At 35.8% G+C, this 72,089-nt stretch overlaps 2 protein-coding genes across 4 annotated transcripts; both read left to right on the top strand.

Moving 5' to 3' along the window:
- The first annotated feature begins 17,270 nt into the window (after positions 1-17,270).
- On the top strand, positions 17,271-19,172 carry LOC110904002 (lysine-rich arabinogalactan protein 19). Its single transcript, XM_022149808.2, has 2 exons — positions 17,271-18,316; positions 18,854-19,172. Exons 1-2 carry the CDS (start codon positions 17,324-17,326, stop codon positions 18,932-18,934), a joined length of 1,074 nt encoding a protein of 357 aa, XP_022005500.1. The 5' UTR covers positions 17,271-17,323; the 3' UTR covers positions 18,935-19,172.
- A 6,809-nt stretch (positions 19,173-25,981) lies between these two features.
- LOC110905978 lies at positions 25,982-28,937 on the top strand. 3 transcript variants are annotated; one of them, XR_004879412.1, is made up of 3 exons: positions 25,982-26,963; positions 27,044-28,111; positions 28,403-28,937. XR_004879412.1 is itself a non-coding variant. In XM_022151354.2 (3 exons), exons 1-3 carry the CDS (start codon positions 26,923-26,925, stop codon positions 27,405-27,407), a joined length of 315 nt encoding a protein of 104 aa, XP_022007046.1. In that variant the 5' UTR covers positions 25,982-26,922; the 3' UTR covers positions 27,408-27,738. The 3 variants fall into 3 exon arrangements, 1 of the variants encoding a protein (XP_022007046.1); XR_004879413.1 differs by having other exon boundaries at positions 27,044-27,487; positions 28,403-28,932; XM_022151354.2 differs by lacking the exon at positions 28,403-28,937 and having other exon boundaries at positions 27,044-27,158; positions 27,249-27,738.
- The last annotated feature ends 43,152 nt before the right edge of the window (positions 28,938-72,089 follow it).

Here is a 72,089-nt window from a genome sequence, read left to right on the forward strand (position 1 = left end):
TTAAAAAGGGTTAGTTTTATGCCTTAATTGATGTGTTTTATATGTTGCATTTTACACACATCAAATACCCCCACACTTGAACATTTGCTTGTCCTCAAGCAAAACTCTTTTAATGTGGCTTACACTCCCAAATGGAATAGGTAGAAGAGAAGTTTTTTTTTTTTTTTTTTTTTAGCTTGTCCTAGAGTGTCGGGAATCCAAGGTTTTTATAGGTTTTATTTTTATTTTATTTACAATCCTATTCGTCATGATTTATTTTGAACTTTTCATAAGATAAACTACTTATTTTGGTATAACATGACTTATTAAAATTCCATTTATATACAAGTTCACATACCTCACGGGAGATCACTCAATCACTCGGCCGAAGGTGTATATTTAAGTGAATCGCTCGAGAGCGGCACGGTCTTACGTTTTCCATAGGCTTGCCAAGCGATCAATCCTCCTCCTTTTTAACTTTTTACCTTTGTAAATATCAAGAGGACTTTTGGGGTGAAGGCTTGGGTTTAAAGGTGGGTGGTTGGTTAGTGGTTAGTAAAAAGGGCGAAAATCGTAACAAGTGTCGGTTTTCATAAAATACCTTATTTTTAGTGACATTTATTTTTTGAAGTATTTCTCCAAACAAGCTTTTGTAGCTTTTGTTTGTTTTTGACTTCATTATATATATATATATCTCTTTTTTTTTTTTTTCGTCACATAGAGGGTATGTTTATGAAAAACCGAGCTTGTTACTAAAATAAGGGTGAAAAAAAATGAAAAAGGTTTTTGGTGGGTAAAAAAAAAAAATTGTTTTGGGGGTAATGAAATGAAAGGTTTAGGCTCAAAGGGGTTTTTCTAGGGGGATTTTGGGTAGGTAAAAAAAATGAAAAATAATGGTTTTGAAAGAAAAATAGTTAGTCCTAATGCCTCCATCATTTACTTACTTGGGTTTAAGTTGGTAAGGACCGGGAATGTATCGTCGTGGCAAGTTCTAGATTTGTAAAGACCGAGCGGCTATTCACACAAGAAACGAAAAATGAGCATTTAATCTAAATATGTATATTTTTATGCTCAATAAAGGCTCAAAACTCACTTTTGTGGGAATGGGTTTTTAATGTGACCAAGCATATATAATCGAATTTTAGCTAGACTTGTTATACCGTTTCGTAATTTTCTTATGTTAGTTCTTTTTATCACGACGCTATCGGTTGTAAAATAAAAAAAATATATAACCCTTTTATAACTTGTTATTCCCAACTTAAACTAAGACAAGTAAATAAAAAAAATGAAAAAGTTTTTTGAAAAAAATTTGGGGTGTTTAGCGGTTCCAATAGAGTTTTGTGTAAGGCTTGTTTTAGGATTTTGCAAAATTTCAAGGTTTTAGCATCCCCCCCACACTTAAATTACACATTGTCCTCAATGTGTCCAAAAATGAAGTTTTTGGTTGATTAGAATATGTAAAAGTGTGTTTAAAAACAAAGATTTGTGTTACTGGCGCTCTGGACACGGCCCCGTGTCCATTGGACACGGCCCCGTGGTGAACTGCCAGTAACGAAAAACTTACAGAGGGTGGACACGGGGGCGTGTTGGGTGAACACGGCCACGTGTCCGGCAAAAATCTGCAGGTCAGTAGCCAAACAGCAGAACTGGGAGATGGGCACGGGGGCGTGTCGGCTGGACACGTCCCCGTGTGGACAGTCTGTTAGCCACAAAAATAGGTTTTTCCCCCGGTTTCTTCATCCTAGGGCTGCAAGTGCCAATGTTTAGCACTCTAACCCTTGCATTGCACCTGTTCAATCATTCAATACCATCCAACCAAGCACAAACCATCCTAATCTTACCATTGTCAAATATTATCCAAACATAAAGTAAAACAAAATAAAGATAAAAAATAGTTAAGGAAAGTAAATTGTTTGACAAATGGCACGCAGGCCATGAATTGTTCGATGGATAAGAAGGGTAATCAAACCTGTGGGCTCATCACCAGCCAGCCCCTTGCTCCTCCCAGCCTCCTACTCCATATCTTCATCACTATCTCCACCTCCGCCTCCCTGCCTCGCCATGTACTCCCGGATGCTACCGATATCATCTTGTATATCGTTGACGCTGCGTTCGATAGCTCCAACCCGGAGGTGTGTGTTGTTGGCGAGGTTGTAGGTGTTCCTGGTGCACATGAGGTTTTCCTGCAAAAGATCATGTAAACTTTGGAAGTTAGGAAAACCGCCTCCTTGAGAGGAGGATTGACCCGGATCGCCTTGGGGAGGGTATTGATAATGTGGAGGTGGTGCATGAAGAACTAGAGCCTCCTGCGGGTTCCATGCGTAGCCTTGTGTCCTCTGAAAGCTCACCGTCCCGTCCTCCGCTTCATACAGCAAGTTCATGGCTCGGCAGATATGATAATCAACTCGTCCTGACCATGGACTCCTTTCGAAGGACTTCGGGATATTCGTGAAGTGCTTGAAAAGACGGTACACCCATCCCCCGAAGAAGATTGGTGTAGGAGCAGAGGCAAGGCGGTTTAAGTGCATGTTCCGCAGCAAGAGGTAAGAAACATCGAGAGGCTTCTGGTTATGGATGCAGTGAAGGACAACCAAATCTTTCAACCCAACAACGCCACTACTGTCATGGCGTTGGTTCAGCGAGTACGTGAGGAGCCTGTGGATGTAGCGGTATAGCGGGTCCCTCAGTTTAGTGCTCTTTGTGCTGCTTGGGTTGTAGATCCCATCACCGATTTGAGCCCATGCAGCTTGGCGTTCAGTTGCATCCAAGTCTCGCAATCCCCCGGTATTCTCTTCATTCCCCGCTTCTTCATCTTTGTACAGCCCGATGATGGATCCAAACTGCGCCACGGAGGTTCTATAGGTCGTACCTCCACATCGAAATTCCACCGCCTCGTGATCAAACGGTTCGCATCTTGTGTTGAAGACGAATGTGCTATAGAACTCCAATGTGCATTGATGGACCGACCGAAGTCGGGCAGTCAATGCGACGTGCAGTGGACCCGTCACTATGTTGTTGAAGCGGTCCAGTTGGTTTACCATTGTCAGCAAATCAGTACATGCCCGCCTTGGATACTCTTCGGGCCTTGTTTGTAGGACCTCGTAGCGAGCCCTGGCGTCAAGTTCGCTGGCATTGAACCGTGTGAATCTGGACATCTGAAAAGAATACAGCAAAAGTTAGTGCGAAACATGGAAATTCAGGTTGAAAACTGCAAACAGTGGGCTGGACACGGCCCCGTGTTCAGCGGACACGGCCCCGTGTCCAGGCGTCTGTAACACCTAATTTTCATTTTTTCGTCCCGGTTTCGAAAACCTGAAAATTTTTAGCCTAGTAGCAGCGGTTTCCCCCGAAAATGAAACCCTAAGTGTCATTTTTCCAAAATCAAACCATTTACCCTTTCAATTTTGTGTTTTTCGGTTCAAGAACAAGGGTTTGTGTTTTTAGTTGGAAATCGGACAAATCTATCAACAATACATGTCTATTTACTTCCTACTACTCTACTCTAAACTACTACTAACAATTTTCATCAAAAATTTTGAGTTCGATCCGGATGAACATGAAGAACCCTAGATTTCCCCCAATTTTTGATGTTTTAACTCCATGCAAGTAACTAATCTAACTACTAAGAAGGATAGAATCATACCTTGATGTCGTTAGGTTCGGTGGTGACGTTCGAAATCTGCAGAAAATCGCCTCTAACCAGAGAGTTTTCGGCGAAACGGGGCGTGTGGAATGGTGTAACTGATAGAAAAAGAGGGTTTTATCCCGACAGTCGCCTCGACACGGCCCCGTGCCCAGCGGACACGGCCCCGTGCCGGGTGAAGTTTTTGAAAAAAAAAATTTTTTTTTTTTTACGTGTTCGTGTGCATGCCCCTTATTTCCGAAAAATGGTTAGATGATTTTTCCGGTTTTGAACGTATACTTACCTGTAACATGTCGGATATGAGTTTATTCGTTGACCGTTTGAAGTGCGATTTCCTCTTCCTCATCCTCAATGGATCCTCTGTAGAGTTTCAGCCGTTGGCCATTGACCTTGAATGGTGTCCCATTTCGAGTTTTAATTTCTACTGCACCGTGTGGAAAAACATGGGTGACTGAAAAAGGTCCCGACCACCTAGACTTTAACTTACCAGGAAACAATAGAAGTCGCGAATTAAACAATAGAACTTGGTCTCCAATCCGAAATTCATTAGATTTAATATATTTATCATGCAAATTTTTCATCTTTTCTTTATAAATTTCGGAGTTAGAATATGCATAATTTCTAAGTTCTTCTAATTCGTTTATTTGACAAAATCGATTTTTACCGGCAACTTCTAAGTCTAAGTTTACGTTTTTTATTGCCCAGTAGGCTTTGTGAGCGATTTCTACTGGCAAGTGACAACTTTTTCCATAGACGAGTTTATATGGGGTTGTTCCTATAGTGGTTTTATAAGCGGTTCGAAAAGCCCATAAAGCGTCGTCTAGTTTGTCGGCCCATTCTTTTTTATTTATTCCTACGGTTTTCTCAAGTATTCGTTTTAAACCTCGATTAGTCACTTCGGCTTGCCCATTTGTTTGAGGATGATATGCTGTTGAGACCCGGTGATAGACCCCATACCTTGTTAATATTTTTTCGAGTTGATGATTGCAAAAATGGGTACCTCTATCACTTATTAATGCTTTTGGTGTCCCGAAACGAGAGAACAACTTTTTCAGGAATTTTACCACTACTCTTCCATCATTTGTTGGAAGAGCCTCGGCCTCTGCCCATTTAGACAAGTAATCGACTGCCACAAGTATATATTTGTTTCCCTTTGAAGGTGGGAAGGGTCCCATGAAATCGAGTCCCCACACATCAAAGATTTCACAAACGAGAATGCCATTTTGAGGCATTTCATTTTTGGAAGAAATATTACCTGTTCTTTGGCAGGCATCACATGTCTTTACAAGGTTTTGTGCATCCTTGTAAATGGTTGGCCAGTAAAATCCCGAATCAAATACCTTTCTTGCGGTACTTGCGGCACCATGATGTCCTCCGTATGGACCTTCATGACAATGACGGAGTATTCTTCGTGCTTCATTACCATGGACACACCTTCGGATGAGTTGGTCGGCACACATTTTGAAAAGATAGGGGTCTTCCCAAAAGTAATGCTTTACATCAGCAAAGAACTTTTTTCTTTGATGATGTGGCCATCCTTTGGTGACTATACCACTGGCTAAGAAATTAGCGTAGTCGGCATACCATGGTTCTTGTCTGCTTTCCATCATTTCCAGGGACTCCGTGGGAAATTTTTCGTTGATTTGCTCGTCCCTGGTTGTCTCCAAAGCTGGGTCTTCTAAGCGTGAGAGATGATCCGCAGCAGTGTTTTCTGCTCCTCTTTTGTCCTTGATTTCAATGTCGAATTCTTGGAGGAGTAGAATCCACCTTATCAAACGGGGTTTTGCGTCTTGCTTCTTGAAGAGGTACCTGATGGCTGCATGGTCTGTATACACTATTGTTTTAGAAAGAACAAGATAAGAACGAAATTTATCAAAAGCAAATACCACCGCTAGTAACTCTTTTTCTGTAGTTGTATAATTTTCTTGTGCATCATTTAGAGTTTTACTAGCATAATAAATTGGGTGGAAATGTTTTTCTTTTCTTTGTCCCAAGACTGCTCCAACAGCAAAGTCGCTTGCATCGCACATGATTTCGAAAGGAAATTTCCAATCAGGTGCTATCATGATAGGTGCATTGACTAGCATTTCCTTGAGGGTTAGAAATGCTTGATTGCATTCCTTGTCAAAGATGAAGGGTGCATCTTTTTCAAGCAATCTTGTTAGAGGTCTTGAAATTTTCGAAAAGTCTTTGATAAACCTTCTATAGAATCCGGCATGCCCTAGGAAACTTCTGATTGCTCTCACGGAGGATGGAGGAGGTAATCGAGAAATAGTCTCTATTTTTGCTCGATCAACTTCCATTCCTTCGCTTGAGATTTTATGCCCGAGTACTATTCCCTCTGTTACCATGAAATGGCATTTTTCCCAGTTAAGGGCGAGGTTAGTTTCCTCACATCGGGATAGCATTCGTTCAAGATTATCGAGGCATTGATCATATGAGTCTCCAAAGATGGAAAAGTCATCCATGAAGACTTCCATGGTTTTTTCAATCATATCATGGAAAATGGCGACCATACAACGTTGGAATGTTGCAGGTGCATTACATAGACCGAATGGCATGCGTCGATATGCAAAAGTTCCGTAGGGGCATGTGAAAGTTGTTTTCTCTTGGTCTTCTGGTGCTATCGGTATTTGGAAGTAACCTGAAAAACCATCTAAGAAACAATAAAATTTATGACCGGATAATCTTTCTAACATTTGATCAATGAATGGTAAAGGAAAGTGGTCTTTCCTTGTTGCTTCATTTAATCTCCTATAATCTATACAGACTCTCCATCCTGTGACGGTTCTCGTAGGTATTAATTCATTTTTCTCGTTAGTTATTACCGTCATACCTCCTTTCTTTGGGACTACTTGGACGGGACTTACCCACGGGCTATCGGAGATAGGGTAGATTAGTCCGGCGTCGAGTAGTTTGATGACTTCATTTTTAACCACTTCTTGAACATTGGGGTTCACTCTTCGTTGTGGTTGAATCACCGTTTTGTAGTCATCATTCATTAAAATTTTGTGCGTGCACATGGAAGGACTTATTCCTTTAATATCTACAAGCTTCCAAGCGATCGCATTTTTGTGTTTTTTAAGTAGGTTAACTAATTTTTCTTTTTCTTTGCTAGTTAATTTAGACGAAATAATTACAGGTAAACTACCATCTTTGCCTAGAAAAGCATATTCCAAACCTTTAGGAAGTTCTTTGAGCACAATGGGTGGGTCTTTAGGAGACACCTTATTTTGTGGCTCGTCTAGATCAAGAACTTTAAAAGTTTGTTCTATGGCTACCTCTTCATCGACAAAGTGGTCTTCTTCGTTGATTGTATCGGGTGGTTCAGCTTCATCTTCAATTAGGGGGTCATTATTGCCAAAAGGATATTTCATTGAGCGCTCAAGATCTATGCTCCTTTTGAATGCCCCTAATTGAAGAGGTAGATTGTTGAATTTCCGGTTTTTCAAAGCTTTGTGAGTTTGTACAAAAGGTTTTCCCAAGACTAGGGGGGCATCATCTAAGATGACGAAGTCGGTTGGGATTACCATTTGATTTGTTTGAACCAAAACATCTTCAACTACACCGATTGATTTCATTACTTTTCGGTCGGATAGAAAAATGGGTATTTGAAGTGGAGTGAAATCACTAATACTTAACTTTTCAAAAATGTAGTTAGGCATTATGTTAACACAAAGATCTTTATCAATAGTGATATTGCTAATAAACGAATTTTGAAAGAAACATGGAACCGGTGTGATGTTAATTTCAAAAGGATCTTCTTTTATTAGCGAGGTTTGATCATTAGTTAACTTAACACTTACTAAGTCATTGATTTTAGCATTAGTGTTTAACTCTTTTAAAAACTTGGCATGAGGGGTTATTAAACAATGATTTTCGAAAGTAGGTGACAAGAGAATAATTTCCTCAAAATTAGACTCTTCTTGAATTTTAACATTATCGGACTCACCATTTTCGTTGTTTAACTCATGTGTCTGTTTTTCACTTTCTTGTTCTTCCATTTTTACACTTTCAACTATCTCTACGTTATTATCATTTTTTAATTCTTCTCTTGCGCGGGATTCCTTTTCCCTTGCGCGAGATTCTTTCATGCAACGTTCGATAGTTTTAATGTGTTCTAATATCCTATTAGTTACTTCGGTGAGATTGAAAGAATTTGGATCCTCAAAGCTTGAATCCGGTTGTTCGATCCTTGGTTCCTCATAATACTCATATGAAGTAGATGGTTCGCACCATTGTTCTTCATTGTAAGTATATGATGGATAAGGGTCGAAACTTTGTTCTTCATAGTACTCATATGAGGTGGGTTGTTCACGCCATGGTTCCTCATAATAAGAGTATGAAGGTGGTGGCTCATATGTTGAATCTTCAAAGTATGAGTATGAAGGCTCATACCTTGGTTCATCAAAATATGAGTATGAGGGAGTAGGTTCATACCTTGGGTCTTCATAGGATGTATATGAAGTTGATGGCTCGTACCTGGGCTCCTCATAATGGTTGTATGAATTGGATGGTTGATATGAAGTACTATATTGAACCGAGCGTGCATTACGACAATTAGTGCAATAATTACCTCTATAATCATCCTCATCATAGGTGTAGTTGTAACCTCTTGAGTATTGATCCATAAGAATCACTCAACAGACCACAACTGAGTCTCGGGACCAGAAAACAAAAATAAGACGGAAACAGAAGCTGGACACGGCCCCGTGTTGAGTGAACACGGCCCCGTGTTCAGGGACTGTATCTGGGCGTTTTAATTAAATTTACTGGTCACGTTGAGCACGGGGGCGTGTTCGGTGAGCACGGCCCCGTGTTCAGACTCTGTATCTGGGTATCTACTCTAAAATATGCAGCACGGGGGCGTGTTCAGCGAGCACGGCCCCGTGTTCAGGCTACTGTAAATGCAAAACTAAACTAAAATGCAGAAAAATGCGCGCGTTTTGAAAAAGGTTTTGAAAAACTGATTAGGCCGTCGATTTTAAGCTTTCTTAAAATCCTTGTGTCCCCGGCAACGGCACCAAAAACTTGATGCGTGTCAGTGTGTATATTTTTTAGATATATATTTAAGCCCTTTTTACACTTTTAGCCAAGTTTTAAATATATAAAACACGATATTTACTAACACTAAACACACATATGGGCAAGTGCACCCATCGTGGACGTAGTATAGTGTTGGTAAGATACCGAGGTCGTCCAAGGACACAAGAGCTTTTAATACCGGTTTATCCTCAACGTCTAATCAAATCAAAAGGTTAGAAAAAATGATTTAAACTAAGAAAAATAAAAACTAACTAAATGCTGAAAAATAAAATAAAATAAAAACAGATAGACAAGATGAATCACTTGGATCCGACACGTGTATTAGTATAACCTTTGATTATTTTCGCACTTTTGCACTTGTTTAAGAGATTATCTTAGTTATTGTAGTAGGCCCCTCTTTTGAAGGCGACGTTACCCTCAACCCAGTAGTTTGAGTCAGCAAGGATACAATCCTAAAGGGTCGGATTATTGAAAGATAATGAATTAAGTTATTAATGCAAATTATGGTAGGCCCCGCTTTTGGCGGTGACGTTACCCTCGGCTAAGTAGTCTGAGTCAGCAGGGATACAGTCCTAAATAGCCGGGTTATAGTATTAATAGTAGTTAACTTATGAGGGGGTCAAAGAGTTTGGATCCCCGCCATCCAATACCTATGGGCATTGAAGGAGATCCTACTAAATTTGACCCAGGTCCCAAGCAGGACCTCTAAACGCTGAACAAGGGCAAGACCTTTACCAAACCGTTCCCTTAACCCCCGACCAGGTAGCCAACATATCTCCATATAGACCGTGGAGATATGAATGGTGAAAATCTTTTATTTTATATAGACAGTAAAATAATGCCAAGACACCACGGACAAACGATAAGGAAAGATCACCTTCAACATAAGTAACTAGTTATTAAAGTCATTAATACAAAACCAAATAAAAAGTGCAAAAGATTAAAAATAAAAAGTATTATACTAAACACTTGTCTTCACCAAGTGATGTAAGAGACTTAGGCAAACATGGCCTTGATTGTCAAGAACTCTTACGATCAATCTTGGATCCCGAGACGACTCACACACTCTACGATGGACAATGGATGATGGTGGTGGATGATGGTGATATGGTGGTGGTGGGTGGTGGATGAGGTGTGAGAGAGGTGGTGTGCCAAGGGATGAGGGAGAATGAAACCAAGCTCCTCTATTTATAGGCTGGACAGAACGCTGGACACGGCCCCGTGTCCACTGGACACGGCCCCGTGCCCGTCTGACACTCTCTCTCTTCATTAATTGTAATTGCGAATTACAATTAATGCGCCTGCTGTACTTTCAACACGCCCCCGTGCCCGCTGGGCACGGCCCCGTGGTGAGCAATGGAAGCTTCTACTGGTTTGTCTTTTCTGCTGCTTCCTGGGCACGCCCCCGTGTTCGCTGGACACGGGGCGTGTTCAGACTCTGTTTTCTTCTTTTTGTTTTGGGAGGTGCCGTTGAGGGTCCGGGCAGTCCACTTTTGTTCCTTTTCTTGTATTTATGGTAGAATTAGTGGTCTTTTTGCTTCTTTTGTGATTTTGAGCTCATTTCATCCTGAAAATACAAAAGGAAGACAAAAACACTCTTTTTCCAACATTAGTACTTAAAAAGGGTTAGTTTTATGCCTTAATTGATGTGTTTTATATGTTGCATTTTACACACATCAAGCTTTGATGATTAATTATTGGTGATAAGATGTGATATTATGTTAGCGTTTGAACTCTTTGGCAAGTAATAAAACTGATAATTGTTTCGAATACATGTTGGTCATAATCATCGGCTGTGATTACAAAAAGTATAGGATGGGATTGTGTGGGTAATAAACCTGAAACCTAATGAACCATAGATGAACTAGGATAGGTCACGATCTCAGTTCTATAATGGCCGACATATTAGTTGTTATCACACATGATCCTGACAATTTAATCACTACATACACATGCGGACATTATTAATTATTCAGGTATATATGGCCGACAACAATCAGTTGATTGGAATGCATCTTATCTCTTTTAAACACTTTGACTCTATGTGACCTTTTTGACTTTAAGGAATTGAATCGATATGATAGTTTCATGATGTTCATCGGGTTAATTCGTTTGAATACTGCCATAAGGTGTGACTGATGTAGCTGGGCCGGTCGATATTAACGTTGGGCCGAACCGTGCTATGACCGCACCATTAAAACCACTCGCACACCTTAGTATTGGGCCATTGGATGGGGCCGAGCACATTATAGGATAAGTGTATTACTTGTGTGTGATTATGTGTTAGGTTTAACTGATCAAATGTGATGTAATGGTATGACTATGAACCTGAAAGCATTAGGATGTTAAATGATGAAATTATGTTGTATGATGATATTGATGAACTGTTATGTTGACTTAGAAACTTTTATGCTATTTGATCTAAATGGAGTTTTGATTAAATGGAGATGTTGTTTACATAAATTAAAGGATGGGTTCCCAAATTGTGTAATTGATGGATTTTATTTCTATAACTAAATCCATGTTTCTAGAATAGATTACATTGATCGCACACTAAGTATGGGCCACTAAATTAGTTGGATTGCACAATCTGATTTGAGTCGAGCACTGACCCACGAACATTATGTCAGTCGCACAATTTTATAAGGAGGGGTGGATTGTTAAGTGTTTATTTGAACAAACTGATTCATTATGTGTTGTTGATTATCGTCTGATTAGGTGTCATGCGTATGTGATGACGAGCTATGTGATAATGTATGTAGTGTACAATGTGTGCTATGTGAAATGGGGTGTACGTAAAACTAATTGATTATGGTAATCATACTAGGCTACGACTGACTGCTTAGTTGTGAACAAGAAACTTATGAAACCGAGCAAACCAAGGTGAGTTCACACTTTCCACAAGGCATGGGATTCCCAAGGGTTGGGAATGGGTAAAGGATTTAAACTGAAACTGTGTGATCTCCTGGCTTGGGACACATACACACCCTCTTTTTTGAAGGGTGACAACACGTGATAAGAATATAATCGGAACCTGCGTAATCTCCTGGTTTGGGGATTACGTACACACCCTCTTCACTGAAGGGTGACAACACGGATACTAGACCAAAACTCTCTATCATGAAGTCCCTCCTTTTATATCGACTTAATCGCCGGGCCAATGGCGAGCGGGTCATTAGTTAGATAGCGCTATTTAGGTTTGACAAGCCTCACACCGTGCCGCAGAGGACGGGCGTGAACTAATGGATCTGGGCACTAGTCAATGATGATAGACATTGCCGTCAGGGCACCAACTTACTTTAGTCAGTGGTCGATATGGTAAACGGGTCTAGTGGTTCACATGGGGAAGCCCCCACTGATTATGGACATGGTTTGGGAAACAAAGATACTGGTTAACTCGTGGTTTACGAAACAACTTATGGTTTTCAAAACAAACACTAAAAACTAAACAACCAACTGTGAACTCGCTCAACTTTGTTGTTGACTCGTTGTTACATGCCTTGCAGGCCTTTAGGTGTAAATCATTGGAACTTGCTGTCTGGGATGCTGGAGTGGTCATGGGTCAAGTTACAAGGAATCACAAGACGAGTCTTATGGATTATACGCCTATTTTATGAAACTCATGAAAAATTGTAATATGCTTCCGCTGGATAATAATTCTTGTATTGTAACACTTACTTAAATAAATGAAAGTTTTATTTTATCTTTATAAGTTCAATGTAATTGGTGGCTAAGATCCTGGTCAGTCACGCCTCCTGCGGTGATACTCTGCTTGTGGATTTTGGGGGTGTGACATCATCACCTGAGATAGCATTGGCATAAGCAGCAAAACTGTCGCTGGTAGGGTGCAAGAAACCGTCCCGTATCTGATCCAACCACACAGGCTTTCCCTCAGGAAGTATCACTTCCACCATGGCACCAGCAGCCTTAGGATCGAGGACATTCAACAAACTATATCCCACTGTAAAATACAATAACATGAGGGAAAGCATGACATAACTAAAGAAAAATACAAGCACAAGTTAATAACAACAATACCTTTCCCCTGATAGCCATAAACAGGGATACCCTTAGGGTTCCGAGGGGCCCATAACATGCTCATACCAGCCCCCACCAGTGCCCTCTCTTCTAGTTGAGAGATGTTAGTAGCCTTTCGGGTTAGCGTTTTGTACCACTCTTGATCAGCGAAGTTTATAGACACATTCACACGAGGAATTCCTTCACTCTCTGGGCGGTAGTGCATATCGATGGGGATGACCCCACGATGAATGTAGAAAAACTTTTGTTTCCAATCATGCAGACTCTTCGGTGGGTTAGCACTGCAAGGGCTAACCCCACCGGTCCGGGAGTTGAAAGAATAAAAGCCTCCAGTATAGCTAACGTAGTAGAAAACGTTGAACATCTCAAAAGTCGGTTCAATACGGTTGGCCCGGCATATAAACTCAAAATGAGTAATCCGGGGAAGCCCCAAAGCGTTTATTTGAGAAATATGAAGCCCATAGTTGGTCAGCACTTCCCTAGTGAACTTCGTCATGGGAAGACGAAAGTTACCCTCTCGAAAAAAGCAGCATACAGGGTTATATACCCAGGAGGAGCATCTAATGCAGTCGATTTTTGAGTCAGAAACTAAACACCCCACTCAGACTGGAAACCCATGTCCCGGACAAGATTTTGAAACTCCTCCTCCTTCCAACTTATCTCTGCACGATCTGGACCAGGAGGATTCTTTGGTTTATACTTCCTTTTTCTGGTAGGATTACCACCGGTAGACATAGTTGCAAGAACAGAAAAAGATAGAAAAGGAAGAATTTCAGGAAGTTTGGCAAGAATCCAAAGAGAGAAAAATGGAGTTTGAATTTTGAAAGTAAAGAAAAGGAGAAAACCGCCATCTATTTATACCCATCGCCTTAAATGCGATGGGTAGTGGGTCGTCAGGAATACAGACGGTCAACCAACAAGGAAAAGACACGTTAGAAGGGAGAGAAACCGTCGCCTTGTTTTTCGGAAACGTGGGCGGCACACACCTGACACCCTGGTGAAAAAGAAACTGACACATCTGAAAAGACGACTGTTCACCTCCGAAAAGACAGAGACAACAGAAGGTCATGTCAGTTGTCTTCAAGCAAAGAAAAGAAACTTCTCTTAGAAGGAACCACCATACGCCACGCGCCGTGCATCCAGTTGGCTCAACTTTGCAAAGTTACCATCATACGCCATGCGCCGTGCGTCCAGGTGGCTCAACTTTGTAAGGTTACCATCATACGCCATGCGCCATGCGTCCACCTGGCTCAACCTTGTAAGGTTACCATCATACGTCATGCGCCATGCGTCCACCTGGCTCAACTTTGTAAGGTTACCATCATACGCCATGCGCCATGCGTCCACTTGGCTCAATCGCGCAAGGCAATCAACATATGTTTTAAGAAAGAAAACAAACACTACCCTTATAAGTCCAGAATCCCTCCTAGACGATCAACTCAACTAGAAGACACACTGGACTAGGGGGACTTGAAGAGGTATGGTCCCAATCCCATATCCACATGGCAGGGACCACACCACTTTTTCAGTCCAACATGGCGCCTACATCAGCAAGAAAATCCAGAAGCTTCTAGAAGCTTCTGGAAGACGTCAAGGTGGCACCAAAGATGCTACTTCTGACAAAAAGGACAACACGTGTCACCGGTCATCAAGCGCCATGTAGACCTGCAACAAATCTGGGAGCAGACCGACAACAGAAGTACGTTTTCTCCAGCATGGACGAATATCGGCGCGCCACGTGGACCACTATCCTAGACACAGCAGAGGAGACCAAGAGGATATTCCCCTTGGTCGGACAGCTGGCAAGGTTGTTCCTCGCTTCTTCACCCTCCGGCTATAAATAGGACCCTTCATCATTCAGGTTATCCATTCTATTCTCCTCACTTTCACCCACAACACACACTGTTTTCTTCCTCAGAGCAGTACTTATTCTCACGCCGGAGCCCGGTTAAGAGGGAAACCCCCATATTCCCCTCTTAGCGAGCTAACGGTGTTGTTGTTTTGCAGGACCTTAGTCATTGACGAGTAGAGAAGGAGATTGAACCCACATAAGAGACAATCCAGCTCGTTAACCATCGGTGTTGACCAGTGTTTCATCACTTAGTTATAACCAGAGTTATCAAAAGCGCACGCTTTTGGCGCCTAGGCAAATTTTTTGAGCGATGCGCATTAAATGCGCTCCTGATTCCTAGGTAATTTTAGCGCACAGTTAATACTGAATTGCTGATAAATATTTTTTTTTAATTCGTAAATTCTTGATATCCTGGAGTATTTATAGGGAGATTTCCAGCGGATTATATCTCTAATATCCGGATCTCAGTTTGAATTCTTCGATTAGTATATTTCTGATTTAATTCTACATGTTCCTGATAAATAGGGATATTATTTTTATAATTTGTAAACTCCTCATATTCTGCAGTGTATTTATTTCTGATTTGATATTGTTCCTATTCTTTACCAGCTGATTATTTCTGATTTTGCATACATAATGTAGTGTTTTTGTTTTCTATCTAACGAGTTGACGCCAATCCGCGCGTTGCAAAATGTAAAACACCAACTTGTAACCTACAACACCACACGAAAGACTTTTTACTCAAGATTATTCAGTTCGTGTTATCAAGATTATTCAGTTCTTTTGGCTTTCAAGTTTTACTCATTATTACTTTAGTGAACTTTTTGCTTTTGAGTTTGAGCATTTTGGTTTTAAGTATTTTGTTATCAGATACTTTTTAAGTGCTATGAACATTTTGGTTTTAAATATTTTGTTATCTGTGACTTTTTAAGTGCTAGTATGAACATTATTGTTTTGGTTTTGAGTACTTTATTCCCTTAATAAACTTTTTAATTTTTTGTATTTAAATACGCTTTTTTTTTTCTCGGGCCCACGCTTTTTTTGCGCCTATCGCCTAGACCCTAATCGGAGCCTATGCGCCTAGAGTGCGCTTCGCGCCTTTAATAACTATGGTTATAACGTAACAAAGAAAACATTAATAACAATAAAAAAGCCTAAAATGTGTATTAACTATAAAGCTTTGCACGAATTAAATCCCTTTTTATCCAACAAAATATTCATATATTCTTTTAAATGCATTGCTACTTTGCTAGGTCAAAGGTCACTTTCAATTATTAAGTAAAAACGTGTCACGGGACTTGAATTTTGAATATATAGTTTTCTTTAATCTAAAAAGTACTCAAATGTGAAATGTATACAAGTTTTCTTCTTGATTTAAAAAAAAAAAAAAAAGTGTAAGATTTATGTTAGTAAACTATAATTTTACCCCTTGAGGTTTATAGGCGCTGACACTCGTATCCTCTATTTTCAAAATTTTGCTGCCTTGTTCAGTCCTAATTGCATCAATTTTGGACCCTGGACCTAAACTCTGTAAAAATCAACCGTTACCCACTAATGGTCAGAGGGTAAAATGGTCATTTCACATGGACCTATTATCTGCACGTGAACAAAAACTCAGATCTTTAAGATCTTCATGAACAAGAACAACTAAAAAACAAAATTCCTAAAACTTCAAGACACATTACTAATAGTCAAACAACCGTTGTCTTGACAGAGGATTCAAAATTGATGCAATTGAGATAGATGAGGGTAAGGCAACAAAATTTTAAAAATAAGGGGTAAAAGTGTCAGCGCTTTTAATACTTAGGGTGTTATGTTTTCACTAATCTTAAATGTGAAGAGTGCTTGGCAATGTGTTATGCAACTATGAAAGTTATCAAGTATTGTGAAAGAATAAGAATCGGATAAACAATCCTAACAAAATAAAATTATAACATAACGATTAAATGTTTGTCTTGTGTAGTGCCGTAACATCCGTATATCTAACGGCTAATTGTCTGATAAGTTGTAATCATTTTAATATGTAACAACTAAAATTAAATAAACTTACAACTTAACAAAATAATTAGTTTCTATACTATTTGAAACTAATAATTTAATATCAAATAATTAGATAATCAAAATAGAGTGTCTCCATCTGAGAATTGAAAGTGATGTGTGATTTGATAACACAATAATCATTCTTCCAAAATCCAAATCACCCATAAAAAATTATATCTTATTAGTCTAATAGGAAAATAAAAAAATATATATAAAATACAAATTGATAATAAAAATTATTGTAGAGGACGCAGATATTATTACGGGAAATAATTAATAAAAAACCTAATCCCCGATTTCACATGGCCAAGGGGTCCAATTCATAACTGTGTATTTGTGTATTTGGTTACACTAGTTAAGTAGCTAAGTAATGATAGAATTTGTGGTGCATTGCAGCCTAATGATGTTTCAAAAGTGAAGGTTATGGGTTTAACTCTTGTCTGAAAAAAGAGTTGAGTCAGAGGTTTTATTACAGTTACCCTTTGCATAATACGTTCCTTCTAGAATGATGGTGGGCGGGTTAGTAGCGTTGTCGATATTTACAAACGTGGAGGACATTTTACCATTAGGTTTACCCGGATAATCTCTTTACCTAAGATTAATTTGTTTGCACACGTAGCATGGGTCCAAAAAAAAAAAAGTTTGTTAAACTCTAACGGCTACTTATACCCGCCTTATTCTCCTCCATCTTTCCATCCCTCACTTTCATTCCACATTTCTTAGTTATGGACAAGAAAAACATGCTTTTTATCGCACTTATATGCGTCATTGTAGCTTCCGTCGGTGGTCAATCTCCGGCAGCTTCACCGACACTACCTCCACCAACAAGCATCACTACTCCTCCTGCTGCTACACCGAAACATGCTCCACCATCAACCGTCACCACTCCTCCAGCTACTTCACCGACACAATCTCCACCAAAAACCATCACTACTCCTCCTTCTACTTCACCGACACAATCTCCACCAAAAACCGTCGCTACTCCTCCTTCTACTTCACCGACACTTGCTCCACCAAAAACCGTCACTAATCCTCCAGCTACTTCACCGACATTTGCTCCACCAAAAACCGTCACTAATCCTCCAGCTACTTCACCGACACTTGCTCCACCACCAACCGTCACTACTCCTCCAGCTACTTCACCGACACTTGCTCCACCATCAACCGTCACTACTCCTGCTACTTCACCGACACTACCTCCACCGTCAACTGTCACTACTCCACCTGCTGCTTCACCGACACTAGCTCCACCAACAACCGTCATTACTCCTCCTGCCACTTCACCTTCCAAACCTACCTCTCCCGCCAAAACACCAGTTTCTGCTCCCGTAACAGCTCCTGCTGCATCTCCACCGACGGTTTCTGTTCCTCCTCCGACTAAGACGCCGGTGAGTTCACCACCGACAGCGGAGCCAGTGAGTGCGCCACCGGCTCCTGAGACGGCGCCGGTGAGTTTGCCACCTGCGGCGGAGCCGGTTAGTGCTCCACCTACAGAGGTTGAATCGCCGCCAGTACCGGAACCTACTGCTGCTCCGATTGAGGCTCCAACCGCTGAAGTTCCAGCGCCTGCGCCTAGTAAGAAGACAAAGAAGCGGAGCACGTCTCCGGCGCCTGCGCCGGAAATTATGGGACCAGCAGCTTCTCCTAATGAAGCTCCTGGACCTAGTTATACTTCTATGACTCCAGCTCCAGCTCCCTCTGCTGACATTGCCGACGATGTAAGATTTCCGTTACTCAATTTCACAATTTTGTTGTGTTTTTGAATTAGAATTATCAACATACATTGATCTACAGTTGACACGTAACTAACTCACTTTTAATACATATTTAATCTGACACGTAACTAACTCACTTTTAATACATAATTTAGGTTTTACGTGCTTATTTTTATTTTTATGTATATTTTCAATTGTTCTACGTTTTAACATAAATTTTGTTTGAAAACAAGTCAGATTAAATATTTAACGGTATAAATTCAAGTTACTTAAAGATTCGTTGGCCGCAACGCCGGAGTTCAGAATACTAGTCAACAATAATTTCTGGGTTTCTTAAGATAAATACACTATAGTCACGGATTTATAACTCATCCTTTTGAATCATGAGACACACTCCTAAGTCCAAACGCCTTAGCCACCAAGACTTTTTGCTAATATTGATCTAGATCTGAGTAGTTATGTCTAATAAATCAAGGTTAAAAGTTTAGGTTAAAAAATTTATATTTATACCGACTGACAATGGTGAACATAATTTTACAGAATGGAGCAGAGAAATTGAAGGGTGTGCAGATGGTGGTCGGAAGCTTGGTATTGGGATTGACTATCTTCAGCTGGCTCTAAACACTATATTGTTTTTTTTCTTTTTTATTTTCTGATTTTATTCGTTTGATTGTAGTTTCTCTTGTGTTCATTTTTATTTATTATATATTGTTTTAATCCATTTATATGAGTCGCGGCTCGATCTGTATCTTGGGTATGGCCCCCCTGCCCTTTTATATTCTTTAATTGTTTTACATTATTCTGGATTCATTGTACCTACTTTTTTATATTTGTACCTTCTAATACTTGCGGTGATCAATGCTTGGTATCCAACTCCACATGTGTAATTATTATATCTATTATTACTTGAAATTTATATAAATTGTTTTTGAATTTTAATGTAGTTAAACTTTTAAAATTTTGAGATAACTAGCTTTAAAATTGTATATAATGAGATAGATTTTACTTCAAAAGTAAGTGTCCATACACATCAAAACCCAAAACCCAAAAGTAAGTTGTAAAGTTTATGCATACAATAAGGTGCTGTTTGTTTTTTCTGTGGGAAAAGGTCTGCAGTCTGCGGACCACATCTGCAGGAGAAGAGGTGGACCGAATGTCTGCAGCTGCAAGGAAAAGAGGGTTCGTTTTTTTATTTTATAAAACATCTTCTCAGACACACACTACACACTTTCACACACAAACCTCGATCTCTCTCCTTTCTGCCTTCATCACCACCACCAAGAACCACGTCACCACCGTCACCACCGTCACCACAAGCCTCCCCCGTCGCAACCACCCACCCCCGTCACACTCTAATCCCTCGATCTCTCTCTCTCTGCCTTCATCACCACCGTCACCACCGATCTCCGATGATGATGATGATGGTCTCCTACTGTTCAAGCACCACCACCGATCTCCTCCACCGATGATAATGATGATGGTCTCCTCTCTCGATCTCTCTCTCTCATCGATTTGGGGTTTGTTCGATTTAGGGTTTCGGTTCAAGCACCACCACCGATCTCCGATCTGGTAGCACCACCACCACCGATCTCTTTCTCTCTCTCTCTCTCTCTCAACGGTATGTTGGTATCTCTCTCACTCTCTCGATTTGGGGGTTTGTTCGATTTAGGGTTTTGGTTCGATTTGGGGTTTTTGGGCAGGGATGTGGTTGTGGAGGTTTGGGCAGGGATGTGGTGGCGGAGGTGGTGGTGGAGGTGGTGGCAGGGATGTGGTGGTCGATGATGATGATGATGATAACAGATGATGACGATGATGGTGTCGGAGGTGGAGGTGGTGGCGGAGCAGGGGTGTCGGAGGTGGAGGTGGTGGCGGAGCAGTGGTGTCGAAGGTGGAGGTGGTGGCGGAGCAGTGGTGTCGAAGGTGGAGGTGGTGCTAAGAAGAGGTAAACGTCTGCGAGGAGAAGACTTGGGTCCATGTCTGCTCCAAGAAGAGGTCTCGCGGACCTTTTTTAATTAAAGGTCTGCGAGAAAACAAACAAGCTGCAGACATCAAACGTCTGCGCGCGTCTGCGTCGCGCAGACATAAGTGGCCAGAAGTACTTCTGGCCAAAAAACAAACAGCACCTAAGTGTAGAATTAGATACGATTTATATATTTATATAAACTAGGTTAGTTCCCCGTGTGTTACACGGGTTGAACAATCTAAATTATATAATAAATATTTCTTCTAACTGCAAATCAAAGATGGAGATGTTTATATACCCAATTGACAGAAATGAGTTAATATAAAGATGATTTATGTTACTATTATAAAAATTATCAAAGAAACATGTAATCGTTTAAAATGATATAGCGACGTATTGCAACATTTTGTTTTACATATATATATATATATATATATATAGGATAGGAGTTGGCCAGAAAGTCCAAATTTCCTAAAAAGTGTAAAAAGTCATAAAACACCATAATGTCAACCATAAAACACACAAAAAACCCACAAATAATATGATGAAGATTACTAAAACATCATGTATGAGGGTTTTGTGTTGTGTTTTAGATGTTAAGGCTCTGATTGTGGAATGACAAATATTATTGTGTTTTATGTTGTTTCGCATTGTGTGTTTTATATGCATAGTTCTACAATGGTGTGTTTGAAGTTTTTATGGACTATTAGAGTTTGAATATGGTGTTTTAGTAATATTCATTCTATTATTTGTGAATTTTAGGTGTGTTTTATGCCTGAAATTATTGTGTTTTATGACTTTTTACACTTTTTAGGAAAAACACACTTTCCGTAGGATCCCCACTCTATATATATATATATATATATATATATAAAGTTAGATAGTAATAAATTATGAAAAAATAATATGTTTAGTAAAGCATATGGATGATCCCTGTGATTTATCAAAATTTTGAATTTAATCTCTAATTACAGGTGGTTAGTAATAACAATCCAGTTATATATTTATTTATAATAACATGACAAACAAATTAAGGAACTAAGTACGAACAATCAAGTAATATATTTAATTTAATAATAATAATATGACAAAACAAATATTGAACCTAACTATGTATAAATTTCTTAAAATAAACTAATAGACAATAACTAAAATCCCCATAATAAATAAATAAGATATTTGAGTGTGTTCCCTTTTCATCAAACGAATTTTAAAATTTATGGTTAGATATTTTATTAAAAAAATATGTTTCGTTAATAAATAATTATGAATTTTTTTTCTAGAAGAGATTAAATTAAAATTAAACTAAATAATAATTATCTATAAGAGATTAAACTAAATAATATTTAATAGGAGGATTATCTATAATTAATTTGAAAAAGATTAAACTAAATAATAATTATCCATAAGATAATGGTCTAATATGATGACAAGTGTCCCAAAATTGATTTCTTTTATTATATAGTATATATATTTGATAAATTTAATAATTTAATAAATGAGTTTTGATTATTTGAACCCACCCACGGCCCACCTCTTGGTTGTTGGGTAATATTTGATACTACTAGACTAAAGATATGTCGGTTGTTTATAAATAATTCTAAACTAGGATTAAGAACCGCCCGCGTTGTGGCGCGGGTACATCGTAAACATTGAATGGATTGGTCCAAACGTTATATGATGCATTAACTATATGAAAACATATTTTCGACGTATCCAGTTGAACTCAATGTAACCTGTATAAACATTGTGATTGGATCAAACGTAAAGTAAATCAAATTCATATCGAACGACCATAACGTATTATATGTGACCCAACTCATATATAGAAAACGTAACGGGTATGAAGGAAAATCTGCACATGTAATCGAAAGGGATTAATTAGAGCTTTCGAAAAAAAGAGAGAAAAAAAATCATAATTTGACTCCACTCGATTCGAAACAAACTTTACGAAACATAAATAAAATAAACACGAAAATATTATATTTGACCTAAATCATTTCCCAAAAAAGTTTACGTCAAAACGTAAAACAACTTGAATTTATACCAAAGCGTACATAAAAATATGCACGTAAAAATGGTTTCTTTAAACGAAAACGTATTATTTGACCTGACTCATCTATAAAAAAAGTTTACGTCGGAATGTAGAAAAAATCATATTTATACCTACCCGTACATAAAATATGCACGTAAAAAATAGTTTTTAAGTAAAGGAAGTATAGGGGCAAACTGAAACAAAATATTAGTAAAAAATTTCATAGGTTTAAAACATTCGTAAACCGTGCCAAGTAGCACCAATGCCACAACGGCATCGACTCTCAACATCGTAAAAATAAAAGAGATAAAATGGGAAAAAATACACTGAACGAAAAGCAGATTTAAAATCGTTGAACCACGCACACCCGTTACAGTGTGTTAATGCGGAGAAATTAAACAGAAACGTAAAACGTAGAAAATAATAACTTAGTCGATATAGGACCCGCTCGTTGCAGCGAACTTGTCAAAAGGGAAAAAAATGGACACGTTGCGACGGGTTTGTCAAATATTTTTTCCTCACATGCACGCTACGACGTGTTAACTCGCAAAATTTAGAACGAAACGTAAAACTTGCGAAAGACAAAAAAGTATGGGGGACCAAAGTTGTAAATAATTAAGTGTTAGTGTTAAATTATAAAAGATTGAAAACTTTGGGTTAAAAGTTAAAGTTAAAAGAGGCTAAAATACAAACTATGCAAATATTTGGGTTAAAAATGAAAAATCAAACTTTTTTTTTTTTGAAATACTCCTCAAGCTTGGGGTACAAACCACAATGCAACAAAGAGTTCCTAATTTATAATATGGGAATTGGTAATACTGGGCGGACCTAGGTTATAGGCTGTGTGGGCGGACGCACCCTTTGAAAAAAAAATATTATATTTTATAGGTAAAAATCTCATATGTTGAATCTCATCTATTGATTGTTTATACTATACATTATTTGGTAATACATGATACGGTACCTGTTCGATACAATACCAGCACCGATACCAACCATACATCCAATCCGTTTGCTGGTTGTTTGTTTCTTTATAATCATACTAGGTTAAAACCTCGTGTATTACACGGGTTGAATAAATATAATTTTATATATTAAAATTATATCTCTAAGAATCTCATGTGTTGTACTGAATAAATGTAATTTTATATATCAAATAATAAAAACTCGTGATTTGTACGGGTTAAATAAATCTAATTATATATACTAAATAATAAAAAAAGTTATATCTTTAAAAACACCGTGTCTTACACAGGTTAAATAAATGTAATTTTATAACCTTGTATATTACTCGGGTTGGATAAATGTAATTTTATAAAATAAATAATAAAAAAGTTATATCCTTATAAATCTCGTGTATTATACGGGTTGAATAAATCTAATTATATGTACTAAATCATCATCATCATCATACTCAGTAAATCTCACCAATAGCAAAGCTAAGGTAGGGTCTGAGGAGGGTAAGATGTAGAGGCTGCTTTCAGTGAGACCTCGGGCTCGATAGTAGTTTTGCATCAAGCCTTGGACATAAGGCACATAACACTCAGCAATCGGGAAAAAGACCGGTTAGTGCATGTTCTCTTTTGTCTTTCTGTTATAACGCCACCACATGATGATGCATTATTAACCGTCTGCCGCTTTTAACGTTATTTTCACGAACTTAGTAAAATAACGTTAAAATTAGTGCAATTTCACTTTTGCCCTTCGAGCGTCCACACATATATATTATATGCGCATACCGCAAGCGGGGCGAATATATACTAAATAATAAAAAAGTTATATATTTAAAAACACCATGTATTACACGGGTTAAATAAATGTAATTTTGTATAGTAAATATTATGCTATTGGATTCGTTTAAAAAATCATAAATTTGGTTTGGTTTAATTCGAATCAAATCACAAACTTGGTTAAGTTTAATTCGAATTGATTAGAACCCGAATTTGAAAAATCAAAAACAGAATTATATATTAGCTTCTCTTCCTAATTAGTATTTTTTTTAAAGTTCGATCTAATGTCTAATAAGTTATTTTGTATATTTTGTTTGTACTTTAAATTTTTTATATGAGCGTATCATTGTTTTTTAAGTTTAAGATTATTGTTTTGTTCTGTTACTTAAAAAATATCTTTAATTTATAACTTAATTTTGAAGATAATATATTATTAGGAAAAATAGAATATTTATAACTTAAATTTGAAGATAATATATTATTAGAAAAAATAGAATGATTCTATCCGACATTCAAAGTAAGATAAGATTTAATATTAATTAATTAATTAATATTTAATTAATTGATATAAATAAGTATGAAAAGGCAAGAAATTACAAATGTAGACGCCTTCTATGAATGACACATGTCACTTATTGGTTTCTTTTATTATATAGTATAGATTAACTAGAAAAAAAGGACTAACAAAGAGAAGAAACAACCTCGATGATGATCTGAGCAACCATTTAACTCATATTTTGGTTGTAAGTTTAACTTTTGACCTGACCCATTTTGACCCAAGTCGTTCTAAGGTGGCCCATTTAGGCCCCGCTGACGAAAAATCCTGGATCCACCACTGGAAGTGTACAAAGCTCGGTTCAGTCTTGGCCCATAAAAGTCAGGCCTAAAAAGTATGGGCTTAACCAGAGTATTAGACCTTTTTGCAATCAACCATCAGAGATAGAAGGGGATGAATAATGAAGATGAAAACTACGTGGTGGATCCAGGATTTTATTATAATGGGTTTCTTTTGTTAATTTTTTTTTTTAATTCTCACTATTTTTTTAAATTCTATAAGGTTCTCACTATTTTTTTTTTCATTTTTTCCAAAAGCACCGAGTTCCTTCCTTAGAACCCACAAATGTGGGCTGGATCCGCCCCTGACAACTACATCAGTGTTTGTGTAAATATCCCTAGGATGTTAGAGTCGGTTGTAATGCAGTTTCCTAAGAGGCGACAATTTGTTCTATGACTGGTACAGTATGTCAAACAAACATCATGGAGAAACACGTGTTTATAAAATAACCAAAGGTAAGTGCAATTGAAATCCAAAGTGGAAGATCCATCTTTGTCGTGTTAGCCAAGCGGACTTTTTTATTGTCGTGACACTTGTGACCGGACTATAAGACCAGCGACGCCGCCCACGACATCAACGACACCCAACACCATCGAATATGTGATGATTGATTTACCAAAAGGACTAGATATTTAAAAAAATCAGGTTTTCGGGCTTAGTGTAAGGCATTCTCAGGCTATGGGCTTAACCCCGGGCCATGCAAGAGTGGAAAATAAAAACTGTGTTTGATGTTTGTTTATTATTCAAGACTTTTAAGTTGGAAATGGCTTTTCATATCTAGTTTATTGGGCTTTTCTGGGTCGAGCCTAGAATCAGACTCATGCTAGTTTGTGCGCCTTTAGTTCCCGGTGTAAATGAGAACTAAGAACTCAATTGGTAATGAACATGTACAAAACTAAAAGAATATGAATTATATGTATGGGAAATGTTGCATCAATCTGGACTTCTGGTTCATATAAAAGCAATTCAGACGATAATTTGAAGGGTTATTGGATTTAAATAACCCTAACTTTCATCATTTAGCCAATAGCACTCTTAACTTACGAATTCTACCACGTCACTCCCAACGTTCAACATATTTTTCACTGGCTTGCTAAAATGTGCGCAATATGGTTCTTTTGGACTTCATTGTTTATATAATATATTTTGTATATTTGATCTCGAGTACTTTACGAGCGACTCCATTCTTTGTATACCAGATGACGGTTTGGTCTATTTCTAGGTTTAGATCTTTTATGCTCATGAAAAACTTGAAAGTAGGCGATTTTTTAATTGTAGCTTTGCTAGATTTAAATATATTTTTTTTTGTTCCCTTGAAGCTGTGATGTTTTGCGAGTCTCTAACTATGGGTAATTTGTAACAAGCCATTTTTACAGCTAACCCACATACTACACAGGTAATCGCTCACTTTCACTTTATATTGTCGTATGAGTTGCTTTTTTTACTTCAAAGTTCACGAGAGATGTTCGCTTTTTATGGAAAACAAAAATCTATACTATTTTGTTTATGGGCTTTAATCGTCTATACCTTTGGAAATTATGGTAGAAGGTGAAAAGATACTTGTTTATGGATCAACTTTGCAAGTAAGCTAAACATGGGTTGACCTTTTCCGTATGTTTATACTTGAAAATAACTAATATGTTAAATATGATACAAAAAACTATTATTACGATAATGATTCAAACAAAAATATTAAGAATAATTTTATTTGCTGAAAATACCATGCAGTCCAGATTGACCCGTTTGTATATGCAGGACATTGGCCTGTACAAGACTCAAACTAAGCTACCCTTCAATGCTTTGGAACCATTGCCATGACAAGAGAGGTAAGACAATAAAACACCAACTTGTATAATCAAAGTTAGTTTTTCTTCAAACATTAGTGGAGAAGGTGATTAGTTTTAGTTCATAAGTGGTTCCCTTTTCTTGTATGCTTACTACATTTGCTTAATCATTATATCTTTTCAACCTACTTTTTTTTAATTGACAATGTTGGCTTTATTGCTGAGATGGCATGTATGAGTCATAGAATCCGTGAGAGGACTAATGCCCATGATGCTGCCGGCAACAGTACCGCCTTTGGAAAGGTGGTTATTTTTTTATACTGCAAAACTCTAATTATGTTGATACTGATGGTCATTTATTTATATTTTTTATTATCTTGTAGGGACTTGCTACTGTCAGCTGCACTGGTATCATTAGCACTGTTTGGAGCTTCTGTGAGCTGTGCAGACATCAAAACAGTTGATGTTTCAACACCAAAAATGTTTATGGGTCTAAAAGTTGGTGCCATGCTTCTATACTGGTTTTCAGCCATGACCATGAAGAGTGTGGGCAGTTATTGTGTTTACTTGTTGTGTTAACTCATGTAGGGCCAAATCAGCAGATCAATAATGGAAACGAGAAAGTATGTTACCATTGGTGAGCGGGCAACTGCAACCTGTTTCCTTTCCTGTTTCTTCACCGTGAGTTATTGGCGCCGATCGATGCCGTCAACGATTCCTCAGGGTTTTGCCACCGATAATCAATGATCGACGGTGGCACGGCAGGTGGTTGTTCTTATACTAACACACTGTGATCTAAAACCTGAACACATCCTTTTATGCACAAGGTGAGCTACTTTGGCAAGAAACGAGTCAAATTGGGAGGGGCCAGCTAATATAAAAACAGTACGCCAAGTTGTGAAATAGACTTTGTTAACTTTCAACCCATTTAACTTGTTAACCTTTTAGCTAAGTTGTTTTGTTTGATCTGTTTAAGATAGTACCAAACCCAAACGACCCATTGATAAGTAAACAGGTTGAAATTGCCAATTTATTTTTTCCGTTGATTAATCTCAATCGATCCTATAAGTGTTGTTTATTACTTAGTACCAGAACTATAATGGAGCCTCTGGATGTCAAATTTTTGACTATGGATCTGCATGCATGGACGATCTCGTTGTCTTTTCTTTGATATTATGTCATTTGTTTCTTGTATGTAATCATGTGAAGTCAATGGTACAATGTTAACATGGTTTTGTGGTTTCATATTGCATCCTAAATCCAAATCTAATTCACTGTTTGAACGCCAAGTCTCAGAACAGGTAAAAAAAGCTAACCTTTACTTTCATAATAGTCTTTTTATGTGTTTGTCAATCTGAACTAAAGTTTTATCACTTTTGTGATGGAGAATTGAGCTGGGGAACGACGTTTGAAGCCCTAAATCCAATTAGGGCAGATGAGAGGTTACCTGGGTATGTTAAATTATTTTTTTGAAAAACACAAGTGGCGCCAATATGCTTGCAACCATCCAGAATGGTTTTTTTTTTTTTTTTTTTTTTTTTTTTTTTTTTTGAGGTGTTAGAAAAGTACTGATCAGTGTAGAACAATAGTTAATAAGACTTGTGGTGTCAACAAAAAGAGTGTAAGAATTATGAAGATTTACTCTGCTTAATGAAGAAAAAACTAATGTTTACTTTACTTAGATTTTGATTTAATTAACTATGCAGCAGCAGGGGTTAATAAAATTATGGTTTTGATTGCAGGTCGAATGGCAACTTCGTCCAGGAACTGGACTTTGAACCTTTCACCGCATCTTTCCCCGGGCCAACCATAACCAAGAGTATTGGTAACAGGGTGGAGTTCTTTAGCATGCATCTCTCTGCTGAAATGTCCAATGACAAGGACAGCATGCACCCTCTCCTCGTTTGCTCAAGAATGTTTTGGGTTATTCCGACACCGGTGGTCGGATTGTTTACATTCTCAACCAGGAACCTGCTTTGGAGCGTGAGATGCTCTACTAGATAAAGGAGCAGGGGCCGGATAGTTTGTATGTTCTATGTTTCCTTAATTTTTAGTTTTTTTACTGAATCTTATGGTTATATACTGTTGAATGGGTATTCGTTTATAGTTTTAGTAGTGTGGTTATAGACCTTACTTGGTCATGATATGTAGAGTTCGTTGTCACGGTTAACAAGTCCATTAGCTGCTAAACGGTTGATCCGAAGTATCATCATGATTACCCTATTATTTAATTCCATATGCCATATCAAATTTCAAATAAGATTTTACATGTGACCTTCAATTTTACATCATCATACAAGGCGCAAATCAATTTAGAGACTCTTTTGTATCTAAAAATTTTGTATAATTGATAGTTTACTTATATAAGTTTATGCTACAATGTATTCTGTTAGTTTGTTGATTGTTAGGCATGGCGGTCTACTAGACAGGCAAACAAATTGGTCGCTTAAATGGTCAAAAAGTATCATTTTCATTACGGACATTAGTTGTTCCATCAATGACCCATTTGAACATGCAATGCAACTAACATAATACGGAAGGATTGATAAACTAACAGAAAACGAGTATAAAGGGGTGTAAGTTGTTAATCCCGCCGCAACGCGCGGGTTCCCCACTAGTTTACCAAAAGGACTAGATATTTTAAAAAAATCAGGTTTTCGGGCTTAGTGTAAGGCATTCTCAGGCTATGGGCTTAACCCCGGGCCATGCAAAAGTAGATTAGAAAATAAAAACTGTGTTTGATGTTTGTTTATTATTCAAGACTTTTAAGTTGGAAATGGCTTTTCATATCTAGTTTATTGGCTTTTCTGGGTCGGGCCTAGAATCAGACTCATGCTAGTTTGTGCGCCTTTCGTTCCCGGTGTAAATGAGAACTGAGAACTCAATTGGTAATGAACATGTACCAAACTAAAAGAACATGAATTATATGTATGGGAAATGTTGCATCAATCTGGACTTCTGGTTCATATAAAAGCAATTCAGATGATAATTTGAAGGGTTATTGGATTCAAATAATCCTAACTTTCATCATTTAGCCAATAGCACTCTTAACTTACGAATTCTACCACGTCACTCCCAACGTTCAACTAATTTTTCTCTGACACTCCCAAACTAACTGAATCCAAACCCAGTTAGTCTTTTTTGATGATATGGTACAGTGGCGGAACTAGCCCATTAAATCAGGGGTATCCCAATTTTTTTTTTACCGTGCAATCATACAATATAAAAGATCGACAATAAATAAATCAAGTAAACAAATACCTAACTAACTGGGCCACAATTTCAATCATATTATTAATAATTTGGGCAATTGGGCCACTGTTTCAATCGGGCTCTCTTATTCTACAAGTTTGGGTTGGTTATGGATATTCTTGTTAATACACTATAAATACGCACTTGAGCCGTAGCCCGTGCTATGGCTGCTAAAGCATTGGGTCCGCCATGATATGGCACTTGTGTAGTGACGTGGCCTCTGATGTGGTACTTATTTAATGACGTGGCATCTAACGTGGCTTTTTTGATGACGTGGCACTTGTTTAGTGACGTGGCATATGACATCAGCTACCTGAGTTAGGGTTCTGTTAGTTAGAGAGTCTCAGAAAAAAATAAGTTGAAAGTTGCGAGTGACGTGATATAATTCGTAAATTAAGGGTGCTATGGGGTTGTTTTAATTCGTTATTCCCAATTTCAAATCCGCTATGTGCTTCTAATTTGATCTCATTTTTTTGCCAAAAAACAACCTTTACGTAAATTTATGAAAAAAACGCCTCCTTGCTTATTTGGTTATCCATCTATTAAATATCTAGAGTAAATTACTTTTTGAGTCCTTGTGTTTTAGTTGTTTTAAATATTTGAGTCTAAAATCAAAATGTTTAACGTCCTGATCTCTAGACGATTTTTTTATAACCTTTTGAGTCCTTTTGGGTCCATTTTTTTTAACCTTTTGAGTCCAATTTTTTAAACAAAAATGGACTCAAAACGTTATAAAATGAATAAAATTGGACTCAAAACGTTATAAAATGAACGGTCAGGGACTCAGGGTGTTAAAACCACTAAAACTCAGGAACTCAAAAAGTAATTTACTCAAGTATCTGTTATGAAAAAACCGCCTCCTTGCTTATTTGGTTATCCATCTATTAAGTATCTATTAATTGTTATTTAACTATAAGGGTACATGAAATTACTCATTTAATGGTTAATTTTATAAATCCTATATAAAAAACAAGCAATTGCATCTGAAATTGATTAATAAATAAAACCATCATGAAGAAGTATCATTTTAAGGGTAATCAACAATTAATCATTTGAAACGAGCCACATAGAATGAAGATAGCCATGTTACACGTGTAGAACCTGGCGAAAAGAACCTACCATTGCCCCGATCAAAATGTCAATAACTCAAACTTTCAATTGATTATCTTGTAAAAAGCACTTAATCCATCATACCCTTGTTGTATTATGTTTCGTTCACACTTCTGGATTTTTGGTTAAACGTATATCACACTCAATTCGATTGCATCGGGGCTTGCAATAAAAAGGTCTCCAACAATGTTTTCATAACCATATTGGTCTCGAATCAGATACCTTATTATTAGTACACTGGTCGAACCAAATTGAATAATCGAATGGCATTAATGACTAGTTTTGGATTATAATATAAGAAAGATTACAAAAAATATTAACATTATATTAAGTTAAAAGTTTATTACAAGTATTTTGGTGTTTAGTTATATTCAGAAACATATATATTGTTTTTTTCAAAAAGAAAATAAAATTAGTTAAGGAAGAAATGTTTCAAAATAAAAGAATATAAATGGAATTGAATGTACTCCATTTATATATCTAGAATCAGAAACAAGGGTTCATAAACCGTCAAACTAACTAAACAACCCAAATTGGAAAATAAAAAGTCGGACTTTTTGAAATATGTAAGATTTAGCTTACAGTTCTGTTTTCAGAGTTTTGACTGTTTGTAGATTAAAATTTGGAACCAACAACATGTAAAACCGTAAAAAAACATTTTAAAGGAATTTTAATCCTTAAAGTGTTCGGACATTATGTTTGAGCCAATCTTGATGTCTAGTTTTGTAAGTAAATTGGAAGGGGTAAGGATAATACCCATTTTTGATAAGATATTTGGATTAAGCCGAATTTAATTTTAACATATAAGCTTTCTAGTCTGCTTTCTAGTCTTTTGCTCTAACTATTAACTAATGTTTCATTATTAAGCATGAAACAAATTGCTCAGTAGGTAAATTGTTGGGCTTGGTGTGCTCTAATCCGGGGACTAGCAATAGTTGAAATGGCCTAACTTCAAGGGCGGCCGGACTCTCTGTAAGCAGTGCAAAATGCACCATATGTTTATCTTTCGACCTAAATATAAGTGCGCTTGACATTGGAGATTTTTTGTAATTTCTTTTTCCAGCTTCTCGCTAGTTATATCTATCTATACTTTCTATAAAAGGAGAAATCTAACTGACATAAGAAAAGCTGAGGTGACAGCCATAGAGGCTGTCCAACAAGGCTTTTCTTATGTCATTATCGCATCACAATCCTTAATATATAAAATACTTTAATTTTCAAAGGTCTGCCCCACATCTAGAAAGTCACTTTAAAATCAATTCAAACATCTGCCCATATTTACAAATGGGCAGCTGTTTATAAAATCAATTCAAACATCTGCCCATATTTACAAATGGGCAGCTATTTATAAAACCAATTCAAACATCTGCCCATATTCAAAATATAAAATCCTGGCTCCAAATTCAAACTACATATGAATCTGGCTCCCTATAAATAACATATATGAATTTGGCTCCACATTCAAATTTCAATTTATCTATCTCCTTTATATTTGCGATCATATCTCTCTTACTCAAATAGCAGGTTAATCTTCGATTACAGTTCTTTGTTCCAATATCATTGTTCCAACATCGTTGTTTCATTTTAAGCTTTGTTTCACACACCAACGTTTGACCTCGGCTGCCACCGTGTCACTCAGATTTCTCCTTTTATAGAAAGTAAGATAGATAGATAGATAGATTGTTACAGGATGCATAATTTGCATCTTCAGTTTGTTCATCTGCGATTACAGCTTTTTGTACTTCACGTAATTTTCCCAACATCATTGTTGCAACATCGTTGAGGGTATGTTATTTTCTCTGATTTTGAATCTTAAAATTTGAACTGATCTATTCTAATTCTCGCTTTATATTTCAGCCTAATCAGAGTTGTTTAGAATTCAAACAATCAGTTGCGGGTTATTTTAGGTTTGTGGATTCTTTTAAACTATTGATATATGTTGATAATATTTATTTTAAGGTGTTGATATATTTCAGCTTTGTTTTTTCTGAGCGAGCAGTGGGGAGTTCTTCTGCACTGTTTTTCAAGTCTGAAGTGCAGAAAGTGGAGTACTTCATGAAACGCCGATGCTGTTCCAGGTTTTCTTGTATTTATTATCGCTGATGATGTCCATTTTATATATTAGTTCTTCAATCAGCTTAATCATCAGCCTTTTATAGTGTTTAAAATGTATCTTTATAATAAATGAAGAAGTTAATGGTAATTATGAGAGCCTGTCATCATACCCTTCTATAGGTTCTTATGATTTAAAGTATCGCTTTATCAAGCAAGTTGAGGATCAAGTATATGAGGATAGGGCTACTGTTCAAGAGGTGAAGAGGTGTTTTGATGGACTGCATCTTGGTCTGTTTACGAGAGACCAAGTGTCCAGACACCTGATGGTGATGTCTTTCTGCACTTCAGACTTCAAAAACAGTGCATAAGCTTTTTTTATCACGTTTTACTACCATTGTATCCTTCTTTTACATCAGACTTGAAGAAATATACAAGTTAAAAATGTCATCATACCCTTCTGTAGCTTCTTATGATTTAAAGTATCGCTTTATCAAGCAAGTTGAGGATAAAGTATATGAGGATAGGGCTACTGTTCAAGAGCTGAAGATTATTAAATTTCGTTGTTCAGTTCTCAATGTAATTGTTTATCTACCGTCATATGTGATATGTAAATTTTAATTCTATTAATCTTTGTAGATCATTTTATTTTTACTAATTTGAGCATCAACAGTTGTTAGAGTTGATACCTGCTATTGTAAATGTTATGTTGCTACTGTTGTCAACATCTGTTATTCCCAACAGCAGTTTTCAAAGAATTGTCAACCATTGACACAATAGAATTCTGAACATTCTTAAAAAATAGGTATTTTGAAAAAATTTGACAAAAATCTTTAAAAGTCTGTTGAGAACAACTGTTTTTAAAACATATGTTTGGCAAAAGATTTATCGACTGTTTAAAGGTATTGTCTGTTTTCATAATTTCTGTTTTTTGTAACGACTGTTGAGTTGCTACTGTTGTCAACATCTGTTATTCCCAATAGCAGTTTCTAAAGAATTGTCAACGATTAACACAATAGAAGTTCTAAACATCTGTTATTACTCAACAGATCTTTGTCCTTTCAGTTTCTTCATTTTAATTTTATAGTTTTCCCATGAAAATTTATTTTTTAAATGTTTTGCATTAAATGGTTGCTGATATTTAATATCAATTTATTTGTTTATATTAAAAGTCTCTTGAAAACAACTGTTTTCCAAACCTGTGTTTGACTAAGGAGTGCTGACTTACTATTGTTGCATAAGATCTGTTGTTGGCCAACAGTGGTTTCCAAACACTGTTGAAGGGTATTGTCTGTTCTCATAGGTTCTGTTTAATCTAAGGACTGTTGAGTTACTAATGTTGCCTAACATCTGTTGTTGGCCAACAGTGGTTTTCAAACAACTGTCATCCATTATCAGAGCAGAGGTTCTGACGTGGACAGATGTTAGCCATCAGATCTTTGTAACTTCTGACACGTCAGCATTCACTTTTTTACTTTATAAACCCCTGTTCATCCCCAAACAGAGGTTTTACTTTCATCTCGAGTTTAAAATTCATCAGAGCGGTTTCCACCTTCTTCTTCAACACTTCTTCGTCAACCTCTCGCAACTTTCAATTCTGATCATGGCTTTGATGATGAAAAATTCCCATAACTACCTGGCTATTTTTGAGAAAACCGAGAACAATACTCACTATCATTCAATGATTGATGTTCTTACATCATCAAAATATAAGGTCATTCTTACCGCCGACGCACCCATTTACGAAGAGACGCTTCGCGATTTTTGGGCAAATGCGAATATTGAACAACAAAACAATGTGGCCGTAAGTATAACTTCAAAAGTCGGAGGTGAATTGGTTGCTATTACCCCCAGTACCATATCAACAACATTTGAGGTAAACGACTTGGCATGTAAGACCCCTTTGCCGAAAAATGAGATTCAAACATACTTGATGGGGAGGGGATATGATGGACAGTTGAATCAGGCAACTATGTTTAAAGGTAATTTTCCACCACCAATGAAATTCCTGTTCCATACTCTCTTAATCTATCTCTCAAATAAAACTACATCTTTTAATGAAATACCTTTGAAAATTCATCATTGGGGTATGCAATTTTGACAAATACTGATATTAACTACTCCCAGGCACTGTTTGTTGATTTGGTTGCAAATTTAAAAAACATTAAAAAGGGGAAAACTGCTTCTATTAAAAAGGGGAAAACGGCTTCTATTAAAAAGGAGAAACCTGCTGGTTTTCTTATGTTTCCTAGACTATTAAGCTACTACCTACAAAAACATATTTCTCAAAAAGCTTTTCAAAAAGGTAAAGCTATTAAAATGAATAGTCTAACATCTGAAACTTTTACTCGCCTTATGGCTAAAGAGTCAGATGTTTCCAAAACTGAAGCAAAGGGGAATGAGCAAATTTTAGATGAGTCCACAACTGCTCCTCAAACCTCTGTTGCTGAGCCCACTGCTGTGAAACCCCCACCAACAAAACTCAAAAAGACCAAAACAAAATACAAAAAGCCCACTGAAACCAGTAAAACAGGTCATCTGGAAGATGAGATCCCAGAGGTTAACCCTGTGACAACACAGATGTTACTACAAACCACTGTTGCTACTTCCTCACAACATGTGGAAAGATCTCAACCCATAAACCAAACTCCTCATGATTCCTCACAAAAGGAACATGTTGTATGCACAGGGACACCACAATATGATGTCATACCCTCATATGAGAGTATACTTAAAACCCTTCTCCCGGGGTAATGTCTCTTTCGACAACAATCCCTACATCTTCTATTCCACCAAGGTTTGTAACACTGCTTCAAGCTATTGACATTCAGACTGATAGCAATCCTTCCCACGAACACTTTACTGAGAGTTTAACTTCAACAATAGCTATGTCTGAACCTTTTCAATTACCTAACCCAGAAATAGTTGAGGAGGCTACACCTCTTGAATTTCAGCAAATTCTTGATGGTATTTCAAGTGGAGCAGCTACTACAAATGTCAAATCCACTGATTTACATTTGGACAGTAGTTTCATCAGTCAGACTCCCTTGAAGGCAACCACTGTTGTGTCTATCAAGGTATCCACTGGTGAGTTCAAGTTAACCATGGGTGAGATCACTAAGGTAACCACTGATGCAGAGGGAAGTACCCAGAACCAAGAACAAGGGGCATCTGCTAATGAAAATTTGGAGATACCTCCTCTTTCAAAAGCAGATACAACCACCTCTGGTGGGAATTCAGGTGATCCTATTAAGTTAGGTGATGGATTAAAATACCAGGATTTGACGGACATGATATCTAACTTGGAAACAACTGTTGCTGATATGAAAGATCAATTGAAGCAGTTGGTGGATGCTTTCAAAAGTCGACCTTCTCATCAGCAGTTATGCCAAGAGCTTTGGAATTCGGTACAACCCATTCTTGCAGTTCAAAGGGAATTGGCTGAGATTCAACTCAATTCCCACATGAAGTAATTAGAGTTATGGTTGAAGCAAGATACAAAGACACACAGGCTGACATCAAGGGCATAAAAGAATGCATTGCAAAGTTAATTGGTACTACCCCTGCAACTGTGTAACGCCTCGTCTTTTGAAACTTAGTTTAATTAGAAATATTATTCGTGTACCTATTTTTGGGAACTTACATCCGTATCGTAATTGCTATTTCGTTCCGTATCATTGTAATCCGAGACTTCGATCGTAATAAAATTAATTATTTTATACGAATTATACTTGGTTTAATTTTTATAACATTTAATCCTTATATATATTCGATACAAACTCGTACCCTTGTAAACACATGTGTAACTTGCAATCATTACGTAATTCTAGATATCTTATACGTAACACTTGATTCTATGTTCACCATACGACCTATACTATATTTTACACAAACTTATTTAACTTCATGTGTTGTAGGAATTAAACATTGATCTATACTTATGTGATTAATAAATCACTTAATATTAATAATACACAACCTACATTATTATTATTATAATCTAATTTGTTTCCAAAACATGGAAAGGTCTTGATGGACTTTTGTCCAATCGAAGCTAACAGCCAACATATGACTGACTTAAAATGGATGGAATTAATTGCTTCGTCCTTTATTACACTAATTTAATGTTAAATAACTAAATAAGATATTACACCTAACATAAAATAATACATGCACTACCTAGTTTACATGTTAAAAAGGATAACAAAAAAATATAAATTTGGCTGTTAACAGCCCTTGTCCGATCGCAAGCCTTATGGCTTTTAGTTGTCATTTTTTTATCATAATATTGCAATCAATCACATAATATCATATGGTTAGTTAGATAATCCATTAATATAACTTAACTTAGTAAATATCCTACTCAAACTAAGTTGCAACACACACAAAAAAAGAAATGTATTGGCTGTTTACAGCCATGTTCGAACAGCCTTCATGGCTGATTTTAAATTGTTTTTTTTTCTTTTTTTGGGTTAAACCACCAACTACTTGTATTAAATGCCAACCAACTCTAACCCTAATCTCTCCCTATATAAACCACACTTCCCCCATTCATTTTTCACTTTACAAACACCTCTAAATCTCTCTCAATCACTCAAAATCGTTGCTGAAAGTTCAGGTTCGAGCAGATTCATCAAGCTTTACGAAAATGGGCATAACTTCTTCATTTCTTATCCGTTTTGGTCCATTCTTTTTCCAGAACGCTTGGCTTGACCTTGGCCTCGATTCTAGGGGTGTTTCACAGCAAACAAGTGCCTGGAACTCCGGCAAAAAGGCTTCAAAGTCCACTGTTTAAGTTTGTTTTCATTAATCCTTGTTTAGACATGAGTTTAACTCACTCAAACCTATGTCCTTATGCTTATAACCACTCCTATGGTTAGTTAGGCTTAAAAACAAGGTTGAGACATACAAAATCAGAGGATACTCCTCAAATACTTTCTGTTTTGTTTAGGGTTTTTGACCCACAAGTCATGTTCAAGCTTCAAGCTTGATGAAGGAGTGATTATGGATCAATTTGGGTTATCCAACATAGAATCCCCACATGATTTGATGATTTCTCATAGTATAGTTGTTCTTATTATTGTCTTAATATTGTTCAAGACCCTCCTTGGTTGTTTTTACATCAAGTGTAGTGGTGAACACATAAGAGGTGCCTAAATGGGAGCTTGTTCTTCCTACCTTCTACATGACTTCTATGACACATTTGAGGTACCTAAATGAAGATTAAATCTTCTACCTCATGCTTGAAATACTTGTAATAAGGACTTATTAGTATATACTTCCTAACCTAAATAATATTTATGTACATTCGATCCTTTGATGTTGAATTCATGTTCATTTGTCAAAGTAGTAGGACATCATCTAGGACCTAAACCTTGTTATGATTCTTATGAGTGTTCAACTCATGAAAACATTATTATAACCCTCGTGGTTACCAAGTGTCATACAAGTGTTATGTGTTGAAGATGATTATGTTGATATAATACTTTCATGTTGTTTTATTCTGGATCTCGACTCTAAGCATACTTGAACTTTAACCCTTATACATTCGGACTCAAAATCTCTACTCGTCAACAATTGGATAATCGGAAAGCATATGCAAACTTTGTGAGTATACTTGAACCCCTTTTTCGTTTACCACTTTTTGGGGTGTAACATGTTATTTATAAACTTACACACAAACTTTATCATAATACATAAACATTCCTATTGCACGCATGCTTATTTGATTACTTGATACTTTAAACTTGGGTTGAGGACATTATGTGTTAGACTTATCAGTAACTTCGTACGAGCCAAACCATGACATATATAGCGCTATAGGATTAACGACCCACCCGTAGACTTGTGGTTATGTGATGAGCATATTTCGTTTCATTATTGGTTTGATATGTTTGACACATGCCAATTTTATTGCTTATCTCGTATCAAGAGCTTGCCACATGGAATTGTTTAAACTTATCTTGTGATACGTATGAACCAAACTTGTATACTTGCCTTTGCTTTTGCATTGAACTTTATTTTAAAAATGTTACAGGTTGAGGAGGATGATGCTATGAAATGAAGTAGCGTTGATGCCTAGATACACATATAGACGTTTAGGTTTAATCGTTGTATCAATTTGGATTATGTTGTATTGTATTTCCCTTGAACTTGATGTATTTGATTTCTTTGTAATGTTGACAAATGAATTATGAAATGAAATCGGTTTATTAAATATTGTCACAAATAGCGTTATGATGTCTCTAGCAATCTTCACACTTCGTCTCATCCCGATGTTTCCGCCATTGGTTGGGGTGTGACAGATTGGTATCAGAGCCATAACTATAGGGAATTAGGAAAAGTAGGAATGCTTTAACCTAGTCTATAGTTTTAGAGCCTTATTCGTATATTTTGCTTGAACTACTACATGATACTTTATTTGTTTCTTATTTATGCTCTTTTAAACATGTATGTCACTCATGTGTAATATTTGACATGTTATTCTTGTAACAACCCTCGTTAAAACTATTAATTATTGTATTATTTTATTCAATAGGAAAACCTAATTGAGACACCCAAGTGATTCTGCACAAACCCTACGAATTTCAGAACAATCAGAATCAGGATCAGAGCCCCTAAAACTCAGAGGGGGGTATTCCCCACTCAACGATTATCCTTATAATTTGCTGTAGGAATTGAATTTCGTTGTACGTTGACTCACCAAGGCTATGTTGGACACGAACCTACCCTATCCTACTTTGACTTCCCAGGCGATACGCGGCACAGGTCTTGGATTCTTCCGCGACACACGGGAGGTGCAAAATTTGGGTATAAATAGAGGGGCCTGGCACTTGACATTCTGCTTTACTTCGACGTAGAAATTCACAGTATACGTTAAGTTATACGTAAATTACTATCAACACACACGATTCACGAAACGCTGCCGCAATCAGGGTAATAACTCGATCGCTATTACGATTCAACGTCCGATCGATTGTAACTATCCAATGATTGTCTGAGTGCTGCTCAAATTGAGCTTATACTTTGCTATTCGTCGTGATCTCGATTTGAATATTTGAGTGCTGTTCGAATTCGGACTATGCTCTGTTATTCATTGTGAATCCGTTGAATTGTTAAGTATTGCACCGTACTAATCGTTGTGAGGGTTTAATCTCGTGAATTGACGTAACTGCTGTATTAGTTACAATCCCGTTTGTTTGCATTGTTATTAGGTTAATCAAGGCAAATCAGTAGGCTAGACTCTGCTCAAATTGAATCGGCAATATATCAAGGCTTACCTGTAGACTAAACCTTGCCCGTAGAAATCTGCAATGTGAGTTCATTTCTCTTTTCTCACCGTTTGTAAGTCCATTCTCTTTTCTCACTGTTTTGTCACCTTTTTGTGATATAATTATATTTACAAAAGTTTTCCAAAATCGTAAAGGGTTACCTGTTATACTTACAGTGATTAAATTTTTATATTCTATAAATAATTGCTGGTGTAGGAAGTTATATATATTATCTGATCCTCGTTACAATTGCCAGAAAGATAGCTAATAAAAGCATGACCACAATCACAGTAAGAATTATACCCCAGTATCCATAACCTATAACTGTTTTAACATTAAATCGTTAATAGAATTATAAAGTATATCATAATAAAATAAGCAAGTATAAAGGTATCCTACCATACGAAGATTATATTGTTAATCACATCAAATATTGATATAATTAACGTATTATATTTGATGAGTGATAATAAGTTTGGCATAAATTGATATACGTCATTTTAGGGATTGAATGGTTTTGTGCCATAAGTAATATATTTGACAAAGTAATGTCACCGGACACAACTAAGTCCAGAGTCACTAGTTGAGAGAATGATCAACAGTGACATGACCAGAAGCACTAGTTGAAAGAATGATCAACAGTGCCATGCATAGAATCGCTAGTTGAAAGAATGATCAACAGTGATATGACCAGGGTCACTAGTTGAGAGAATGATCAACAGTGACATGATCAAATGCACTAGTTGAAAGAATGATCAACAGTGTTATGATTAGAATCACTAGTTGAAAGAATGATCAACAGTGATATGATCACCGTCACAGGAATCGCCTAGTGACAGACAAATTGAATAATAGTACAATATAATTACTTGATAAAATTCACTATTGGATGAAAGTAAGCCAATAAGTGATATGATTACTGTTACATCGGAACTAACTCATGGGACAAATACTGGTTAAGTTGGGTAAATATAAAAATCTTAATGCTGTAAGGTATAACAATATATTTTATAAAATGGAATGAATTCACCAGTAATTATTACTGATAAAATGTTTTTAAAAACACTTTTCAGGTAATTACAGTAGATTGGAATAAAAGATGGATACGTCACTAAAAGGCATCAAGATGTGGCTTATTAAGAAATATTGTTTTATGAAATAAAATTTATCTTTACTAAAGCTACCATTATAAAACAGGGGTTTATCCCATCTATTTAAATAAAATCCGGTGTTTTCTAAACTCTGATATTTTCCTAACTCACGGTCCTGATGAAAATTCCGCTGCAATGTTTTTCAAAAAATAATCACCGGTACCACTGGACTGCTCACGGCACCCGATTCCGTCCAGGGTGGGTCGGGGGTCGTGATAGAAGGTGGTATCAGAGCTAAGCCACTACTTTGAGCCTATAAGTGTTGTAATAATAATACTTAAACTTAATTAAAAGAGTTAGGAGATTGCTATTAACTGGTAGCACATCTGATAACATTCAAATGTTGAATAAGAAAAGATGCCTTAGTATAAGTTAAGCCACTTGTTTAAACTAATTAGGTGTTCTTTAATACCTAAACAATAAAGTTAGGAAACTAATACAAATTAACTTATGTGTTGTACATGAATATGTATATGTCAATATGCACATATAATGTCCTGGAGGTATTATTTTGTTTTAATTATTCTGTGATATTAATAAGTGAAAATATTTGCAATCCAGATGTCGAATGAAGTATCACATAATCCAGAAGCTCATACTAATAATGAAAATCCTTTGGATAAAAATGCTATAGAAAATCTAATAGCTCAAGGAATAGCTAATGCTTTACCTTTAATAATTAAAGCTGTTAAAAATCCTGTAGAATCCACCAAAGCTATGAGCAGTAAGCATACCCGTGACGATAATTTTAACCATAGTGTCAATAGTGATAATAATGATATTACCAAAACCCCATTTCCCAAGAAGAAGAAGGCCATGATTCTCGGGTGTACCTACAAAGAATTTCTAGCATGTAAACCAACCGAGTTCGCGGGCAGTGAAAGTGCCACGGCTGCTCTACGATGGTTGGAAAAGACAGAAGCTGTTCTTACAATCAGCAAGTGTGCCGAAGAAGATAAAGTGATGTATGCATCTAACCTCTTTAAGGAAGAAGCCTTAGAATGGTGGAATACAATTCTTCAAGCAAAAGGAAGTGACATGGCTTATGCCATAAACTGGGAAAAATTCAAGGAAATGGTAGAAAGAAAATTTTGTCCTCCTTATGAAAAGGAAAGAATAACTAACAAATTCTTAAATCATAAAATGATAGATGTGAATTGTCGTGAATATACGACAACATTCTTCGAATATGCAAGAATGGTACCAACTCTGGCTTCGCCAGAACCCGTACTAATTTCTCGTTATATTTGGGGATTAGTTAGCGAAATCCGAGACATAGTCAAAGCCGTTAGACCACAGACTATTGAGGAAGCAGTTGAACTAGCTAACATGCTGACAGATGGACTAATCCGCACAAGAGAAGAAAACAAGAAGAAAGAATTAGCCCAGAAAATTTTCCAAGAATTCAAGAAGAAAGAAACTGAACCGTCATTGGAGCAACCTATCTGCAGAAGCTGTAACAAAAAGCATTCAGGACGATGTCGTTTTAAGAAAACACCTTACTGTGACTTCTGCAAGATGACTGGGCATATAGAGGAAGAGTGTAGAAGGAAAACTAACGTCTGTTACAATTGCGGGGAAACCGGACACATCAAACTATATTGCCCGAAACTAACCAAAGTATCGGACAACAAGGCTAGAACAACAGACGGAGCTAAGAAGAACCCGCGAGCATACGTACTTACTACACAAGAAGCAGAGATGATTCCAGACGTAGTCACTGATATATAATATCTAAGTTAAGTTATTATTTGACCCTAGTACAAATAAAAGTTCATAAATAAATACATTCCGTCAAATATTTCATCCATTTCAGATCCATAACAAACTTGTTTGGTTTTCACTTCCACTGAATCATTTATTGGTTACGATCACCTCATGGTGACGTTATCACAAATTTGAAGCTTGTGCTAATCTCGTTGCACCTCTTACATACGGGTTTAATTATTTATTTATGTTGAATCCGCTTTGATTTATTCTATCAAAACAATCTTAACACAATCGTGTGCTAAGATAATGATACACAAATTCATTTCAAATTTCCGTGTATCTATCGAGCGCTTCGTAATCTTTATTGCCTTATCATCTTCGATCGAAAAACTTTCAATTTCAATCCAAAATAATTTATTTGAAACATTCGGATTTACTTCATTTGATTTACGTCATGGTGAAACTCGTTTCATTCACCGCTACTATTTCAAATCACTATGACACCTTGTGGCGTCATAATAAATTTGTAGCTTGAGTTATTTTCAATTTCACTCCTAATGTACGAGTTCTAATTTTGTTGATTCATTATCTTAAACAGTCTTAATACAATTATGTGTTAAGATAAGAGTACACAAATTCGTATCATATTCCGGTGTACTTCTTAAACGTTTCTTTCATCATTTATCGAAAATTCTATAATATTTCATTTGGTCTTTTCATTATAAATTGAAACTCCTATTTGAAATGAATATCCAAGTTTTCTTCATTTAAACTTTCAGTTGATTATACGGTGAAATTGTTCGAGCACCGTAATTATTGAAATTATTCCAATCATTACGACACCTTGCGGAGTCATTATAAACTTATAGCTTATCATAGACATACGAATCATTCAAAACCCACGTATATCTTCCGTTTGACTCATCATTTGAAAATAGTCTTGATACAATTGTGTATTAAGACAATGATACACTAAACTTTATTGCATTCCAGTGTATCCTTGCAATGTCAACACACTGATTTTTCTCTTGATATGATTCGATAATTAACAATCATCTTCGTGCTATTATTTCATTCTTGAGCTTATTAATTCTGAGTCTTCCCCAGTTGCCAATCAAAGTAAGTTTTCTTTTGACCATGAATTTTATTCTAAAAAGTCATTCGCTAGCTGTAAACAGATATCTATTTAATCATATATCCGTTGGCTTGAACCTAGTCCCATTCGAAACTATATCATTTCATCTCATTCAGTTGTCATCGATTTCTTGAACTATTTCAGTTGAACTTTTTGAACCCTACCTATACAACTAGTATTCACAAAATCTGATTCTGTGTCATTTACCTTAAGAATCTAGTTTTATTGACTAAATTATGACATAAATCTAATAGAAATACCATAACCCAAATCTCGAGGATGAGATTTTTATTAAGGTGGGGAGGATGTAACAACCCTCGTCAAAACTATTATTTATTGTATTATTTTATTCAATAGGAAAACCTAATTGAGACACCCAAGTGATTCTGCACAAACCCTACGAATTTCAGAACAATCAGAATCAGGATCAGGGCCCCTAAAACTCAGGGGGGGTATTCCCCACTCAACGATTATCCTTATAATTTGCTGTAGGAATTGAATTTCGTTGTACGTTGACTCACCAAGGCTATGTTGGACACAAACCTACCCTATCCTACTTTGACTTCCCAGGCGATACGCGGCACAGGTCTTGGATTCTTCCGCGACACGCGGGAGGTGCAAAATTTGGGTATAAATAGAGGGGCCTGGCACTTGACATTCTACTTTACTTCGACGTAGAAATTCACAGTATACGTTAAGTTATACGTAAATTACTATCAACACACACGATTCACGAAACGCTGTCGCAATCAGGGTAATAACTCGATCGCTATTACAATTCAACGTCCGATCGATTGTAACTATCCAACGATTGTCTGAGTGCTGCTCAAATTGAGCTTATACTTTGCTATTCGTCGTGATTTCGATTTGAATATTTGAGTGCTGTTCGAATTCGGACTATGCTCTGTTATTCATTGTGAATCTGTTGAATTGTTAAGTATTGCACCGTACTAATCGTTGTGAGGGTTTAATCTCGTGAATTGACGTAACTGCTATATTAGTTACAATCCCGTTTGTGTGCATTGTTATTAGGTTAATCAAGGCAAATCAGTAGGCTAGACTCTGCTCAAATTGAATCGGCAATATATCAAGGCTTACCTGTAGACTAAACCTTGCCCGTAGAAATCTGCAATGTGAGTTCATTTCTCTTTTCTCACCGTTTGTGAGTCCATTCTCCTTTCTCACTGTTTTGTCACCTTTTTGTGATATAATTATATTTACAAAAGTTTTCCAAAATCGTGAAGGGTTACCTGTTATACTTACAGTGATTAAATTTTTATATTCTATAAATAATTGCTGGTGTAGGAAGTTATATATATTATCTGATCCTCGTTACTATTAGCCAGAAAGATAGCTAATAAAAGCATGACCACAATCACAGTAAGAATTATACCCCAGTATCCATAACCTATAACTGTTTTAACATTAAATCGTTAATAGAATTATAAAGTATATCATAATAAAATAATCAAGTATAAAGGTATCCTACCATACGAAGATTATATTGTTAATCACATCAAATATTGATATAATTAACGTATTATATTTGATGAGTGATAATAAGTTTGGCATAAATTGATATACGTCATTTTAGGGATTGAATGGTTTTGTGCCATAAGTAATATATTTGACAAAGTAATGTCACCGGACACAACTAAGTCCAGAGTCACTAGTTGAGAGAATGATCAACAGTGACATGACCAGAAGCACTAGTTGAAAGAATGATCAACAGTGCCATGCATAGAATCGCTAGTTGAAAGAATGATCAACAGTGATATGACCAGGGTCACTAGTTGAGAGAATGATCAACAGTGACATGATCAAATGCACTAGTTGAAAGAATGATCAACAGTGTTATGACTAGAATCACTAGTTGAAAGAATGATCAACAGTGATATGATCACCGTCACAGGAATCGCCTAGTGACAGACAAATTGAATAATAGTACAATATAATGACTTGATAAAATTCACTATTGGACGAAAGTAAGCCAATAAGTGATATGATTACTGTTACATCGGAACTAACTCATGGGACAAATACTGGTTAAGTTGGGTAAATATAAAAATCTTAATGCTGTAAAGTATAACAATATATTTATAAAATGGAATGAATTCACCAGTAATTATTACTGATAAAATGTTTTTAAAAACATTTTTCAGGTAATTACAGTAGATTGGAATAAAAGATGGATACGTCACTAAAAGGCATCAAGATGTGGCTTATTAAGAAATATTGTTTTATGAAATAAAATTTATCTTTACTAAAGCTACCATTATAAAACAGGGGTTTATCCCATCTATTTAAATAAAATCCGGTGTTTTCTAAACTCTGATATTTTCCTAACTCACGGTCCTGATGAAAATTCCGCTGCAATGTTTTTCAAAAAATAATCACCGGTACCACTGGACTGCTCACGGCACCCGATTCCGTCCAGGGTGGGTCGGGGGTCGTGACAATTCTTACGCATTAATGCTTGTTTTATTATGTGTTAATACTTGTTTTATCATTTCATTATTTAAGTACCATTCTTGATATGCTTTCTTATGTGTTTATACTTGTTTGTGTATTTCCTTTGACATACACTTCCCTCATGCATTTTACTCGATTATTCTAAATCCGACAACACTCATATTGCACGAACGAGACGACTTCACCAAAATAGGCGTGAAACCCACAATTTGGTGAACAACTCTTAATCCATATACTTTCCTTCTTACACGAAATTCACCATCAAGTTAGGAGTGAGATCCTCACCTTGATGGAGAAATTCAAACTTCAAAATCTAGTGGACCCTCGTCAAAGTGTTGAAACACGATTTTGACCCGACGAGTACCAACCACACTTAGGATACGAAATCGTCAAGTTAGGGGTGAGACCCGCACCTTGTCGACTAGTTCCACTCCTTCATTTTCATAAATCCCGCCAAGTCTCGAAATTTCAATTGATTTGGGACATGTAGTAACCGGAAGGGTAAATACCGTTAACCGACTTGTCAGCGAGAGTATTCCACCTATTAGGCCAAAGCATGCTCCTCAAATTCGAAAGACTTTTCGATCACTTTGGTTAGTCAAAGTTCCGTTTTGGAACCATCCAAATTTTAATCAAACATGTGTTTCTGTTATTTATCTTATACAATGCAACCTTTCAAATTCAAAATTCACTTTCGATATTCTCTTTTCACACACACTACATATTAAATCTTTCCATACGTTTATACATATGCATGATTTCATATAAATTAAATTCATATTCCTTGTAACGACAAGTGGAGACATATCATCGAGATAGGAGTGATTTCCTTACCTTGACGATTGACTCCACTTCCCCTTTTCTTAAAACGACCTCACCAACGAGTTAGGGGTGATTCCCTTACCTAGGTGATCGTTACCAAAACGCCTCTTCAAAATATCTTATTATGCAAACTCGATCATATTTTGTACATAAATTGTTTATCATTATTCAAAATACCTACTTATATCGATTTCAAAATACATTGTTTTATCAAGTGTACTTTCTATCATACAATTTGTTTTTCACTCAACTCATATACACGGGATTCTAAATCATGTCTTAAAACGTTTTATTCACCAAATTTCAATCATTACAAAATACGTTATGCATAACCAATGAGTACTTTATGTTCCTTTACATTTACAAACTATATTCTACATCCCAAATCAAACTCGATCTATTCTGACTCAATAAACTCGACATTCGCTTAAACAACTATACATGTAAATCATCATACACGTTTTAATCGATACCTCGCGTCGAAGTCGTTTAGGTCATTCGTTTTACTTATTCAAATTTCTCAAGCGCTTTATATGTCCAAATTCGTATGCTTCAACATACACTATATACGTAATTTTTTTTCGTACTCATACTTATACTCATACATTTTATGCTTATACCTATACATATACTACTTCCACGTTTTATGTTTATGCTTATACATACATGCGATTCATACTTATACTTATGCTTGTACTTTCATTCATACTCATGATTCATACATTCGTACCTATACGCAAGCGTAATCCGAGGGATTCTCTTGTGTGGGTCCCATACATACTTAAGCATGGACTTGCTTATATACTATATTCTTATACGTACACGTTCTTATTTTTAAATTATGTATACCCTGATTTATACACAACTAGTACAAGCTATGCGGATCATGCGACGATCAAAATAATCGTGGGTGCACACGGGATTATAGTGATGGGCGTATGAAAACCATAGAGTGTACTACTGTGTATGGTAAGACACGAAACGTAACATGACACCGAATACGAAACAGACGTAACATGGTCAAAACATGGTGGATACGCCGCTGGTACTTCCTATATATAAGTGTTTTCATCATGTTACCAAACTTTCGTAAGACGTGCCATGAGAAATTCAGTGTTTTGCAAACCTTTTAGACCTAATTCAAACTTTAAACAACTCACAATGCGTTATATCCGATTATCCATGACAAGACTTCATTCTTAGCACGCTACTTTCGTCTATCCAATACATATGTCATTCTTATACTTGCATTCGTTTAATAAGAGTCAATCGTTCAATTCCATATACGCAACTATACGTTTCCAATTATATTTAGTACCTCAAATCATTTTAGACAAACGAACTCCTTTGCAAACCTATCTTGTCATTTTTCAAAATTTCATACTTTTTACGTTTCAAAATTTTCGAATCTCAATTCTTAATAAACACCTTTTGCCAAAACTCTTTCAAGTCTTCCTCTTGAATAAATTTCGGGACGAAATTTCCTAAAGGAGGGAAGACTGTAACGCCTCGTCTTTTGAAACTTACTTTAATTAGAAATATTATTCGTGTACCTATTTTTGGGAACTTACATCCATATCGTAATTGCTATTTCGTTCCGTATCATTGTAATCCGAGACTTCGATCGTAAAATTAATTATTTTATACGAATTATTCTTGGTTTAATTTTTATAACATTTAATCCTTATATATATTCGATACAAACTCGTACCCTTGTAAACACATGTGTAACTTGCAATCATTACGTAATTCTAGATATCTTATACGTACAAACACTTGATTCTACGTTCACCATACGACCTATACTATATTTTACACAAACTTATTTAACTTCATGTGTTGTAGGAATTAAACATTGATCTATACTTATGTGATTAATAAATCACTTAATATTAAAAATACACAACCTACATTATTATTATTATAATCTAATTTGTTTCCAAAACATGGAAAGGTCTTGATGGACTTTTGTCCAATCGAAGCTAACAGCCAACATATGACTGAATTAAAATGGATGGAATTAATTGCTTCGTCCTTTATTACACTAATTTAATGTTAAATAACTAAATAAGATATTACACCTAACATAAAATAATACATGCACTACCTAGTTTACATGTTAAAAAGGATAACAAAAAAATATAAATTTGACTGTTAACAGCCCTTGTCCGATCGCAAGCCTTATGGCTTTTAGTTGTCATTTTTTTTTATCATAATATTGCAATCAATCACATAATATCATATGGTTAGTTAGATAATCCATTAATATAACTTAACTTAGTAATATCCTACTCAAACTAAGTTTCAACACACACAAAAAAAGAAATGTATTGGCTGTTTACAGCCATGTTCGAACAGCCTACATGGCTGATTTTAAATTGTTTTTTTTTTTGTTAAACCACCAACTACTTGTATTAAATGCCAACCAACTCTAACCCTAATCTCTCCCTATATAAACCACACTTCCCCCATTCATTTTTCACTTTACAAACACCTCTAAATCTCTCTCAATCACTCAAAATCTTTGCTGAAAGTTCAGGTTCGAGCAGATTCATCAAGCTTTACGAAAATGGGCATAACTTCTTCATTTCTTATCCGTTTTGGTCCATTCTTTTTCCAGAACGCTTGGCTTGACCTTGGCCTTGATTCTAGGGTGTTTCACAGCAAACAAGTCCCTGGAACTCCCGCAAAAAGGCTTCAAAGTCCACTGTTTAAGTTTGTTTTCATTAATCCTTGTTTAGACATGAGTTTAACTCACTCAAACCTATGTCCTTATGCTTATAACCACTCCTATGGTTAGTTAGGCTTAAAAACAAGGTTGAGACATACAAAATCAGAGGATACTCCTCAAATACTTTCTGTTTTGTTTAGGGTTTTTGACCCACAAGTCATGTTCAAGCTTCAAGCTTGATGAAGGAGTGATTATGGATCAATTTGGGTTATCCAACATAGAATCCCCACATGATTTGATGATTTCTCATAGTATAGTTGTTCTTATTATTGTCTTAATATTGTTCAAGACCCTCCTTGGTTGTTTTTACATCAAGTGTAGTGGTGAACACATAAGAGGTGCCTAAATGGGAGCTTGTTCTTCCTACCTTCTACATGACTTCTATGACACATTTGAGGTACCTAAATGAAGATTAAATCTTCTACCTCATGCTTGAAATACTTGTAATAAGGACTTATTAGTATATACTTCCTAACCTAAATAATATTTATGTACATTCGAACCTTTGATGTTGAATTCATGTTCATTTGTCAAAGTAGTAGGACATCATCTAGGACCTAAACCTTGTTATGATTCTTATGAGTGTTCAACTCATGAAAATATTATTATAACCCTTGTGGTTACCAAGTGTCATACAAGTGTTATGTGTTGAAGATGATTATGTTGATATAATACTTTCATGTTGTTTTATTCCGAATCTCGACTCTAAGCATACTTGAACTTTAACCCTTATACATTCGGACTCAAAATCTCTACTCGTCAACAATTGGATAATCGGAAAGCATATGCAAACTTTGTGAGTATACTTGAACCCCTTTTTCGTTTACCACTTTTTGGGGTCTAACATGTTATTTATAAACTTACACACAAACTTTATCATAATACATAAACATTCCTATTGCACGCATGCTTATTTGATTACTTGATACTTTAAACTTGGGTTGAGGACATTATGTGTTAGACTTATCATTAACTTCGTACGAGCCAAACCATGACATATATAGCGCTATAGGATTAACGACCCACCCGTAGACTTGTGGTTATGTCATGAGCATATTCCGTTTCATTATTGATTTGATATGTTTGACACATGCCAATTTTATTGCTTATCTCGTATCAAGAGCTTGCCACATGGAATTGTTTAAACTTATCTTGTGATACGTATGAACCAAACTTGTATACTCGCCTTTGCTTTTGCATTGAACTTTATTTTAAACATGTTACAGGTTGAGGAGGATGATGCTATGAAATGAAGTAGCGTTGATGCCTAGATACACATATAGACGTTTAGGTTTAATCGTTGTATCAATTTGGATTATGTTGTATTGTATTTCCCTTGAACTTGATGTATTTGATTTCTTTGTAATGTTGACAAATGAATTATGAAACGAAATCGATTTATTAAATATTGTCACAAATAGCGTTATGATGTCTCTAGCAATCTTCACACTTCGTCTCATCCCGATGTTTCCGCCATTGGTTGGGGTGTGACAGATTGGTATCAGAGCCATAACTATAGGGAATTAGGAAAAATAGGAATGCTTTCACCTAGTCTATAGTTTTAGAGCCTTATTCGTATGTTTTGCTTGAACTACTACATGATACTTTATTTGTTTCTTATTTATGCTCTTTTAAACATGTATGTCACTCATGTGTAATATTTGACATGTTATTCTTACGCATTAATGCTTGTTTTATTATGTGTTAATACTTGTTTTATCATTTCATTATTTAAGTACCATTCTTGATATGCTTTCTTATGTGTTTATACTTGTTTGTGTATTTCCTTTGACATACACTTCCCTCATGCATTTTACTCGATTATTCTAAATCCGACAACACTCATATTGCACAAACGAGACGAATTCACCAAAATAGGCGTGAAACCCACAATTTGGTGAACAACTCTTAATCCATATACTTTCCTTCTTACACGAAATTCACCATCAAGTTAGGAGTGAGATCCTCACCTTGATGGAGAAATTCAAACTTCAAAATCTAGTGGACCCTCGTCAAAGTGTTGAAACATGATTTTGACCCGACGAGTACCAACCACACTTAGGATACGAAATCGTCAAGTTAGGGGTGAGACCCGCACCTTGTCGACTAGTTCCACTCCTTCATTTTCATAAATCCCGCCAAGTCTCGAAATTTCAATTGATTTAGGACATGTAGTAACCGGAAGGGTAAATACCGTTAACCGACTTGTCAGCGAGAGTATTCCACCTATTAGGCCAAAGCATGCTCCTCAAATTCGAAAGACTTTTTGATCACTTTGGTTAGTCAAAGTTCCGTTTTGGAACCATCCAAATTTTAATCAAACATGTGTTTCTGTTATTTATCTTATACAATGCAACCTTTCAAATTCAAAATTCACTTTCGATATTCTCTTTTCACACACACTACATATTAAATATTTCCATACGTTTATACATATGCATGATTTCATATAAATTAAATTCATATTCCTTGTAACGACAAGTGGAGACATATCATCGAGATAGGAGTGATTTCCTTACCTTGACGATTGACTCCACTTCCCCTTTTCTTAAAACGACCTCACCAACGAGTTAGGGGTGATTCCCTTACCTAGGTGATCGTTACCAAAACGCCTCTTCAAAATATCTTATTATGCAAACTCGATCATATTTTGTACATAAATTGTTTATCATTATTCAAAATACCTACTTATATCGATTTCAAAATACATTGTTTTATCAAGCGTACTTTCTATCATACAATTTGTTTTTCACTCAACTCATATATACGGGATTCTAAATCATGAAAACATTATTATAACCCTCGTGGTTACCAAGTGTCATACAAGTGTTATGTGTTGAAGATGATTATGTTGATATAATACTTTCATGTTGTTTTATTCCGAATCTCGACTCTAAGCATACTTGAACTTTAACCCTTATACATTCGGACTCAAAATCTCTACTCGTCAACATGTTGGATAATCGGAAAGCATATGCAAACTTTGTGAGTATACTTGAACCCCTTTTTCGTTTACCACTTTTTGGGGTGTAACATGTTATTTATAAACTTACACACAAACTTTATCATAATACATAAACATTCCTATTGCACGCATGCTTATTTGATTACTTGATACTTTAAACTTGGGTTGAGGACATTATGTGTTAGACTTATCATTAACTTCGTACGAGCCAAACCATGACATATATAGCGCTATAGGATTAACGACCCACCCGTAGACTTGTGGTTATGTCATGAGCATATTCCGTTTCATTATTGGTTTGATATGTTTGACACATGCCAATTTTATTGCTTATCTCGTATCAAGAGCTTGCCACATGGAATTGTTTAAACTTATCTTGTGATACGTATGAACCAAACTTGTATACTCGCCTTTGCTTTTGCATTGAACTTTATTTTAAACATGTTACAGGTTGAGGAGGATGATGCTATGAAATGAAGTAGCGTTGATGCCTAGATACACATATAGACGTTTAGGTTTAATCGTTGTATCAATTTGGATTATGTTGTATTGTATTTCCCTTGAACTTGATGTATTTGATTTCTTTGTAATGTTGACAAATGAATTATGAAATGAAATCGGTTTATTAAATATTGTCACAAATAGCGTTATGATGTCTCTAGCAATCTTCACACTTCGTCTCATCCCGATGTTTCCGCCATTCGTTGGGGTGTGACAACCTATGTTTGAAAAAGACGATGAAGATGATGCTGAAAAGATAGAAAAGGATTCCATGAAAAATTTTGGCAAACCAACACCAAGAAATCATCCAAAACGAAATCCAAAGCCTGGCAAGCAAACTTCTGCAAAATCTCCTGGAAAATCTGATACTGGTAAAAAAAAGGGAATCGATGATACCGTTAACAAACAGACAGATAAGGAGATTGAATGAAAGCAGAAGAGGAAGCATACAAAAGAGGAAATTGAAGTGCTCAACATTGGAACTTAAAATAGAAGAAAATCACACAAACCCAACGAATCTCCTATTGTCATATTTCCTAAACCAATATCACCACCAGAAAAACTAACCACTGCTGAACCTAAGAAGCCAGATTCTGATACACCTAAAACAAAACTCTCACCAGAAAAACCACCTGTCAAAAAGCAGAATACAAAATCCTCATTACCACTGCCAACCTCCACTGAAACAATTATTGATGCAACAAATGTTTCAACACATGCTAAGACAACAGCGGTTGAGACACCAGTTGTTTCAACAGTTGTTAGTCAATCCACTGATTCTACCCAATTTCAATTCCTATCACAATCAACCTTTACACTCATAGCACCTTTTTCTTCCCTAACTCCTCCTTCTCCAAAATCTGTTTACACAAGAAAGAGAAAATTCATGGTGCATGAAGAAGAGAAGGAAGAAAAAGATATACCAGCACCAATTCCGTTACCAGCTATTCCATTCATTCAAACTTCACCCAAACCATTCATCCCACCTCCATCAACAAAGATCAACCCATTGGCAGTAACTTTCCCTCTGGAACTGCTTGTAGTTCAAGATGAAATGACTCAATTTTACACAGAGGATGATCCATCCAAAAGAACCTTCCCATTTCTTCAGGGATTCAAAACTCCAAAGAATATTTATGAATATCTGAAGCTAAAGGGCAAGCAAGCAGAAGATAAGGCAAATGAAGAGTGTAAAGGGCTAGGAGACATTAAGTTATCAGCTCGCATGCAACATTGGCTTGGTGAAGTTAAGAAGTTGGAAGATTTTGCTAAAGACTTGAGTAAGAACATGTCAAATCTGTCACCAAATGCTGAGCTACAAAAGACATTAAGGAATGATTTCTTGAACACTATCATGGAAACCAAGCCCCACGAAGCCTACAGGTCTGATTTCGACGACTGGCCCCTTGAGGCTCTTAATGATGAAGTTAATAGAATTGAAAAGATGAATAAACATCCTCAAATGCCAAAATATGCTCCCAACTGGAAACAATACAAAAAGGTTGAAGTGGATGAAGTGTGAAGATTGCTCGAGACATCATAACGCTAATAATTGTGACAAGTATTTAAATAATCCGATTTCATTTCATAAGATAAACTGTCAACATTGCAAAAAATTCAAATACGACAAGTTTAACGAAATAACATAACAACATAACAAAATTGATACAACATATTAAACCTAAACGTCTATATGTGTATCTAGGCATCATTGCTACTTCATTTCATAGCATCGTCATCATCAACCTGTAACATGTTAAAACAAAATTCAATGCAAAAGCAAAGGCGAGTACACAAGGTTTAAATAGTATAACATAAGTATAAAAACATTTTACTCGAATCCACATGACAATTTGTAAGCAAGGTAATTAGCATGCATATCATTACATCTAAACCCAAAGTGTCCACTAGTATTTAGCATCCCTCGCCACAAAGTGACGAGACCGTATAGTATAAAGACCTAACAATCCCCCGTCGGGTGGTGTGCTACTCCTATAGCGCTATAATTGTTAAGCGAGGGTATAAGATAGTAATGGCATAAAGCATGTATTATCAAGCATAACAAGTAGCATGTATATCGGATTGAGTTCGCAAAGTATGTTTAAGTGTGTGTAAGTGTAATTTTTGTATGGTAACATGTTACAACCCAAAAGTGGTTTAAAATGTAAATGGGTCGAGTGTACTCACATTGGTTGCGTATACGATTTCCTTGAAATAACGCACGAGTGAGGGTTGGGAAATAGATTCCAAATGGATGGAACGGTTAACCTAGATGGTAACGATCTTGTCAATTTTCGTAAATCAAGTATAATATTTTAAGGTTTATAAATCCATTTAACTAATTTATTAACCTTAAGAAAAAAAAAATTAATACTTACTTATGCTTTTGGTTTTATGGCTTTAAATGTAAAAAGATAACTAATAAAATATTGAATTGTTGTGAAAGTTTTGTGATGGAACTTCAATTATTATTCCTCGTAGTAAACTGTTATTAGCTTGAAACATATATTGGTCTTATAAAATAAAAAGAAGGCAACGATCATTTAGGAGCCGGGTCACGGACCCGTGACCTCCTGCACAATCACGCATAGACCAACCACTGTTCTACATTCGCTGTTTTATAAAAGCTGGAGTTTTACTTTCATATATACATTGACCAACAATAATTTCATCTTCTTCACTGATGAAAAAGAAGGTCGGCTATATGTATGAAATTACTCTTAAGTTCAGTTGATTGCATGATGTAGAGAGTCAGAAACAAATGTGTATCAACTAGTGATTTAAACGAAAACGGAAAGGAACAAGAAAATTATACCGAAGACGAGTTGACGTACTCCCATCGTGAATCTTCGTACGGCTTCGGCGAGGGTAATAGTTCCCTATTCCGGCAAGCTTCCGAGTTCCGTCGAAAGCTCTGGTTGGCTCCGGTGTCGTCTTCACGCTCCGGTGGCCCTCCGATGCCCTCGTAAGTGTGGTAACGTGAAGAATAAACTCCGCGACTGCTTACGGGTGATCGAATGAAGTTTGCAAGTCGTTTCGGGTGGTGACAGCCGATAGCTTTCGATGTGGAGTGTTTCAAGTTGTGAAGAAGGAAGGGATGGTGTGTGATGGTGTTGTGTGGTGTCCGAACATGGTTGCGAGTGGTGGTGGCTGCCGTTTGTTCGCGGCGGTTCAAGAAAGAATGGAGAAGGGAGTGGTTTATATGTTTGGAAGCCATGGATGTCTGCTTTCTGCTTTGGGCGGCAACATCTAGTTTAAAAAGGGTTCAATGTATGAGTGTACAAGCATTAAACGTTGGTAGATAGCAATTAAAACACATCTTGGAAACCTGCGATCGGAAAGGGGACGGTTGACAGCTTTGTTTATTTTATTTTATTTTATATTTTTTTTTCTTCCACTTCATCATATAAGTTAGATAGTGAGCATATTATTTCATGTTAGGTTATATAAATAATTAACAATTAAAACTTAATGTGCTTAGATGTTTAAACCACAAAAAGGGTTTGAATGTTGGTTGTTGGAGTCCGGCTGCCAAGGGTGTTTTTATATATTTTTTTTTCTTTTTTTTTTTACTAAAGTTTGATATAATAATTAATATCACCATATGATTAATTTATTTATTAAGAATATATATATATATATATATATATATATTAGTGTCTAATTTATACAATATATGAAACTAGATAAGTTTGTATAAAATAAGGTATAGGTTATGTATTGTAAACGTATAGATAGGTATCCGTATACATGAAAGGTGTTAAAAACACATATTCATGATAGTTGTTCGTAAAATAGGTGCAAGTTTGTATGTAAGACGAAAACGTAACGAATCATGTAATTAATTGGAATATAAAACAAGCATAATCATTCGAAGTACGACAAAAAAATGATCATATTTTATTATGATGAAAGCGTCGATTTATAACGGCAATGTAGTTTCAAAAGAAGCCGAGTTTCCATGTATGGAATACATGACGAGTTTTCTAAATAAAGGAAGTCGTAAAAAGCAAGGCGTTACAGTCACCCATCCTTTAGGAAATTTCGTCCCGAAATTTATTAAAGAGGAAGACTCGAAGGAGTTTTTGCGAAAAGGTGATTATTTAAAATTTGAGACTCGAAAATTTTGAAACGTAAAGAGTATGAATTTTTTTTTTTTTTTTTTTGGAAAACGACGAGGTGGGTTTGTAAAAGAATTTTCTTGGCAAAAAAAAAATAGATTTGAGGTACCACGCCTTATTGAAAAGTATGGGTGCGTATTTGGGTAAAACGAGTTGAAACAAGTTTGGATAACTTAAATTAGAGGTGTATTAAAAATATAACCTATTAAGAAGGAAGGTTTTGTACAAGGCGGTTTGTATTTTGATGGTAGGTGGGGTAGTTTACATAGGAAGTTTAAGGATAGTATAAAACCACATATTCATAAAAATTGCTTTTCGAGTGGAACGAGAAAGTTTGGTATTTTAAATAAAGTGCTAATGGTCTACTAAGTATGTTTACACAAGAATATCGAATAGGGAAATAGTTTTAATGGTAGGAAGGTAAGTTAGGATTCGAAAGTTTCAAACAAGCTCGATTGTAAACAGGGTTTGAAATAACGAAAGGGATAATGGAGAATAGTACGAGTATAGAAGTGAATGATTGACTCTTAAAGAGTGCAAGCATATGAATGGCATAAGTGTTGGATAGATGAAAGTAGTGTGTTAAGGATGAAGTCTCGTCATGGATAATCGGATATAATGCGTTTTAGAGTTGTTTAAAGTTTGTATTAGGTCCAAAAGGTCTACAAAACACTGAATTTCTCACGGCACGTTTTACGAAAGTTTGGTAACATAGTGAAAACATTTATATATAGGAAGTACCAACGGCGTATCCACCATGTTTTGACCACGTTACGTCCGTTTCGTATTCGGTGTCATGTTACATCTCGTGTCTTACCATACCCAGTAGTACACTCTATGGTTTTCATGAGCCAATCACTATAATCCCGTGTGCACCCGCGATTATTTTGATCGTCGCATGTTCCGCATAGCCTATACTAGTTGAGTATGAATCAGGGTGTACATAATTTAAAAATAAGAGTGTGTACGTATAAGTATATAGTATATAAGCAAGTCCATGCTTAAGTATGTTTGGGACCCACGTAGACGAATCCCTCGGATTACGTTCACGTACGGGTATGAACGTATGAATTATGAATGGAAGTATGAGCATAAATATAAGTTTAAGTACGAATGTGCACGTAAGTATGAGTATCAACATAAAACGTACGAGTAGTATAAGTATACGTATAAGCATGAAACGTATAAATATAAGTATAAGCATAAAAACGCATGTGTATAAGTATGAATACGATTATAAGTATGAGCATAAAATGTATTGTTGTGAAATGTGAGTGTGAGTATGAATACTAGTGATTGCGTATATAGTATTAATTGAAAACATAACGGGTTTAAGCATGTAACAGTGCTCAAAAGGTTGAGCATGTAAATACGAATGATATAAATGAAATTGTCGCGATGCAACGTCTAAAACGTGTAGGATGATTTGTATGTATAGTTGTTTAAATGAAATGTTGAGCTTATCGAATCAAAGTTAGATTGAGCTTGGTTTGAAAGGTAGAATATAGTTTGCATATGTAAGAGGATATAAAGTACGCATTGGTTAAGCATAATGAATTTTGTAACGAATGGAAATGCTACTTTTGTTTTAAAAGAGTTTACGTATGTTGAAGGTTATCGATCCCCATGAAGTCTTCTTGCCCACGTGTTTTAAAATTTGAATGACTACTTAAGCGGTGTAGAAAAGTTTTCAAAAATAATAAGTTCGCTTCATTTGCACTCAAACAAGAAATTTTGAATTTTGGAGGTTCTTGTGAAAACGTCGATCTTAAAAAAATTATCAAATGATTTGTTGTTTTTTTTTTTTTTTTGAAATAGTCTTTGATAAAACGCTCTTATAATATCTATAAGATCCTAGATGTAATTGAGAAAGGTTGGTTTGGTTTCAATTAAGAATGGAAGTCTCTACTATGACGATATAATGTGAGCATATTTTAGTGATTAAGTCGAAGATGAAGTTCATGGGCAAGAGTTTCATTGGACCGATTAAATTGATAGGTAGCATTTCGTAAGGTTTTGAAGTTCGAGTAATAAGACGTTTTAAGACATGATTAAGAATCTCGTGTATATGAGTTGAGTGAAAATAGATTGTAGAATAAGAAGTACGCTTGATAAAACAATGTATTTTGAAGTCGGTATAAGTAGGTATTTTGAGTAATGATAAACAATTTAGGTATAAAATATGATCGAGTTTGCTTAATAAGATCTCTTGAAGAGACGTTTTGGTAACGATCACCTAGGTAAGGGAATCACCCCTAACTCGTTGGTGAGGTCGTTTTTAAGAAAAGGGGAGTGGAGTTAATCGTCAAGGTAAGGATATCACTCCTATCTCGATGATATGTCTCCACTTGTCGTTACAAGGAAAATGAATTTAAGCTATGTGAAATCATGCATATGTATAAATGTATGAAAAGATTTAACATGTTGTGGGTGTGTGTGAGGGGTAAATATCGAAAGTAAATTCGAATTTGAAAGATTGTATCGTATAAAATAAATAGTAAAACACATGTTCAATTAAAATTTGGGATGGTTCCAAAGCGGAACGTTGACTAACCAAAGTGGTCGAAAAGTCTTTCGAATTTGAGGAGCATGCTTTGGCCTAATAGGTGAAATACTCTCGCCGACAAGTCGGTTAACGGTATTTACCCTTCCGGTTACTACATGTCCCCAATTCAATTGAAATTTCGAGACTTGGCGGGATTAATGAAAAAAAAAATACCAAGGAGTGGAACTAGTCGACAAGGTGCGGGTTTCACCCCTAACTTGACGATTTCGTATCCTAAGTGTGGTTGGTACTTGTCGGGTCAAAATTTAATTTCGACATGTTGACGAGGGTCCACTAGAATTTGAAATTTGAGATTTACCATTAAGATGTGGATTTCACTCCTAGCTTAATGGCGATATCTCGTGTAAAAAAAAAGAATATGTAGATTGAGAGTCGTTCACCAAATTGTGGGTTTCACGCCTATTTTGGTGAATTCGTCTCGAGTGTTTACGGATTTAGAATAGTCGAGTAAAATGCATGAGGGAAAGAGTATGTTAAAGGAATAAACAACAAATATAAACGCACAATGAAGCATATTAAGAATAGCACATAATGAGTGGGACAATAAAACATGTATTAGCACATAATAAAGCAAGTATAGCATGTCAAGTGTTAACACATAAGCGACATTTATGCTTAAAAGATCAAAAGAGAATAAATAAGAGCAAATAAGGTAGCATGCAAGTAGTTTCAAGTAAAACATAAGAATAAGGCTCTAAAACTATAGACTAGGCTAAAGCATTCCTACTTTTCCTAATTCCCTATAGTTATGGCTCTGATACCAATCTGTCACACCCCAACCAATGGCGGAAACATCGGGATGAGACGAAGTGTGAAGATTGCTCGAGACATCATAACGCTAATAATTGTGACAAGTATTTAAATAATCCGATTTCATTTCATAAGATAAACTGTCAACATTGCAAAAAATTCAAATACGACAAGTTTAACGAAATAACATAACAACATAACAAAATTGATACAACATATTAAACCTAAACGTCTATATGTGTATCTAGGCATCATTGCTACTTTATTTCATAGCATCGTCATCATCAACCTGTAACATGTTAAAACAAAATTCAATGCAAAAGCAAAGGCGAGTACACAAGGTTTAAATAGTATAACATAAGTATAAAAACATTTTACTCGAATCCACATGGCAATTTGTAAGCAAGGTAATTAGCATGCATATCATTACATCTAAACCCAAAGTGTCCACTAGTATTTAGCATCCCTCGCCACAAAGTGACGAGACCGTATAGTATAAAGACCTAACAATCCCCCGTCGGGTGGTGTGCTACTCCTATAGCGCTATAATTGTTAAGCGAGGGTATAAGATAGTAATGGCATAAAGCATGTATTATCAAGCATAACAAGTAGCATGTATATCGGATTGAGTTCGCAAAGTATGTTTAAGTGTGTGTAAGTGTAATTTTTGTATGGTAACATGTTACAACCCAAAAGTGGTTTAAAATGTAAATGGGTCGAGTGTACTCACATTGGTTGCGTATACGATTTCCTTGAAATAACGCACGAGTGAGGGTTGGGAAATAGATTCCAAATGGATGGAACGGTTAACCTAGATGGTAACGATCTTGTCAATTTTCGTAAATCAAGTATAATATTTTAAGGTTTATAAATCCATTTAACTAATTTATTAACCTTAAGAAAAAAAAAATAATACTTACTTATGCTTTTGGTTTTATGGCTTTAAATGTAAAAAGATAACTAATAAAATATTGAATTGTTGTGAAAGTTTTGTGATGGAACTTCAATTATTATTCCTCGTAGTAAACTGTTATTAGCTTGAAACATATATTGGTCTTATAAAATAAAAAGAAGGCAACGATCATTTAGGAGCCGGGTCACGGACCCGTGACCTCCTGCACAATCACGCATAGACCAACCACTGTTCTACATTCGCTGTTTTATAAAAGCTGGAGTTTTACTTTCATATATACATTGACCAACAATAATTTCATCTTCTTCACTGATGAAAAAGAAGGTCGGCTATATGTATGAAATTACTCTTAAGTTCAGTTGATTGCATGATGTAGAGAGTCAGAAACAAATGTGTATCAACTAGTGATTTAAACGAAAACGGAAAGGAACAAGAAAATTATACCGAAGACGAGTTGACGTACTCCCATCGTGAATCTTCGTACGGCTTCGGCGAGGGTAATAGTTCCCTATTCCGGCAAGCTTCCGAGTTCCGTCGAAAGCTCTGGTTGGCTCCGGTGTCGTCTTCACGCTCCGGTGGCCCTCCGATGCCCTCGTAAGTGTGGTAACGTGAAGAATAAACTCCGCGACTGCTTACGGGTGATCGAATGAAGTTTGCAAGTCGTTTCGGGTGGTGACAGCCGATAGCTTTCGATGTGGAGTGTTTCAAGTTGTGAAGAAGGAAGGGATGGTGTGTGATGGTGTTGTGTGGTGTCCGAACATGGTTGCGAGTGGTGGTGGCTGCCGTTTGTTCGCGGCGGTTCAAGAAAGAATGGAGAAGGGAGTGGTTTATATGTTTGGAAGCCATGGATGTCTGCTTTCTGCTTTGGGCGGCAACATCTAGTTTAAAAAGGGTTCAATGTATGAGTGTATAAGCATTAAACGTTGGTAGATAGCAATTAAAACACATCTTGGAAACCTGCGATCGGAAAGGGGACGGTTGACAGCTTTGTTTATTTTATTTTATTTTATATTTTTTTTTCTTCCACTTCATCATATAAGTTAGATAGTGAGCATATTATTTCATGTTAGGTTATATAAATAATTAACAATTAAAACTTAATGTGCTTAGATGTTTAAACCACAAAAAGGGTTTGAATGTTGGTTGTTGGAGTCCGGCTGCCAAGGGTGTTTTTATATATTTTTTTTTTCTTTTTTTTTTTACTAAAGTTTGATATAATAATTAATATCACCATATGATTAATTTATTTATTAAGAATATATATATATATATATATATATATATATATTAGTGTCTAATTTATACAATATATGAAACTAGATAAGTTTGTATAAAATAAGGTATAGGTTATGTATTGTAAACGTATAGATAGGTATCCGTATACATGAAAGGTGTTAAAAACACATATTCATGATAGTTGTTCGTAAAATAGGTGCAAGTTTGTATGTAAGACGAAAACGTAACGAATCATGTAATTAATTGGAATATAAAACAAGCATAATCATTCGAAGTACGACAAAAAAATGATCATATTTTATTATGATGAAAGCGTCGATTTATAACGGCAATGTAGTTTCAAAAGAAGCCGAGTTTCCATGTATGGAATACATGACGAGTTTTCTAAATAAAGGAAGTCGTAAAAAGCAAGGCGTTACAGTCACCCATCCTTTAGGAAATTTCGTCCCGAAATTTATTAAAGAGGAAGACTCGAAGGAGTTTTTGCGAAAAGGTGATTATTTAAAATTTGAGACTCGAAAATTTTGAAACGTAAAGAGTATGAATTTTTTTTTTTTTTTTTTTGGAAAACGACGAGGTGGGTTTGTAAAAGAATTTTCTTGGCAAAAAAAAATAGATTTGAGGTACCACGCCTTATTGAAAAGTATGGGTGCGTATTTGGGTAAAACGAGTTGAAACAAGTTTGGATAACTTAAATTAGAGGTGTATTAAAAATATAACCTATTAAGAAGGAAGGTTTTGTACAAGGCGGTTTGTATTTTGATGGTAGGTGGGGTAGTTTACATAGGAAGTTTAAGGATAGTATAAAACCACATATTCATAAAAATTGCTTTTCGAGTGGAACGAGAAAGTTTGGTATTTTAAATAAAGTGCTAATGGTCTACTAAGTATGTTTACACAAGAATATCGAATAGGGAAATAGTTTTAATGGTAGGAAGGTAAGTTAGGATTCGAAAGTTTCAAACAAGCTCGATTGTAAACAGGGTTTGAAATAACGAAAGGGATAATGGAGAATAGTACGAGTATAGAAGTGAATGATTGACTCTTAAAGAGTGCAAGCATATGAATAGCATAAGTGTTGGATAGATGAAAGTAGTGTGTTAAGGATGAAGTCTCGTCATGGATAATCGGATATAATGCGTTTTAGAGTTGTTTAAAGTTTGTATTAGGTCCAAAAGGTCTACAAAACACTGAATTTCTCACGGCACGTTTTACGAAAGTTTGGTAACATAGTGAAAACATTTATATATAGGAAGTACCAACGGCGTATCCACCATGTTTTGACCACGTTACGTCCGTTTCGTATTCGGTGTCATGTTACATCTCGTGTCTTACCATACCCAGTAGTACACTCTATGGTTTTCATGAGCCAATCACTATAATCCCGTGTGCACCCGCGATTATTTTGATCGTCGCATGTTCCGCATAGCCTATACTAGTTGAGTATGAATCAGGGTGTACATAATTTAAAAATAAGAGTGTGTACGTATAAGTATATAGTATATAAGCAAGTCCATGCTTAAGTATGTTTGGGACCCACGTAGACGAATCCCTCGGATTACGTTCACGTACGGGTATGAACGTATGAATTATGAATGGAAGTATGAGCATAAATATAAGTTTAAGTACGAATGTGCACGTAAGTATGAGTATCAACATAAAACGTACGAGTAGTATAAGTATACGTATAAGCATGAAACGTATAAATATAAGTATAAGCATAAAAACGCATGTGTATAAGTATGAATACGATTATAAGTATGAGCATAAAATGTATTGTTGTGAAATGTGAGTGTGAGTATGAATACTAGTGATTGCGTATATAGTATTAATTGAAAACATAACGGGTTTAAGCATGTAACAGTGCTCAAAAGGTTGAGCATGTAAATACGAATGATATAAATGAAATTGTCGCGATGCAACGTCTAAAACGTGTAGGATGATTTGTATGTATAGTTGTTTAAATGAAATGTTGAGCTTATCGAATCAAAGTTAGATTGAGCTTGGTTTGAAAGGTAGAATATAGTTTGCATATGTAAGAGGATATAAAGTACGCATTGGTTAAGCATAATGAATTTTGTAACGAATGGAAATGCTACTTTTGTTTTAAAAGAGTTTACGTATGTTGAAGGTTATCGATCCCCATGAAGTCTTCTTGCCCACGTGTTTTAAAATTTGAATGACTACTTAAGCGGTGTAGAAAAGTTTTCAAAAATAATAAGTTCGCTTCATTTGCACTCAAACAAGAAATTTTGAATTTTGGAGGTTCTTGTGAAAACGTCGATCTTAAAAAAATTATCAAATGATTTGTTGTTTTTTTTTTTTTTTTGAAATAGTCTTTGATAAAACGCTCTTATAATATCTATAAGATCCTAGATGTAATTGAGAAAGGTTGGTTTGGTTTCAATTAAGAATGGAAGTCTCTACTATGACGATATAATGTGAGCATATTTTAGTGATTAAGTCGAAGATGAAGTTCATGGGCAAGAGTTTCATTGGACCGATTAAATTGATAGGTAGCATTTCGTAAGGTTTTGAAGTTCGAGTAATAAGACGTTTTAAGACATGATTAAGAATCTCGTGTATATGAGTTGAGTGAAAATAGATTGTAGAATAAGAAGTACGCTTGATAAAACAATGTATTTTGAAGTCGGTATAAGTAGGTATTTTGAGTAATGATAAACAATTTAGGTATAAAATATGATCGAGTTTGCTTAATAAGATCTCTTGAAGAGACGTTTTGGTAACGATCACCTAGGTAAGGGAATCACCCCTAACTCGTTGGTGAGGTCGTTTTTAAGAAAAGGGGAGTGGAGTTAATCGTCAAGGTAAGGATATCACTCCTATCTCGATGATATGTCTCCACTTGTCGTTACAAGGAAAATGAATTTAAGCTATGTGAAATCATGCATATGTATAAATGTATGAAAAGATTTAACATGTTGTGGGTGTGTGTGAGGGGTAAATATCGAAAGTAAATTCGAATTTGAAAGATTGTATCGTATAAAATAAATAGTAAAACACATGTTCAATTAAAATTTGGGATGGTTCCAAAGCGGAACGTTGACTAACCAAAGTGGTCGAAAAGTCTTTCGAATTTGAGGAGCATGCTTTGGCCTAATAGGTGAAATACTCTCGCCGACAAGTCGGTTAACGGTATTTACCCTTCCGGTTACTACATGTCCCCAATTCAATTGAAATTTCGAGACTTGGCGGGATTAATGAAAAAAAAAAATACCAAGGAGTGGAACTAGTCGACAAGGTGCGGGTTTCACCCCTAACTTGACGATTTCGTATCCTAAGTGTGGTTGGTACTTGTCGGGTCAAAATTTAATTTCGACATGTTGACGAGGGTCCACTAGAATTTGAAATTTGAGATTTACCATTAAGATGTGGATTTCACTCCTAGCTTAATGGCGATATCTCGTGTAAAAAAAAAGAATATGTAGATTGAGAGTCGTTCACCAAATTGTGGGTTTCACGCCTATTTTGGTGAATTCGTCTCGAGTGTTTACGGATTTAGAATAGTCGAGTAAAATGCATGAGGGAAAGAGTATGTTAAAGGAATAAACAACAAATATAAACGCACAATGAAGCATATTAAGAATAGCACATAATGAGTGGGACAATAAAACATGTATTAGCACATAATAAAGCAAGTATAGCATGTCAAGTGTTAACACATAAGCGACATTTATGCTTAAAAGATCAAAAGAGAATAAATAAGAGCAAATAAGGTAGCATGCAAGTAGTTTCAAGTAAAACATAAGAATAAGGCTCTAAAACTATAGACTAGGCTAAAGCATTCCTACTTTTCCTAATTCCCTATAGTTATGGCTCTGATACCAATCTGTCACACCCCAACCAATGGCGGAAACATCGGGATGAGACGAAGTGTGAAGATTGCTCGAGACATCATAACGCTAATAATTGTGACAAGTATTTAAATAATCCGATTTCATTTCATAAGATAAACTGTCAACATTGCAAAAAATTCAAATACGACAAGTTCAACGAAATAACATAACAACATAACAAAATTGATACAACATATTAAACCTAAACGTCTATATGTGTATCTAGGCATCATTGCTACTTCATTTCATAGCATCGTCATCATCAACCTGTAACATGTTAAAACAAAATTCAATGCAAAAGCAAAGGCGAGTACACAAGGTTTAAATAGTATAACATAAGTATAAAAACATTTTACTCGAATCCACATGGCAATTTGTAAGCAAGGTAATTAGCATGCATATCATTACATCTAAACCCAAAGTGTCCACTAGTATTTAGCATCCCTCGCCACAAAGTGACGAGACCGTATAGTATAAAGACCTAACAATCCCCCGTCGGGTGGTGTGCTACTCCTATAGCGCTATAATTGTTAAGCGAGGGTATAAGATAGTAATGGCATAAAGCATGTATTATCAAGCATAACAAGTAGCATGTATATCGGATTGAGTTCGCAAAGTATGTTTAAGTGTGTGTAAGTGTAATTTTTGTATGGTAACATGTTACAACCCAAAAGTGGTTTAAAATGTAAATGGGTCGAGTGTACTCACATTGGTTGCGTATACGATTTCCTTGAAATAACGCACGAGTGAGGGTTGGGAAATAGATTCCAAATGGATGGAACGGTTAACCTAGATGGTAACGATCTTGTCAATTTTCGTAAATCAAGTATAATATTTTAAGGTTTATAAATCCATTTAACTAATTTATTAACCTTAAGAAAAAAAAAATAATACTTACTTATGCTTTTGGTTTTATGGCTTTAAATGTAAAAAGATAACTAATAAAATATTGAATTGTTGTGAAAGTTTTGTGATGGAACTTCAATTATTATTCCTCGTAGTAAACTGTTATTAGCTTGAAACATATATTGGTCTTATAAAATAAAAAGAAGGCAACGATCATTTAGGAGCCGGGTCACGGACCCGTGACCTCCTGCACAATCACGCATAGACCAACCACTGTTCTACATTCGCTGTTTTATAAAAGCTGGAGTTTTACTTTCATATATACATTGACCAACAATAATTTCATCTTCTTCACTGATGAAAAAGAAGGTCGGCTATATGTATGAAATTACTCTTAAGTTCAGTTGATTGCATGATGTAGAGAGTCAGAAACAAATGTGTATCAACTAGTGATTTAAACGAAAACGGAAAGGAACAAGAAAATTATACCGAAGACGAGTTGACGTACTCCCATCGTGAATCTTCGTACGGCTTCGGCGAGGGTAATAGTTCCCTATTCCGGCAAGCTTCCGAGTTCCGTCGAAAGCTCTGGTTGGCTCCGGTGTCGTCTTCACGCTCCGGTGGCCCTCCGATGCCCTCGTAAGTGTGGTAACGTGAAGAATAAACTCCGCGACTGCTTACGGGTGATCGAATGAAGTTTGCAAGTCGTTTCGGGTGGTGACAGCCGATAGCTTTCGATGTGGAGTGTTTCAAGTTGTGAAGAAGGAAGGGATGGTGTGTGATGGTGTTGTGTGGTGTCCGAACATGGTTGCGAGTGGTGGTGGCTGCCGTTTGTTCGCGGCGGTTCAAGAAAGAATGGAGAAGGGAGTGGTTTATATGTTTGGAAGCCATGGATGTCTGCTTTCTGCTTTGGGCGGCAACATCTAGTTTAAAAAGGGTTCAATGTATGAGTGTATAAGCATTAAACGTTGGTAGATAGCAATTAAAACACATCTTGGAAACCTGCGATCGGAAAGGGGACGGTTGACAGCTTTGTTTATTTTATTTTATTTTATATTTTTTTTTCTTCCACTTCATCATATAAGTTAGATAGTGAGCATATTATTTCATGTTAGGTTATATAAATAATTAACAATTAAAACTTAATGTGCTTAGATGTTTAAACCACAAAAAGGGTTTGAATGTTGGTTGTTGGAGTCCGGCTGCCAAGGGTGTTTTTATATATTTTTTTTCTTTTTTTTTTACTAAAGTTTGATATAATAATTAATATCACCATATGATTAATTTATTTATTAAGAATATATATATATATATATTAGTGTCTAATTTATACAATATATGAAACTAGATAAGTTTGTATAAAATAAGGTATAGGTTATGTATTGTAAACGTATAGATAGGTATCCGTATACATGAAAGGTGTTAAAAACACATATTCATGATAGTTGTTCGTAAAATAGGTGCAAGTTTGTATGTAAGACGAAAACGTAACGAATCATGTAATTAATTAGAATATAAAACAAGCATAATCATTCGAAGTACGACAAAAAAATGATCATATTTTATTATGATGAAAGCGTCGATTTATAACGGCAATGTAGTTTCAAAAGAAGCCGAGTTTCCATGTATGGAATACATGACGAGTTTTCTAAATAAAGGAAGTCGTAAAAAGCAAGGCGTTACATGTTGAAGTACAAGAGAATGAAGGCAGAACTTGTAGCAGCTAAGGTTGGGACTGCTAGACAAATTGGAAAATGGTCTAGGCAGTATATTGATCGAGCTTACAATAAGTTAGAAGAGCGAAGAAAAACAGATCCATCCCTTCCTAAAAAGCCAGTATACAAAGATGAAACGACTGTTATACGTCGGCAGACCGTTACATCTAAAAAGTTGTTCTCAACAGCAGATGTATCCATCGCTGCCTTGAACCAAAGAAAAAGACAACAACTGATGGATGAGGAAGATGAAAATAGGTATGCTGAGTACATAAAAGAGTCTATCAAAAATCAGTTACGATATGGATTGGATGATGCTTCGCTGCAATTACAAGCTCAAGTTGCTCAAGCACTTCAGAAGTTGGCAAGCATGCCTCAATCGCCAAACTCCTCTCAAATAAAACTTCTCCCAAGAAACCCATCAGATCTAAAAATAGTAAAGTGGAAGTCTGACAAACAGACCCATGAATTGACTTTGATCAAGACTTATGGTAGTGTTGAAAAGATATCTAGGGTGAATGCACTTGGTCTGAATCCAGTTGACCTCCAAGATCTTTTTAACCTTCAGCTTGATAGGGATGAAGATGATACTGATTCCTTAGATTTTGAGCTCCAATTCAAATGGCAAATCCGGGAAATGTTGATGAGAGAATAAAGATCTGCTGATTTCTAAACTCTGCTGATTCCTTGATTTAGTTTTGCTGAAAGTTGTTGAGGCAGGTGATTGTGTGTTTGTAGTTGACGTTTGTTGAACCTTAAGTTGTATTCAAATTCTATTAAGTACCTATGTCTACAAACAAATAATATGTTTTGGTACAATATCTATACATGTATATATCTATTAATATGTGTTATGCATGGTTGTCTAAGAAACGACTCGTGTTTGCAGCTCTCATTTTTAATGAGAGTACTAAATTCTTTGTTAATAACATTATTCTCTTAACATCTGTTTACTAACCTTTGTAATTTCTGTTGACTCACCTTTTTAACATGGGTTGACTAACATCTGATACTTACTATCTATCTGTCTGGCAAGCTCTGTTGGAGATAATGGATAACAGTTTTTAGGAAAGCCTGTTGGAAAGCAACAGAGGTTTTTAACACTTAATAGACAACAGTGGTTTGCTATCAACATAATGGAATTGTTGTTGAATAAACCTATTGACCATTAGTTTATATCAATTTTGTAAGTTTGCACTAATTATTTTTTTACTCTCTATCAATGTGTCAAGAATAAGTAAAAAAAATTATAACTTTGTTGTGGAGAGGTGAATTGTAACTAATTATCTATAATAGTGTTGGGTTAAAATAGTGTTTTATGGAGGTTGAAGGAAACATGTTTGAATGCAAATGTTATTTCGTTTACAAAAGATTAATAAATTGTATATTTTTATATTTTTATACTCTAAACTTTAAGTATTTACCAACTGACTTATTTATTTATTTTATTTATAAGTCTATATAAATATAAATATATTCATCATTTATATTTGTTATGCATGGTTTTCTAAGAAACAACCCGTGTTTGCACACGAGTCTTACCGTTAGTACTATATAATAAAAGAAACCACTTTAGGGACACTTGTCATCATATTAAGCCATCTCTTATAGATAATTATTATTTTAGTTTAATATCTTATAATTAATTATAGATAACCTTTCTACTAAATATTATTTAATTTAATATCTTATATTATAGATAACCCTCCTACTAAATATTATTAGTTTAATATCTTATGGATAATTATTATTTAGTTTAATCTCCATCTCATTTATAATATTAATTATTTGAATTAATTATATCTGAACGTTTTTTTAGTTTGGTATCAAATAGATTTTACGAAACTTAAAATAAAATTAACTAATATTATTTAGCATTTATACATTTACGGAGTTTTAATTAAAGAGTTAAATTTATTGAGAATTCGTTAACAAATTTTGCAACAACAGAATAATCTATTTTTATCACGAAAAACAAACTTGGTATTAATATATTAAATATTTTTATTTTCACTATACAAAATTACATTTACTCGACCAATGTAATACATGAGGTTTTTTAAAATATAACTTTTTATTATTTGATATATAAAATTAGATTTATTCAATTCGTACAATACACGGGGTTTTTTAAGGATATATTTTTTATTATTTAGTATAGAAAATTACATTTATTCAAACCGTGTAATGCACTTATTTTTAAAGATTTAATTTTTTTATTATTTATATAAAATTACATTTATTCAACCCGTG

The sequence above is a fragment of the Helianthus annuus genome, chromosome 14 (genome assembly GCF_002127325.2).
Source record: "Helianthus annuus cultivar XRQ/B chromosome 14, HanXRQr2.0-SUNRISE, whole genome shotgun sequence".
Classification (NCBI taxonomy): Eukaryota; Viridiplantae; Streptophyta; class Magnoliopsida; order Asterales; family Asteraceae; genus Helianthus; species Helianthus annuus.

Excerpts from the sequence above, each read along its gene's own strand:
- LOC110905978 (XM_022151354.2), top strand. The coding sequence starts at position 26,923 with ATGCCCATGATGCTGCCGGCAACAGTACCGCCTTTGGAAAG. Across the intron at positions 26,964-27,043 it reads ACAGTACCGCCTTTGGAAAG|GGACTTGCTACTGTCAGCTG; the intron begins GTGGTTATTTTT and ends ATTATCTTGTAG. Across the intron at positions 27,159-27,248 it reads AAATGTTTATGGGTCTAAAA|GGCCAAATCAGCAGATCAAT; the intron begins GTTGGTGCCATG and ends TAACTCATGTAG.
- LOC110904002 (XM_022149808.2), top strand. The coding sequence starts at position 17,324 with ATGGACAAGAAAAACATGCTTTTTATCGCACTTATATGCGTCATTGTA. Across the intron at positions 18,317-18,853 it reads CTGCTGACATTGCCGACGAT|AATGGAGCAGAGAAATTGAA; the intron begins GTAAGATTTCCG and ends ATAATTTTACAG.